The sequence below is a fragment of the Coptis chinensis genome, unplaced genomic scaffold, assembly GCF_015680905.1.
Source record: "Coptis chinensis isolate HL-2020 unplaced genomic scaffold, ASM1568090v1 utg6750_pilon_pilon, whole genome shotgun sequence".
Lineage (NCBI taxonomy): Eukaryota > Viridiplantae > Streptophyta > Magnoliopsida > Ranunculales > Ranunculaceae > Coptis > Coptis chinensis.
Window position 1 is genome coordinate 113,231 of NW_028238180.1, and position 72,089 is coordinate 185,319.

At 36.3% G+C, this 72,089-nt stretch overlaps 5 protein-coding genes, 1 long non-coding RNA gene and 3 pseudogenes across 7 annotated transcripts; 5 read left to right on the forward strand and 4 right to left on the reverse strand.

Annotated features, from left to right (window-relative positions):
• Positions 1 to 20,909: 20,909 nt before the first annotated feature.
• On the reverse strand, positions 20,910 to 21,725 carry LOC147472850 (uncharacterized). Its single transcript, XM_086588131.1, has one exon. The coding sequence runs from the start codon at positions 21,723 to 21,725 to the stop codon at positions 20,910 to 20,912; it is 816 nt and encodes a 271-aa protein (XP_086444257.1).
• A 1,894-nt stretch (positions 21,726 to 23,619) lies between these two features.
• LOC147472851 (uncharacterized) lies at positions 23,620 to 23,985 on the forward strand. The gene has a single exon (XM_086588132.1). It carries the CDS (start codon positions 23,620 to 23,622, stop codon positions 23,983 to 23,985), a length of 366 nt encoding a protein of 121 aa, XP_086444258.1.
• Positions 23,986 to 26,798: 2,813 nt separating this feature from the next.
• LOC147472852 (pentatricopeptide repeat-containing protein At3g48250, chloroplastic pseudogene) lies at positions 26,799 to 28,265 on the forward strand (annotated as a pseudogene).
• A 2,823-nt stretch (positions 28,266 to 31,088) lies between these two features.
• Positions 31,089 to 33,289, reverse strand: LOC147472853 (putative F-box/kelch-repeat protein At4g11770). Of its 2 annotated transcripts, none has more exons than XM_086588135.1 (2): positions 33,156 to 33,289; positions 31,089 to 32,503 (listed from the first exon to the last, which is right to left on the reverse strand). In XM_086588135.1, the coding sequence occupies exon 2, from the start codon at positions 32,501 to 32,503 to the stop codon at positions 31,280 to 31,282; it is 1,224 nt and encodes a 407-aa protein (XP_086444261.1). In that variant the 5' UTR covers positions 33,156 to 33,289; the 3' UTR covers positions 31,089 to 31,279. The 2 variants fall into 2 exon arrangements, with proteins under 2 accessions (XP_086444261.1, XP_086444262.1); XM_086588136.1 differs by lacking the exon at positions 33,156 to 33,289 and adding an exon at positions 32,995 to 33,113.
• Positions 33,290 to 34,017: 728 nt separating this feature from the next.
• LOC147472854 (protein FAR1-RELATED SEQUENCE 8-like) lies at positions 34,018 to 34,413 on the forward strand. The gene has a single exon (XM_086588133.1). It carries the CDS (start codon positions 34,018 to 34,020, stop codon positions 34,411 to 34,413), a length of 396 nt encoding a protein of 131 aa, XP_086444259.1.
• A 21-nt stretch (positions 34,414 to 34,434) lies between these two features.
• Positions 34,435 to 35,076, forward strand: LOC147472855 (protein FAR1-RELATED SEQUENCE 8 pseudogene; annotated as a pseudogene).
• A 34-nt stretch (positions 35,077 to 35,110) lies between these two features.
• LOC147472856 (uncharacterized) lies at positions 35,111 to 35,656 on the reverse strand. The gene has a single exon (XM_086588134.1). The coding sequence runs from the start codon at positions 35,654 to 35,656 to the stop codon at positions 35,111 to 35,113; it is 546 nt and encodes a 181-aa protein (XP_086444260.1).
• A 78-nt stretch (positions 35,657 to 35,734) lies between these two features.
• LOC147472857 (protein FAR1-RELATED SEQUENCE 6 pseudogene) lies at positions 35,735 to 36,319 on the forward strand (annotated as a pseudogene).
• A 14,503-nt stretch (positions 36,320 to 50,822) lies between these two features.
• On the reverse strand, positions 50,823 to 51,809 carry LOC147472858 (uncharacterized). The gene is made up of 2 exons (XR_015210658.1): positions 51,304 to 51,809; positions 50,823 to 51,083 (listed from the first exon to the last, which is right to left on the reverse strand). It is a non-coding gene; the product is annotated as an uncharacterized LOC147472858 (long non-coding RNA).
• Positions 51,810 to 72,089: the final 20,280 nt, after the last annotated feature.

Here is a 72,089-nt window from a genome sequence, read left to right on the forward strand (position 1 = left end):
CTTTTATATCCTCAAGAACGCAAGTACAGTTTTCCTTCCTTATCCCCTTTGATCAGTACATTGAGTTTTTTTATCCATGGGGGGAATAAAGAACAAAATATCATTACACAAGGACCTATTAACTTTTGATAAATAATCAGCCACCTGATTTCCTTCCCTAAAAATATGCTTAAAGATTACTTCATCAAAATTCGCTCTCGCAGCCCATATTTGTGCCACCAAGTTTCTACAGTACCACGGTGGTTCCTCCGTCTTGTTCATAATGTGGATCACTCTCAAAGAATCTGACTAGACTTCAACTCTCTGTACGTTTAGTTCCCTCGCACCTTCAAGCCTTTTACGGACCCCCAAAGGCTCACGGTATAAACCCGGCGAGTCTTGTTAAACTTCCACTATATGCAAGTCGAACCTCTCCATTACAATCTCTCAAAGCTCCTCCAAAACCTGCTCTCCCACCCTTGAGAGACCCATCGAGTTAAGAGTAGGGATATCCTTATCGATTTCTGCCATCGCACCCACTTCTCCTCCTTATGTTTGAACTTAGCTCCAATACCCAAATTCAGCAACAACGCTCTCGATCGCATCCTCTTTCACCGTCTCCGGCTTCTTCCCTAAGTAGATTTTCATTCTATTCAACGGCTTCGGGAGGCCCGGCAAAGATCGAAGTTCTATACCGTTGCTTCTTCAATCTCGGTTCCTCTCATTCCATATTGCCTGAATTGCCACACATATCAGAGCCCTTATAACTTCGGTTGTAGTTGTATTTGTTCTACAGAGGCACATGAGCTGGTACCACTCAGCGTGTGAGCTGCGAACCAGTTCTGATAATCCCATTGCTTTTTTCATACCTTGCAACACTAGTTTCGAGTACGAGCAGTCAAAGAATAAGTGGGCCGAGCTCTCCTCATGGCCATCACATAAGCAGCATCGAGAACGTTCAATCACCTTCTTTACCTTTAGTCTGTTTTGTGTAGGAAGGGCCCCTGAGAATAATTGCCACATTGTAAAGGAATGTCTAGGAACCGAAAGCTTGCCCCATACAATCTTGTACCACTTGACTTTGGTTCGCACATCTTTGAGCGCTGCATAAGCTGAGGAGATTGAATCATTTAATCTTTTGATTCAAAGTATTTTCAACTAAGGATTTAAAGGATTGAAAGTTGAAACACAACAACAAATTCTGACTTCAAAGATAAAGGAAAAATCCAACAATATCTTGAAAAATCATCAACTATATATATACTTGCATAAAATTTGTATCCATGATGAGAATACACAGGTGATCGAAGGACCTCAAAGATCTATATGAAGTAATTGCAAAGGAGTTATAGACTTACTATACCAACCCGATTTAAAAAATATATATATATATATATATTTATAGTATGTTTTTTATTTTGTTTTATTAGCATTATTTGGACATGGGCCTATTATCTACAAACTGGGCTAGTGGGTTTAAAAAAAAGAATGATGAAGATATAATAGATAATAAAAAGAAACGTGGGGAGAGAAAGATGGGGGTTTGGTTACAACCGAACCTTCAATTCCCTCTTTGTTTCCTTATTTTTGGGCTTTTGAAAAACCTAAAGAAAGAAAGAAAGAAAGAAAGAAAGAAAAGAGTCGTGTGTGAGAGAAAATGGTGAGAGAGAGAGAGAGAGAGAGAGAGAGAGAGAGAGAGAGAGAGAGAGAGAGAGAGAGAGAGAGAGAGAGAGAGAGAGAGTGGGAGGAGCCGGAGGAAGAAGACAACCTTATTAACGCGTAATCGATTTTTGAGTTCACTGCTTTCGGTTTCAGGTTCTTTTGCTACGTAAACTATCGAGTTTGATATCACCAAGTGAGTAGTCTAAAACTTATTTTCCCTTTAAATTTAATTGCTTGAGTATCATATAATTCAAAGTGGTTATTTATTTTATTAGGCTTGGATAGAAAAAAGGTATTAATTTTATGAAACTCATATATATTGTATAATGTTACTGCCGCAAGGTTTACTTTTGCTAGATATAGATCTTCACGAGTTGGTTTATTTGTTGTTGGTAGCCTGCAAGATGTACTGTTAAATTGTTTAGAAGTGATTCATATATCTAACTTACAATTTTTGGAATGTAGTAAAGGCTACGGGTTAGAAACTCACAAACTACTATTTCGACTAAATGGTATTGTTTGATTGTTAAGAATGTTATAGCTATTGGCGCAAAGACTCTTTGTTTTATATGTATCTCTCCATGGCTATGTATATGGTAGTTAGTAACTGTTGGTCTTTGGTTGACTTGGCATTGCTTTAGATACATCAGAAGTTAAAAGTTTAAATTTGTCATGAAAGCTTCGGTTACTATTATAAGTAATGACATATTAGAGTATAGGTGGTTTTGTACGTATGTAGTTGGATTTGCCTCAGAAGTTTGGCAGTGTTACCTAGGGGTGGCAGTTTTGTACACGACCCACTAACCAGACACGAATCCGACACGAAATTAGCGAGTTCGGGTTGGGAAAAAAAGCTTTTGGGTTATTTAAGGGTTGACTTGCCGAACCCGTCAAATAAATGGGTTGGGTTAGGGTCACATATGTTAACCCAAGTAACTCCTTAGTAGACCTGATTAGTTCACGAGTCTAATGGGTCGGGTCATCAACCCGTCACCTGTGTAACCTGTTTTATGATAAGTTTCATTATTTTTTAAAATCTCATTATCCCAACAACCTAAACTAAACGACTAGAAGGTGAAGGATTAGCCGTCATATTGATTCATTCGATAAATATATGTGTCGTTATTCAATTTTCATTGACATGTAATTAAATTATGGATGGTTTTTGATAGTTAATACATATATATGTTTTTTATATATGTTTTTTTTTGATAAATAAAATCGTGAAATACTAAATATTTTGCATACATGTATTCTGTGAATCAGATCTGAAACTGATCTAAAATCTCATCTATCATCCCAACTACCTAAAATAAACGACTAAAAGGAGAAAGATTAGCTGTCATATTGATTCATTCGATAAAGATATGTTTCATTATTCAATTTTCATTAATATGTAATAAAATTATGGATGGTTTTTGAGAATTAATACATATTTTTTTATATATATTTTTTTGATAAATAAAATCGTAAAATACTAAATATTTTACGTACAGGTTATCTGTGAATCCAATCCGAAACTGGTCTGAAATTTACCCGCTGGCTTAGCTGGTCACCCGTTATATAGGCAGGTTAGGTTTGGGTTTGACAAACTCGACACAGTTAGTAATTGGGTCGGCTTTGGGTTTTCTCTCCTAACCCGTGACCGGAATATGACACGACACGAACCCGATCCATTGCAACCCCTAGTGTTACCTACTGTTACAAGTTCGGTTATAGCTAAGGTTCACTTTTGAAGAGCTTTAGATTGTTACAGTTATAGCTATGGTTCATTTTTGAAGTGCTTAGATTGTTAAGCATGAGATAGCATAATGGCGCCAAGTTTCTCTTTTACTATATATATTTTTATGGGTATATATATATATCCATATATTAAAGAGAAACTTGGTGCCAGTATGCTATCTCATGGTTAACAATCTAAGCACTTCAAAAATGATATATATATATATACACTCTTATCTCACACCTCTCCTAGTCCCTCAGATCTCATCCTGAGATGATCAGATCTAATTCTGATAAAAAACGCAAAATTTTGAAATTTCAAACTATTTCATAAACTAAAAAAACGAAAAAATGCAAATTTTTTGTCAAACTCATCTCGGTCTTCTTCTTCTCAACTCCAGAAACTCTCAAATGAGTAACCTTTCCAAACCAAGCTTCTGAACAATAGCAAACGAAAATTCAAAACAGCTACTTCTTGCCTCTCTACAGGTAAATGTCAATCTTCGTCTATTTGTTTGTTCATTGTTCTTTTCTTCACAATGTTTATTTGGTGTAATATGATTTGATCTTTGAAGTTAACCATTCATATATTTGCATGTAAGTTTGTTTATTGTGGAAAGAAATGATTTTTGCAATGTCATTTTTTCTGTCATGTTTATTTATACGGTTACCGTTATTTATATTGCAATGTCATATTTATTGAGGAGATAACTAGAAACTTTCTTTAGGATGATTAGAAAGAAAGTTCAAAATACCATTTTATGACATTAATTGAGAATTTCTTCTGTTTAAGTTATTTACACTATTTATATACATTGGGATTTTTGTCTGTTTAAGTTATTTATATTTTTAATTTTTTCGATTTATAGAAATGGAGACAGAGACATCCGAAAATGCAATCAATATCGAAGAAGACGTAGTTGGGTCTTCGTCTACTAAATCCCATGTTCAAGGCTCGCAAACATTAGCTGCTCTTTATATAGGAATGACTTTTACAAGTGTTGACGAAGCAAAGACTTACTACAATGAGTATGGTCAACAAGAGGGACTTGAGACTCGTGTTCGGACGACGAATAAGAAACAAAATCATATGGATTTGGTTAGTGGTTGTTTACTGGTTTGCTCACGTGAAAGGGTTTCTAACAAGAGAGATCAAGTCCGATTAAGAAATACATCAACTAACCGGTGTGGTTGCCAAGCTAGAATTCGTATTAAGAAAAGAGTACATGAAGAAATATACGAGGTCAGCGTTGCTCAGAATGACCATAGTCATGGTCTGGTGACCCCATCGAAGAGAATTTGCATGAAAACTAACAAACATATGCCTGAAGCAGCGAAGTGCTTGACCGAGATGCTTAGTGATAACATTTTACCTGTTGGGAAAGTGGCATCTGTTTTTCATGGAGAGGAAGTTGGGTTTACACAGAAGGATTGTTGGAACCATCATTATGGTTTGACCAGAAAGATGCCTAAAGAAGGTGATACAACTGCCGTGCTGAAATATTTTATTCAGAAGAGTGTCGAGGATCCCCGGTTCTACTACGCTATTGATTTAGATGAAAATGGGACCGCGGTGAACTTTTTCTGGGTTGATGGGAGGTCTCGATGCCAGTATGACTATTTCAGGGATGTTGTGTCTTTTGATACCACATATTGTACAAATGCATATTCCATGCGTTTTGCCTCTTTTACTGGAGTCAACCATCATTATCAGTCGATTCAGTTTGGTTGTGCATTATTGCTTGATGAGACAGAAGATACATTCATATGGCTGTTTAAGGCCTGGCTTCCAGCCATGGGTGGTCGTGTGCCAACTGCAATCATCACTGACCAGGATAGAGCGATGACCGCAGCTATTGCTAAAGTGTTTCCTGGTACTCGTCATCGTTACTATCTCTGGCATATTATGCAGAAATTCCAAAATAAGATGTCCTTTACCAAATTTGAGACATTGGTAACTGAATTGAAGAACACTATTTCTTTTTCGTATATGATTGCTAATTTTGAGAGAATATGGTGTACAATCATTGAGAAGTATGAGTTGTCTGAAAATCCTTGGTTGACAGAGATATATTCAATGCGGGAGAAATGGGTTCCTTGTTATCTCAGTGACACCTTTTTTTTGGTATGCACACGACCGGGTCGGTGAATCGATGAATGCTCATTATGACCGGTTTCTCAATTTGGCGACTCACGCTTTATGCAGTTTGTACATGGTAATGAGAAGTCTTTGGCTTTGCTTGCTAGGAAAGAAAGAGATTTTGATTACCACACCGAGCATAGTTCACGGATTGTGCCTAATGAAGCTTTCCTCCTTATGTATGCCGCGAAGGTCTATACGATCTCAATATTCAATAAATTTAAGGAGCAACTAGAAAAGGCAAAGATGGAGTATAAAATTAATGGGCAACAGATGGACAACAATGGAACTGGAAGCTACATGCTGAAGTTCAAAGACCCGCAGAAGAAGTCCGTTTGGAAAGTGAATTTCGATAGCGGAACCTTAGAGGCAAACTACGAATGCAAGTATTTTCAGTTTATGGGGTTACTTTGTGGTCACATCTTGAAGGTTTTTATTCGTTACGACATTAAAGAGATTCCAAACCATTTTAGATTGACGCGGTGGATGCAAAAGGAAAATACTTATAGAGCGGAGTTTGATATCGGATTTGTGGTCGAGAATGTCTCACATGAACCTTTGAGAGTAGCTCATTGTATCAAGGTTGCTTCTCAAGTGGCTTACGATACGTCGCATACTTTTGAGGGTTATTCATATTTTATTGAAAAGATTGGTGAAATGGCTATTGGAATTTCAAAGTTTAATGAAACTTCATAGGAAGGAGAGGCTAATGATGAAGAGCCTCCAGTTGCAGAGCCTTCGATCCCTTCGGTTAATACATCACAGGTTTTTTTTATTTGAATGTTTAATTTGATATAAATTTAGTGTTTAATTCGGTGTTTAATTTGATATAAATATTTATTTTATTTTGCGGTTTATTTTGACTTCCAAATCTTTATTTCAACTATTGATTTTGAATCCCAACATTTCTCATACAAAAGGGAGGGGGAAGAAGAAAGCGGATAGATTGAAATCCCCCAAAGAGATAGCCCTAAACAATTTAGGAAGAAAGTGTCACAAATGTGGAATGATTGCTAACCATGACTCGAGAAATTGGCCAGAGAAAAATAATACGTAATCTGTGAAATGTAAGTATAGCTTCTACGAAGTATCTTTGATATATGGACTGATTCTATACCTTCTAAGTTTAACTGTATATCTGACTTTGTAGCCTTTTGATTATTGCACAACACCCATTTTTCATGGCAGTGTGTGGTGGTGGCAGTGTGTAGTGTGTGGTAGTGGTAGTGGCAGTGTATAGTGGTGGCAGCCTTAAATGAACCTTGAACAACTGATCATGGGGGATGGGACTACTATTAGCTACTTTGATTTTTTTGAAGACCAGTTCGTCAGATGTTTCATGTTGTGTTAAGAGATACCACTAGCACATCACTCTCAGTTAAGTGGATAAGTGAGAGAATTGAGGAGCCGCTACAATAAAAATCTAATGTTGTAACAGGTCCTATGTTCCCAACCCTTGATTACTTAATGCATGCTTTTTTCCTTTACACTTCTTTTGGCCTTAGTATCACGTACTATTGAGCAAATCTATAGAGACACTTGTTTTCAAATCACTTTAATTGATGATTATTAGCAATGGAATTCTAGGCCCTGACATGGAAGCGCACACATTACTCTTCTGACGTGTATAGAAACTGTGAAATTAGACATGGGTGCGGGCGCGCCCTCGACAAGGCAAAATTGAGCACGCGCGCGCCCTCTAATTTTTCCTCAAACCAAAAGTCCAAGAATAAGTGGTGAGCGCCTTTGTGCTTAGGCCAATCTGAAGCAGCTTCTTTTCGGACCTCTTCAGATGAACAGTAATGCTTTCTCTAGCTTCTTCCTCATCCTCATGTGAGGGATCACTCCAACACGTTGGACATTTATAGACAAATTCACACCCTTGAATTTCACTTCAGACTGTGAGATGAGGTATTCAGACAGTTTGAGATGTTTAGAGCAAGCAAATCCCTCTGACCGTCTGTTATCTCTCAAACAAGCAACTTCCTTATGTAAACCAACCATCAGAACATTTAGGATCAAGTGGCTTTAATCTACTCTCAGCAGAAAGGAAATAAAGTTGCAATTACCATTACACCAATTGCAATTACGCCAAAATGCGAAATCTTGAGCAAACTACAATTGCAATTACACCAAAATACGATTACATAGCAACATAAAACATGAGCAACTAATTTTGGTTAAGAAACAACCATAAAACGACAATAATGATAAAAATCAACAGTTTCGTACATGCTTTCCTACAAGCTAAATACTTCTTCTCCATTTCATCAAATTTTTCATGCAACTCCACCTTGCGCCTTTTCTCAACATCCATGGAATCTCTTAATAAATTGTTAAAATTCTTCAGTTCCACGTTCACATCACTCAAAGCTTCATACCTTTGCTTCAGTGCTTCATATCTCATACACAAATCTTGATATTTTTGCCCTGAATTCACCCTTGGATCACTCAAAGCTTCATGCATATGCTACAGTGCTTCATGCCTCATATACAACTCCCTATATTTTTCCCCTGGATTCTTCTTTTTGTCGACCCATACGAAAAACTCGCAATGCCCATTTGGAAATTTCTTGCATCCAACAAACTTCCAGCTCGAACTCATTACCTGTAATTGATTAAAACAAATACAATTGAAAAAAGAAATACTCAAATTGAATCAAATCAAAGAGATGCAGTAAAATAAGAATGATGGTCTGTAGACCAACTCCAGAGATTATCCCACCCCATAATCCCTTCGTAGAAAAACAATCAATAAACATTTAGATAAAAATTAAACTTGACTAACATTTTCTGAAGCAAAAAAATTGATAAACAACATGAAAATTTAGAGTAGTCACCATGACTTCGCCAAAAGATTCACCATTTCAAAATTACCATAAAAAGACCTCCAGGCTGCAATGTGTTTCATAAATTTCACATACACAAGGAAGCCCAACAGAACAACAAAATTCACCAATATGTTGCATAAATACTCACAAACACCATTAATACACAGAATACCAAGTTTTCATGAACGAATAAAATGAATTAATTGTATTTGCATAAATTAAACAATATAGTTTTGAATATAATGAATAAAAAAAAATAAACATTGTGAAGAAAAGAACAATGAACAAACAAATAAACGAAGATTGACATTTACTTGTAGAGATGCAAGAAGTAGCTGTTTTGAATTTTTGTTTGCTATTGTTCAGAAGCTTGGTTTGGAAAGGTTACTCATTTGAGAGTTTCTGGAGCAGAGAAGAAGAAGGCCAAGATGAGTTTGACAAAAAAAAATCGTTTTTTCATTTTTTAGTACTAAAATAGTTTGAAATTTCAAAATTTCGCATTTTTTTTATCATAATTAGATCTGATCATCTCAGGATAAGATCTGAGGGACCAAAAGGGGTGTGAGATTAGAGTGGCAGAATAAGAGTGTCACTATAGCCAAACCGGTATATATTTATATATATATATATATATACGGAATGACATACGCAATTGACATACGCAATCCAAAAGCAGAATCGACATATATAAATATAGATAGATAGATAGTGGGTACACAGTTAGTTAGTGATTGAATTGAAGTATCTGTCAAAGTTTGAATTATTTGTCATTAAGGGTTCGATTATAGCTATTGGTGATATATATGCATGACTATTGCTTATGTTCATGCATTATTGTTTTCCCTAACTTTGAGCTAATCTTGTGTGTTGCTCGAGTTTTATTTTGGACCTTGTTAAAACATGAAAAACCATGTTCCTATCTTGAGCATACTTTCTAGAACATGAAGTCTTTCTTCATTTTATCGTGAGTGTGAAAAGTTAGGCAGTCGATAAGATATTGTCAGAAATCCGGCTTCTGGAAAATCAGGATCTGTGTCTGTTTTGAAACCATAGTTTCACATAGTTAGGATCAGATTCAAACTCTTTACAATACATGAAAAAGTGAGTTTTCTGAATCTTCTTTCCAAGCGAATTGGCCTCGTCACATTCCGAGTCCTGTGTAGGTAGTTATGATGTCTGCAAGTTTAGTTAACAGAAAATAGTGCGTCAGAAATCAGTTTCTGCGCAATGTGCTCGAGTCCAGTTTTCATATAGTTAGAGTGAGAGTTAGAATTTTTGTAAAACATAAAAGAGCAAGTCCCGAGAGTCTTCTTTTCAACGCAAAAAGTATTGTAGCGTTTGGACACCTGTGGAAAGAGTTGTAGTCTCCGGAAGATAGTGAGTCAGAATTCTAGTTTGCTGAAAATTAAGATTTTTACCAAGTTTGAACTATTTTTACTCCTAGATAGAAGGACATTAGGACTTCGAGTTACACATGAAAAAGTAAATATACCTATCATAGTTTTTAAATAATCAAGTGGTGTATGATTTGGATGACTAGAGGAAAAGTTATTGTTTTGGCAAGTTAGCTAGATAACCTACCATGTTTTCTTTTAGGTGAGCTATAATTAACTTTTCTTTTTGTAATGAGATAAATGATTGTACTTCGACATATGGGTGTCTTGATTGTTTAATTTCACATTTGAATTATATTCCAAGTACAGGTTTGTTGCACATACACTAAATATTAGTATAGAGGTATGTTATAACACATGACCGGTTACATTAAAGTTTGAATTTAGTATATCTATATTATTAAGAAATAAAAGGGAAATAAAGTGTGCAACTGTATCGACCAAATTCATGACTATCAGGATGACACGTCTCATGGACGGAGGTAACATAAGGTATAATTGAGAGAGAGCATAGGATCCATCCCGCAAAACATTAAAAGGACGTGGACTCCAGAGAGACATAGTGGCAAGGAGGGGTTGAGTGACTCAAGAAGATGGAAGATAGTGAAACCGGGGTCAGGTGTACATTATCCAGTCCGTGATAAGTAATGCGAGAGGTGGACAATTAGAGAAAGAGAGAGCGGTTACGAGGGAGAGAGGAGGAGATGAGAATAAAAGAGGAAAAGAGGAGATGAGAATAGGAGAGAGGAGAGGAGAGAACTACGAGAGACAACTTGATCCCCTGGGAAGTCGGGGGTACGTAGGCAGCCCTAAATGGGTTCAGTTGAAAGGTTCAAAAGAGAGGGAGTCTCAGCTTCGAGAAGAGACAGAGGAGATTGGAGGTGTGAGGTTAAAGGGTACAAACTTGGTTCACACAGTAACCTTATGGCATGAATTCTGATTGTTCGTCTTTATTTCTTTTAAATTGACTTACACGTGTTTCAGAATGTGGTGGTATTTTGGAATTGGAATGTCATATCATTTTTTACTTCTATCTTTATGGATATATTTATGATTGCATATATTGCAGCATTTGGACATCTGTGGAAAGAGTTGTAGTCTCCGGAAGATAGCGCGTCAGAATTCTAGTTTGCTGAAAATTAGGATTTTTACCAAGTTTGAACTATTTTTACTCCTAGCTAGAATGACATTGGGACTTCGAGTTACACATAAAAAAGTAAATATACCTATCATAGTTTTTAAATAATCAAGTGGTCTATGATTTGGATGACTGGAGGAAAAATTATTGTTTTGGCAAGTTAGCTAGATAACCTTCCATGTTTTCTTTTAGGTGAGCTCTAATTAACTTTTCTTTTTGTAATGAGATAAATGATTGTACTTAGACATATGGGTGTCTTGATTGTTTAATTTCACATTTGAATTATATTCCAAGTATAGGTTTGTTACATATACACTAAATATTAGTATAGAGGTATGTTATACCACATGACAGGTTACATTAAAGTTTGAGCTTAGTATATATATATATTATTGAGAAATAAAAGGGAAATGAAGTGTGTAACCTTATGGCATGAATTCTGATTGTTCGTCTTTATTTCTTTTAAATTGACTTACACGTGTTTCAGAATGTGGTGGTATTTTGGAATTGGAATGTCATATCATTTTTTACTTCTATCTTTATGGATATATTTATGATTGCATATATTTAATCTTTTTGATAGAGACATCTCTGTTATTATATTTATAGTCTTCTATGTGTTAAATAATATTTGGTTTATTGCCGAGTTTTGACATTGGATGTGATTTTTATACGTGTACTAATTAAGTTGAGTCTAAATGGTATTAGTGTGATCTTGCGTAAATAGAACTTATATAATATAATGTGTCGCCCACATCTTTATATCTCTCCATGCCTTTTTGTTGAATAAAAATGTTTATGATTGATGATGTCATGTGAAAAACTGCCCTAGAGAGGAACTAAGGTATTCGCCTTGCGAGCTGGTTGTATTCCTTATGTGTACAGGAATGTAGGTCTGGATTCCTTGTATGTACGGGAATGACCTGTTATATTTTTTTATGCCCAAAAGAGGCTTTGTTTATGCGCATAGAAAGCCCAGAGATAGTTGTGATTCACAAGTTACGAGTTTACAAGATGAAAATATGTTTCTTGGAGGCGATATCCCCGCTTAGGGCATATGTCTTGTAATGGTACTCAGTGTGAGAGAGGCACATGGGTATGTGTGATTTGGCAAATGTGCGAAGGGCAAATCGTAGAGCATGAACTAAAGGTTAGGCTGTGTCTATTAATAAATGAGTCAACGAGATAATTTATAAGAAAAGCAAAATATTGATTTTACGTATGACTGAGTTATTGCATATGAATATTTATGTATTATGATGTATATGATTTATTATAAATGAATGTTTATGTGGTTTGTGTGAGTTGATACTCACGAGGGATGAATGTACTCCCTGCTTGTGATATTTCCTCGTTCTCATAAGTAGACGGGTGGATTTTAAGTAAAATATTGGCTTTATGTATGAGCGAGTTGTTGGATATGATTGGTTGTGTTTTATGATATGATGCATATAATTTCTTATAAATGAATGTGATTGTGGTTAGCGTGATATGATAGACATGGTGGTGTGACATGAATGTTAATATTGGTGATATATTATGTCAGATTATGTATACCCATGATGGTTGTAGTGAGAGTGAAATAGATGTATAATTTAAAGGATTATGTTTGAGAAATCTAACTTTGTTTTGCAGGAAGGTAGGACTTATTAACTTCTTATGCAGAGACGTTGTCCTACCCTGACACGACGTGATAGATTAAAGGTAAGGTATAATTTATTTGTTTACTAGTTTGAAATTATGTATTGTGAGCTTGCTTGGAAGAAACTACACGCCATTTTGGAAAATGGAATAATCTTGTTTTCCAAGTTGAAATGGTTGGTAATGTTTTCTTTATTTATTAGAAAATTGAATGTAGTACTGTATATTTTATTTTTAATCTTACTAATACCAGCAAATTCAATTTGTTGACCCATGTTTGCTTTCTTTTGCATCGTGGGTGTGTTCTTGGGAACATAGATGGTGGAGTGTAGTAAATGGGGATGCTTGATTTGGATTTGCTCTTGGAGTCTTCTGGCTTTAAGTTTTCTAGAGTGTATGGTTTTGAATTGTGGAGAGATGTAATAGGGTTGGTTATTGCTTTTAATTTAACAATGTGATTGAAGGATTGTTCCGTTTGGTTTTAATTTGATCTCATTTTTTTTTAATGTTGTGTTTGATAATAGGGTATTAGCTTTTTGTTTAACCCTGGGCTTTTCAGATGATTGAATTGGGTGACAATTGAGAAATTTATATCATAAATAATTCCCTGTTTTAATTGTCTGGAAATTCGGGGTGTGACACTTATACATAGACAAAGTAAAAGGCAGTTTTGTACTCTTGCCTAGTGCATAATTTGAGCAAAAAGAAATACTAGAAGAACCTTTTACATCAACAATATTATTTTGAAAAAGTTTATGTAAAACAGCATGAGTAGGGTGACCAAGTCTTTTTGTGCCAAGTTGATGCGTAAACCTTTGTGAAGACAAGGCGGTAGAAATGAATCAGGATGAAGTATGTTGCCTTTGTGAATTTGAAATGAGATGAAGAGGATATAGACCATGCTCAGTTGGTCCTTGGAAAAGTATCCTCCCCAAGGCAATGTCCTTGACAAAGCATGCATTAGGAGTAAAAATTAGCACACAATGATTTTTTGTAACAAATTTATGAACACTTGGAGATTGTGAGTGATGGATGGCACATGTAGACTTTTTTTTTTTCTTTGCTTAAAGGCAATTGATTATATTAAAAATATAAAGTGAAAAAGTTACAAACAATAGTGCCTATGCCTGACTGCAGCTAGTGCACTTTCAAGCGAATTACATCTGTTAATGAATCGAAAATAGGTGGTGTGTTAGTTCACCATGAATCGTGGTCTTGTTTCCCACCACACACTATCACCCCTAATCATATTAGCCCCATGTCTGACGTATTTATTTGCCCCAATATTTGTCTCCCTCCAAGCTGCAGTTACATTTATCCACTCTGCCTTAGACTGGAGTGAGCTCCATGCTGCTCTTGCCTTCCAATGGACCTTGTCCCCTTGAAATACTTTTGCAGCTGTTGTAGAGTCAGTTTCGACCCATATCTTGGACCAGCCCATCTCCACTGACTTTTGAATTGCTTGTGTGATGGCTTGAGTCCCGACAACATAGTTTTTTGTGACACCGAGGCCACCTACTGATGCACCTAGAAAAGCCCCTTGATGATCTCTGAGCACATAGCCCCAACCTGATCTTCCCAAGTTTCCTTTAGAGCAACCATCGGTGTTTGCTTTGATTACTCCTACTGGTGGTGTCCCCCAATAACATTCGAAGATTTGGGGAGCTCTTCTCACCTTATTTGGATGTTTTAGTGCGTGCAAAGTCAAAAACTCCGTTACATAGTTCTTCATACTACCTGTTGATCTGTGATGTGCTCTTGTCACAGCTTTTCTGATTAGGTAGCATATCTGAGTGAAGTTGGAGGTTTTGTTGTCATATAGAACCATATTTTGGTTATTCCATAAGCTCACTAGGCAGGTGATAGAACAAGCCATGACACATGTAGGACATTATGTAATTTAAAAAAACATGATTGGAATTGATAGGTTTTAATAATGTAGAACCAGTATGGTGTATAGACAAACCTTGACCATTGCCCACTAGAATTTTGCCAGATCCATTGCAGTCTGAATGCATTAAGAGATTTGATAGACCTGAGGTGAGGTGATTGGTCGCACCAGTGTCAACATACCATAAAGAATCCCTGGAGTTATAAGCTGATGAGACTGACTTTGAACCATTATTTGTTGAGGCAGAACCATTAGGAGCATTGTCATACATGTTAGCTAACATAGCCAACTTTGCTAGTTGAATTCTCCCCACATAAAAGTGATTCATGCGGCTGTGACAATCTATTGCAATATGTCCAAATTTTTCACAAATTTGACACTGAGGCCTTGAATGTGAATTAGAACCACTCGAACCATAGCCTCCATAGTTGTTGGAAGTGGAGTTTGAACTTGAAGCATTGTTATAGTTCCCATAGTTGTTATAACTTGAGTTTGAACTTGAAGCATTGTTATAGTTCCCATTATAACTATTATTGCCTCTACCCCTGTAGTTCCCTTTATTTGATCCTCTATAATTATTAGTATCTCCTCTTCCTCTATTGTTGTAGTTCCCTCTATTGGATGATCCAACATAAAAAGCATGAGCCACTTGTTTTGTAGATCAAATCCCTTTGTCTGTTACTTTCCTCCAAGTTAAGTTCTTCACTTAATGCAAGATTATGTAGCTCTTCAACACTAACATGATCATTTTAGAGAGCACTCTGGTAGAGGTCTTAAAGGCAGCATATTCAGAAAATAGACCATGTAGAATATGAAAAACCATATCAGCTTCATCAAGTACAAATCCAGCAGCAGCCAGTTAATTATCAAATATTTGCTTGAGCTTCTGAGTAGTAGTTCAGTCTTGAGTTGTAGAACATGAGATCTTGATTTGTTAGACAACCTATTCTCCAGAGTCAACCATAATGCTCTAGCAGTTGGTAAACCAACCACATACAACAATAATTCTTGTGAAAGAGTTGCATTGAGCCATATCAAACACATATGATCTTTCTTTATCCATGCCACACAATGAGGATTGATCTGATTTGTCAAATTACCATTACTATCCATTAAAAACTGAGGTGGACATAAATCAGTACCTTAAATTAAGCCTTGTAGATCATACATCTTGAAAATAAGCTGAAACAGATGTTTCCATTGTTGATAGTTTTCTGGAGTAACCTTCACTAGTACCATGTTGCTGATGTTCTAGAATGAATAAGAGGTATTTGTAGGTGGTGTTGCCATTGGTAAATGCATATGGAACCCTAGTGGAGGATGTGAAGCATTTGATTGTGCTTGGAAACCTTGAAAACCTCTATTGAATTATTAAAGATTTGATGAGAAACATCATTATTGTTGAAGCCATTGTAGCGGGGAACTTGACATTTGTTGGAGTATGAGGGCATGCGCCTATTATTTGCTCCTTGTGTATAGGCGAGCGCCCATATATTGTTGACGTATGTAATGTCCCCCATTTCTATAAGTGTGGACTATCAATTTAGTATGCTAAACTAAACCGTGTCTAGTATTTCTTTTCTCATGTGTAAGAGCAACTTAACCCCCAAGGTAGATTAAGTATACATATAAAACTCTCGATATAGTATAATAACACTCTATAACCTTATTATTCTAGCCTCAATTCTTCTCCATTCTTCTTCTTCTTCTTCTTTTTAAACAATAAGCTGGGGTTAGGCTGACCCCCACCTGTATATATTAACCAAAATGTACATATCTGGTATCTAATGCATCCTCCTCTATGAGATTACTAATTTCTCTACCTATTGGAGGTCCATAATGCATTAGTTCATTACAATGTGAAGGAGCTAGTCCTACAAGATGATTTGCAGGCCTATTGGCCTATCTAAAAATATGTGAAAATTTACAACTCAGGAATTTCAGAGCAGTGTCTAATATGTGTGCCAACACATTTTGGCATTGCCATTGCGGTTTGGCAATTTTTGTTATTATCTGTATTGCTGAGAGAGAATCATATTCCACTTCCACTTTTTGAAATCCCATTTCCTGACAATTGCAAAGTCCAACCTCTATGGCTTTCATCTCTTGGTAGATAATGGATTGCTCACCTCCACTTCCTATATACGCTACCAACAATACTCCCTTACTGTCCCTAATTACACCACCGTGACCCATTCCCTTCTCTGACAAGGACCCATCAGCATTTAACTTCACACTATCCTATTCTAGGCAATTCCAATATACAATTTGCTGTTTAACTCTTTCAAACTTTACCTACAGCCCGAGAGCTTGGCATAATCTTCTCGCTTTTATCGAATCTTCCATTGAAGCGATCTTGAGTTGTACATACGCCTTCATTTTTCTGAGAATTCTATTTAAAACCACTGTTGCTGGTTGCGCATTGTTCTTGAAGCTTCGGGCATTTCTTTCTTTCCAAATCCCATCTACAATAGCACAAATATAGACCTTAACAATTAAAGTTGCTTGGCTGACTCCCCGGCAGATTCTCGGTATGGAAAACCATTCTTGATTCGAATTACTGTGATCTAAAATAATGCCCAGCATCGACATGATTCCCTCAATGATTACCCGAGAATATTCACACTCAAAATAGAGATGGTTGGAGACCTCTCTACTTTGGTTACAAAGACAGCAAGAAGAATGAGTAAGGATTTTTTTATACACTAACCGATCTTGAGTTGACAAGCTATTGGAGAACAATTGCCAGCAAGTAAAGGAATGTCGTGGAATGACTAATCGACCCCAAACTAACTTCTGCCATCTGACTTTCCTTCCATGTCTTCTCAAGGCCTCATATGCGCTGCTTGACGTGAAATTCCCACTCTGATGTGGCTTCCAAATTACTCTGTCTTTCTCTAAATGTCTCTCAATTGTCGTAGACCTGATGTCCTCCCTTAGACGATTGCACTGAATATTCTCAACTATTCCATTCCAATCTCCACTTGATATTAGATCACTAACCTTTACATTGAGAGGAAGCTGGATACTCATGACAGCTTGTGTATTTGCTAGAAGAGGGCTGCTGTTACACCATAGATCATGCCATAAAAGCATGTCTTCTCCATTTGATATTGAGTAAAGGATAAGATCTTTTGCATATTTTCTACACTTGAGAATGTTTCTTAATGACCAGGAGCAGTCTTTTGGTACTACCATGGTCCACAAGAATTTATTCTTGAGCTAGTTCTTCCATATCCAATCAACCCACAGAGTATTTTCTTTACTCGCTATCTTGAACAATAACCCCATTGCTTTTGTGTTCCATGTTTCCATATTCATAATGCCCAGCCCTCCCTCTTCCTCTGCTTTGCTGATAGTACCAATACTTGCTTGATGCACACACCTTTTGATATCAGTCCCACTCCATAGGAAAGTAGCACATATCTTTTCCACTTGTTCTAGAATAGATATTAGTAAAATGAAAGTTCTAGCCCAATAGATATGTAGAGAGCTAAGAATCGATACAATCAACTGGAGCCTGCCTGCATGAGAGAGTAAACATGCTTTCCAATCCTTGATTTTCCCAGTTACTTTTTCAACCAGAGGTTGGCAATCTTTGATACCTAATCGAGTAGAAAAGAGTGGGAGACCAAGGTATTTCACTGGAGGTTTGACAAGCTCAATTCCTAGAATTTGAGCCAAGTCTAAAGAATCTTGATGCCCCATAGCCCCAGTCATAATGGTTGTCTTCAGGGAATTGATTTGAAGCCCTGTAGCATCACTATAAGCATGCAAGCAATCTTTGAGGGCTGCAACAGATGTAACTTCCCCTTTACAGAAGATCAGAACATCATCCGCAAAGGTCAGGTGGGTGAGAAGACTCCTCTTGCATTTAGAATGATATTGGATCAGCTTGTTATCAATACTTTCTCTGATCACACATCCCAAAATCTCCATGATTAAGACAAAAAGATATGGGGACATGGGAATGATATTGGATCAGCTTGTTATCAATACTTTCTCTTATCAATACTGTCTTAAACCTCTTCCTCCAGCAAAAAAACCCTTCCGGTGAGCCATTTATAAGAATAGAATAGTAAGGTGAGCTTATGCACATCTGTATCCATCTCTTCATCTTTGGCGGGAAGAGAAATTTATCCAACATGACTAGGATAGATACCCAGCTTACCATATCATATGCCTTTCTAATATCCACCTTAACTGAACATTTTGGGGTACCATGTCTTCTTTCGTAGCCTCTCAACACTTCATGAGCTAGAAGGATGTTGTTTTGTATCGATCTCTCAGGGATAAGGGCAGATTGATTCTCAAGTACTATCTCTGATATTACCAATTGCAGTCGGGATGTAATCACTTCGGAAACACACTTGTACAGAGTATTGCAAAGTGCAATTGGCAAATAATCTTCCACCTTAGAAGGATTGCTCATTTTTGGAATTAGGCATAGAAACATAACATTTGTTCCCCTCGGCATCTTATAAGTTCTGAAGACATTCCTGATATCATTCAAGACATCCTGCCCCACTATATCCCAACAATATTTAAAAAAGAAAGGATTATACCCATCTGGCCCTGGCACTTTATTATTCTCCATCGCAAACAATGCTTCTCTGATTTCTGTATCAGTGATATCATCATCCAAAACCTTTCTCATGACTGGATCAATCACATTTCTAACTTTCAAACTCATGAAGAACTCTCTCTCGCTGATTGTTGGAGCTGCAATTCCCACTGTTTGAGTAAAATTCTTTACAATGCTCTATGTAACTTCTGTCTGCCCATATATTGTTACCCCATTGTCATTGGAGATGGCCTATATTCCTTTCTTTGTTGCTTTTTCCTTCAAAGAATTGAAGAAGTAACTGGTACATCTATCCCTATCTGTACTAGATTTCTCCTCTGATTTCTGTTGCATGTCAATCTCTTCTGCTCTTGCTAGCTCGATATACTTCTTCATAGCGGCCCTTTCTTTTTCTCCTATATTAACATCACTTGAATTATTCTGGAAATTTAATTGAGCATCCTGTAACTCCTGCCTTGCTGAGTTCACTCTCTCATGTAGATTTGAAAAATTCATCCTTGCCCATGGCCTAATCCTTGCCTTCAACAACTTCAGCTTCTGTATAAAGATATACATTGGGTTATTGTAAATTTTGGTGCTCCATACTTCCTTGAGCATGGCCTTGAACTCTGACTGGTAAACCCAAAAATTTTGAAATCTGAATGGAGTTGGAGTTCTAGAATAATCAACCCATGTAAAAAGCATTAGCGAGTGATCCGATACTCCTTGAGGTAAAAATTCCGCTACAGACTGAGGATAAGGAGTTAGCCACAAACTATTCACTAGGCATTTGTCTATCCTTGACATGATTCTGGCTGTCCCAATGGACTTGTTCCACCATGTGTAGAAAAATCCAATTGAATTAATATCAGACAATCCCGTATTTTGAACTCAAAGATTGAATTCAATAGCTTCATTCGGATGCATTGGGTCACCCCCCAATCTTTCATTAGCCGCCTTGATGTTATTAAAGTCCCCAGCTACACACCACGGCTCTTTAACTGATTTATGAAAACTCATCAAGTCCTTCCACAAAGCTGGTCTTACTTGAGAATTGTTACAATCATATATAACTGTTAATAAAAATTCTTCCGCACTTGGAAGATATTTGACTCTGCAGTGAATGTATTGCTCAAAGTCTGCTATCTTGTGTACATGAACAACTCCAGAATTCTAACAAACCCATATTCGCCCTGAGTGACTCTTGTCATAATTGTTAACATGCTCCTATAAAGGACAACAAACCCTCCTAATGATATCATATTTTGGTCTTTGACTTTTGTTTCCAGCAACCCAAAAATACATAACTTTTTGTCTCTTCTCACCTTATTTATTTCTGCAACTTTCAACAAATCATTTGCTCCCTCACATTCCAAATGCTAATAGGTTCTATCATTGATCCTATCTTTTTTTTGTTTCTCGAACCCTTGGGTGCCCCTACTCTTGTTTCCTTGTTTTTCTTTTCATTAGAACCATGATCCTTTTTCCTTTTACTGGTCACCACACCTCCCGGTGATGTTGGAGATTGAGGCTCGGTGTCAAAGGAATTAAGTTCTTATCCTTGAAGTATTCAGTTTCCTCTTCATAAGTTTCATCATCTGACATCTCCCCATATCTTAGCACCTCAAAGCTGTTATGGTATTCCTGCTGCTTAACGTCATATTGCAGCATGTGATTCAAGCTCATATCTGTCTCAACTTCTTGTACTATCTCCACATAAGGCACTATGGTTGTACTCAAATCGCTCTGTTCCCTCTATTTATCTCTGTCCCTCGGGTCACTGACAATGTCACTCAACTGACCATGATCAGTTACAAAAGGAATTGGTATCTCTGTCGTATACATCTCCGGGATCACAAGACTCAAATCTGAATCCACCACTGTACCCTCAGCCGAATTACTAGTTGCCACTTCAAGCTCTGTTACTCTTTGATTCACTATAACCATTTATGCTTCCTGTGTTAAGGTCTCTGTACTCTGATCAATATCTTGATCCAGGACAGCATCAGTAGTCACACCCACATCACAGTTGGCTATTAAATTATGTTCATTACTTGCAGTAGAAGTACCACCCGTAACCACCTCTCCATCAATTGTTCTAAAGCAGCTACTTTCAGGATGAATCGGAGTATTGTCAACCTCTACTTCTTTCTCTCTAGTCACCCGAGCCTCAGTGTTGCTCATTTTTCTTATGCAGCCTGCAGTAAAGTTCCATAAAAATTTACAATTCCCACACATCTTAGGAATCCATCCATATTCTACAGATATTCTTCGTATGTCATCCCTACCCATTTCTACATCAAAGAACGTTGGGAGTTCAGCAGTACTCTCAACTTTAACACTTACTCGTGCGTATTTCAATCTTTTCCTGTGAGTAGTAGCGTCATCCATACTGTTAGGAATCCAAAGATGACTTACCAGGTAGCTCAACCCATCATCCATCCATAACTCCTTTGGGACATTGTGCAAGTTAACCCATATGGGAATTAATTGCACCAAATTCCTCCTTCTTTCTATATTTTGAGACCACTTTGATATCACAAAGCATCGTCCTGAAATGTAGACAGATCCCGTTTCTAAGACCTTGTTTCTATCATCACTATTAGAGAACTTGAAGTAAAATAATTCTTCATCTGCAACCATCTCAAAATTTCCTTTTAGTTTCCAATGTTTTCTCAAGAGATCCCTCACATTAAGGAATGGAAGTCGTTTCTCGAGAAAGAAGCCTACAACATAATCATACCATTCAGTGATACCTTTCATCACTAAGTCCAAAGGTATTTGTGTGATACCATCAACAATTTGTACATCAACTTTCTATAACGAATTGTTTAAATGTGTAGTCTTAGCGGCTTGAAACAAAGTACTCCAAGGAGAATGACATGGTTGAGCTGAGATCCTCTCTCTCTCCTCGTTGTTATTGTTATTTATCTCTCTTACCTCTGAATGGAGGGGAGGGAAATTTTGAATGTTAACCGAAAGGTTCACCATGACAAGGTTCAGAATATCAAAACGAGGGGATTGAAAGTTGTTTCCTTTTTAGAACTCACACTGTAATCAATGGAGGATTTTACTCGAAAAGGAACAAAACAAGATGCTTGAGAAGATAAGAATTCTTCTCCAAGCTATTTTTAACTAAAAGCGGCAAAATAAAAGTGTATTGGATCACTTCAGCAACTTAAGTTATATCACATCCTATCTCCCAAAACCTGGTCCCCATTTTTTAGTTCTTTCTTACTTGCTGCCCAATTCTTTCTTCTTGGTTCCCTATTACAAGCAATGTCACAACTCTCTTTGCATCACCACTAACAATATTGATCGATCATTATTAAAACTTGAATTCACGGTTTGATAACCTTAAAAGCTTGATCATGAAAAACTGCACCATTAGAATTGATAAAGGATGTTTGATTTGGAGCAACAACACCATTTGCAGAAGAAATCGATGCTTGATTTAGAGAAAACGCATCACTTGTAGAAGTAATCAATGTTGGATTTGAAGCAACAACATTTGGAATTGATGCTTCATTTAGAGCAAAAGAATCACTTGTAGTAGTAATCAATGCTGGATTTTGAGCTACAACAATTGAATCTGAACCAGTTTGATTCATGTTTGTAGTCGATTGATTGTTATCTCGTGTTGAAGATATCTGATTCAACGTTGAAGGTTGAGTTGTTTGATTTGTTCTTGCCATTAAAAACCCTAGATTCAATTGAAAATGTTCTTGATGATCTTGAATCTTTAACTAACAAACACTGAAGATCTTTAGCTTGAGAATGAAACTATCAAATCTGCGAAAGAAATTGATGAAATTTGACGAATCGAGATGAATACTCGAATTTGGATCAATGCCTGTCGGCAATTTGTTCCCATACCATTATAAGAAGTTAATCACACTGAAAATGAAGATTATTCTTGGGTGATCTTTGACATACCCAACAAAACACTCCCGTACCCCAACTTTAAAATAAATAAATAAAATTATTTTAAACACATTTAGCTTCCTAAATTACCCTTATTTTTTATTAGAGGTACCCAAGATATTTATTGACTAAAACAAGTCATTTACTCTACGTGATTCAGAAGAAAAAGACCGTGATTTTTTTCTTCTTCTCCAATAACCCCTCTTATTCTTTTATCTCATCAATAAACATGCAAACACCCACTTTTGATTTCAATTAATCATACCAAAGTAATGAGGATGAATACCAACCAAACGAGGATGAAGAAAAAAAATTCAAAATCAAATTTTGACGAATGGGAGAACGCAGAAAACTATTATACTTTGGATTACTACAATGAACAGATACAATCACCAAACAAAAATGTGAGTTTGTTTGCAATATTAAACAAAAGTCCTATTTTTTTTTTGGATGCATCTTGAGTATAAGAAACCTAAACCATTTTTTTTTTGATAAAATTTTACTTTGAAAAGCCTCATCCTATTATTGGTGCATCTCCAAATGCATTGTCTTTGCTTCAACTGAATTATGGGTTGAGAAAATGAAGAGCAAGAAAGCTCGACGACATAAAACTCTAATTTTGTTTGTTAGGATCGACCGGCGATTTACAACTACAACAATAAGAACTTGAAGACACTTACATAAATTTAGTATATCGTTTTCTGAATGGTGATGTAATACAATCTATAACAAAATGATTCTGGTATTTGAAAATCGAAAAGACCTTGTTGATTGGTGCAGAGAGGTAGGGAGAGAAATTGGTTTTGTGGTTATCATTGCAAAGTTGGATAACGTTGAAAGTGGCCGAAGACCTAGAGTGCTTTTAACTTGTGAGAGAGGTGGTGTTTTTAAACCTCAAAAACCAAAGAAGATAGATCGATACAAGCTATCCATGAAACTCCCTCGACAGACAGGAACGAAAAAGTGCAATTGTTCATTTAAGTTGAAGGGTTATCAGCGTAATCAATGGGGATGGGAAGTGGTAATAGTTTGCGGAACTCATAATCATCGTCTTGCTGAAAATCTTACAGGCCATTCTTTTGTGGGAAGGCTAACATGAGATGAAGAAATGATTGTGATCGAGATGTCTGAGGCTGACGTTAAACCAAGAGAAATTTTGAATGCTTTGAAAAGGAAAGATGGCCTAGAGAATTTACCAACCCTAAGTACCATCTACAATTTTCGAGCAAAATATCGTCTTATAAAATTGCAAGGGAGATCACAGATGCAACAATTATTGAAGATGTTGGACAATCACGATTACTATGCATCTCATAGAGAGAACCTGATTACAGGAGAATGCAAGGATTTTTTTTTTGCTTATTCGAGATCAATTAAGTTGGCCAAGTGTTTTCCGGAAGTGTTGATTATTGATTGTACCTATAGGAATAATCTTCACAATCTACCATTGCTAGAAATTGTTGGGTTTACGTCTACAATGAAGACGTTTGCTATTGCTTTTGCATATTTAGATTCAGAAAAGGAAGATAACTTTGTTTGGGCTTTGGAAATGTTATACAGTGTTTTGGAAGGCAAGACATCTAGTGTGAAAGTTATTATGGCTGACAGAGACTTGGCATTGATGAATGCTGTGGAACGTGTATTTCCCATGGCTAAACACCTCCTTTGTCGTTGGCACATTCAGACTAATGTGATTACTAACTGTAAAAAATCTTTTGAGGAAAACAATGAGTTTCAGAAGTTCTAGTAAATGGTTTGTGATTTATTCAGTTCACCTACTGAAGATGTCTATAATGAAAATTTGGTTGTGTTTAGAAATGAATTTGCACATATAACACGTGTGGTACAGTACGTCTAAGAGTTGTTGAACAAGTACAAGGAACAGTTTGTGGCGGCTTGGGTTGATTTAGTGATTTAGAATCCCAACATTCATCTTTGAAGAGAAATTTGAAAAAGTTCGCACGGCAATTTGTACCAAAATTGGGATGTGATTGATAACCTCCTTGAATATCAGCTTTATAAATGGTATACAAGCTTCATTTAATATTAGTCGCAACATTATGCATCATTATAGTCGAGACAAGGCATACAGTGAGATTAGAGGATTTATCTCTAGGGAGGCGATTGATACGTTGTCAAAAAGAACTTGTACATTCAAACAAAGTGGGCATTTATGAAAAAGAATGTGAGTGTGTTTTGAGGTGTACTTGTGGTCTTCCATGTGCTCATAAGTTGGTACACATGGTAAAACTTGGTGATGGTTACATACCCTTGAGGTCCGTAGATCGTCGTTGGCGGCAACTTGATTTTGAGCAAATGGAACTTCCAAGAGGGTCGCTGGACATTTCACATGAGGTGGAAGGAATTAAGAAGAAGTTCAATTGCTTACCAGAACAACCAAAACTAATGTTGATGAAGAAATGTTTAGAGCTTGCTGATCCAAAGACTACACACATGCAAGAGCTGAGCCTCAAGAAAAACTCAATGTCAAAGGTAGACCATCAATTTCAAAGACACATGTGAAAGTATCAACTCAAGATCAGAATGATACAAGAAGAGAACCATCTGCTTTTAAGTATGCACAGATGCAAGAGGAGAAAAAAACAAGTGAACAAGTTCCGAAGAAGAGAGGCAGACCACGTAAGAACCAAAGAGAAATGTAAGCAATTGAAAAAGTACCTAAAAAAATAGGCAGACCACCTAAGAAGCCAGCTCAAACATCTTTGCTAGAAGATTTGAATCCATTGCTTAGCAACTTTATTGTTTCATGTGAGGATGTCCTTGGGGATAGACACTGTGGATACAAGTCCATAGCAAGATTATTAAACTATGGTGATGAGACTGGATGGTTTACCGTGAGGAAGAGGTTGTTGATCGAGTTGATGGAATATGCAGAAGAGTACATTAAATGGTCTGGATTCACCATTTTCAAACACTTAATTCGAAATTTACAATGTACAAAGTCGATGACGATAAACCCGACTGAGTGGTTTGAACTTCTTGATGTTAATTTTTATAATCGTAGATAAACGGTAAAAGTACTAAAAGCGAAGGCGTCTGTTTTCGGTTTATTATTCGGCAAAAAGAAAGTGATTGAAAACCGGGAATACGGAAACTAATTGGAAAATCGGAAATACCCTTGCACTTAAAGTCTTCCGAAAATTTTGCGGGTGAAACTTTTGGGTACCCTTTAGATTAAAAAGTTCGGTCTAAAAAATAGAATACAGGAACTAATAAACGGTGGCTAGTTTTCCCATTATATATAAGATATAAGATATATATATATATATATGTTTACCAAAACAAAATTAAATTAAATGGTGTTCACTGTTCACAAATATCGTTGCAAATACGGGATTGTACCAACTTTCGAATGTCGATATAATAATAATACCGATATACATATTTACAAAACCCTGATACCATTTCCGAACATGAAAAGAGCCAAGGGAATTTTAGCTTCACTCCGACTTGCTGACTCATCACTCCTTCTCACTCGTACTCTTCATTCCAAGGTGACTCCTTGCATTTCACCATTGCTTATTCCTTCTTCTTCTACTACTACTACTTGTTTACTGCAAAATGAAGGTTGTAATAAGTATGATTTCATGGATATTACCCATCATCATAAGTTTTACTTTTCATCTATTGTTGAACTCGTTACGACTAAAGAATGGTCTCAAGAGTTAAAACTAGAGTTAGAGAAGTCGCATTCTACGACAAAACTGACCCATGAGACTGTTTGTTATGTTTTGAAGAAATTAGATAAATACCCACTCAAGGCTTTGGATTTTTTTTAACTGGGTATCTGTTCAAAATGGGTTTAAGCCTAGTTTAACGGTTTATAGTCTAATGCTTAGAATTTTGGGTTGCGAGGAGACTATGAAAGAGTTTTGGGATTTTGTCAATAAAATGTCTGAAGATGGATGCTACATTGACGAAGACACGTATTGGGTATTGATGTCTAACTTTAAGAAGGCGCAGTTGACTGATGATTCTAATACTCTGAAAGAATCATTTACTAAGATGACTAGAGACAGTGCTTTGGATGCCAATGTGAAAGGTGTAGTTAAGGTGGTATTAATGTCGGAGTGGAATGAGGATATGGAGAAAAAATTGGGGGAGATGGAATTTAAATTATCAGAGAATGCCTTATTAAGGATCTTTTTGGCACTGCACAAACGTCCTTTGAGGGCCTTACGCTTTTTCCGTTGGGTGGAGGAGCATATGGGTTATGCACACAATGCTGTTACTTATAATTGCATTTTAAGGGTTCTTGATAAGAAAGAAACTATTGAAGAGTTTTGGAGTTTAGTCAAGGAACTGAAGAGCGCGGGTCATGATATAGATAGTGATACATATATAAAGCTCTCGAGATCTTTCCGAAGGAGCAAGATGTTGAAAGATGCAGTGGAGCTTTATGAGATAATGATGGATGGCCCTTATAATCCCCCATTTTCAAATTGTTGTACATTTTTAGTTGAAATCGCATTGACCAACACCCCAGATTTGGATTTTGCCTTCAGAGTTTTCAATAAGTATGAAGCATCAGGGCAGACCCTCGTCAGGATTTTATATGACATGATCCATAGGTCATTGACCACTGTTGGGAGATTTGATGAAGCTGAAAAGTTTTTGGACACCATGAGAAATGTGGGTCATGAACCCAACAACATCACTTACAGCCACATAGTGTTTGGGCTCACTAAAGCAGGGAGGGTGGAGGAGGCCTGTAAAATTTTGGGAGAAATGGAAGCACAAGGATATGTTCTTGAGTTCAAGACCTGGGAAATTATAATTCAGAGGCATTGCTTGGCTGGTGAAATTGACCAAGCTTTAAATATTTTCAACAAAATCTTGGAGAAAAACATTCCTGCTGATACTGACCTTTTGGAAGTCTTGGTAAATGGTTTGTGTAGTAGGGAAAGGGTGGATGATGCGTACACTTTGGTCATTGAGATGGTGGAGAAGGTCAATATAAAACCTTTTCTAGATACGTACAAGAATTTGATTCAGAAATTACTTGGAGAACGTAAACTTAAAGAAGCATTGAATCTTCTTCGCCTAATGAAGAAACAGAACCGTCCCTCCTTGGAAGAGCCATTTAACGATTATATATCTAAGTTTGGGACGGTGGATGATGCTATTGATTACTTGATGGCATTGAGAGTAAAGAAATTCCCACCTGTTGTAATATATTCTCATGCTATAGAGTCCTTTTGTAAGGAAGGTAGACAGTCTGAGGCCCAAGATTTGCTTGAGAAGTGTCCTCCTCATATCCGTGGAGATTCTGGCATCTTAAAATTTGTTACTTCACCAAAACGTAAGACCTGTGCTAAGAAATCATCTTGTAAGAAGTTGATTACTATCTTTTCCTGATTAAGGTAAGAAGTTGTTCCTGTTGTGGATGTACTTCTACTTCACTTATGTCATTTCTGATTGCTTCGAAAATAAAGGTGATTAAGCGGATTTGTTTAAGTTTATCTAAATTGTTTCTTGTTGCTTTGTTGATTTCACATGGTCTTCTACGTTTTCTTTTAACTATGACTTGGACACTCAAGTTTCCATCTGAGTATTTTTCTTGGTAGTCGGCACTCATAAGTTTCTTGGTGAATGGAAGCACGTGATCTAAGTCTGCCCACTATGTTGTCTGTTGCCATTAGTTTAGATTCTCTATTGCTCTGCTAGGGGGCGTTTGACAAAAAAAAAAGAATGCCAAAAGGAGAAAATAATTTGGTATAGATGTGTGTTGTTCACACCTTAAATTTCATTCAACTTTTAGCATCCTTGTAAAATAGTTTGTTATTGTTCTATAATTGTTGATTAGAATAGATGAAGCTTCTTAGATATGGACACAGTTCAAAAGTATCTACTTTTTATCGAGGGGAGTGACAAAATTTGTTGTGTTTATTGTTTGGATCTCTTTTAATAAAGAATGAATTTGCATAGTAAATCTCCAACCACCCTATAAAGAAAAACTCTTATGTGAAATACTCATGTTGATTTGGTTTGTTGCAAGTGTTTTATGTAATTATTCCCTCATATTCTTTGTTCTAATTGATTCCAGCTTATCGGTAAAGGTTGTGAAATGGGACGGTGCAAAACAATGTATATACCTTTTTTAGTGCCACTCTTCCTTTGGGTTCTTTTCATTGTCTTTTGATCGGTATGGTGGTATGGCCTCACAAGCAGATGACAACGTGTTCATGTCATTTGGACAGATATATTGGACATAGCCGTTCTTGGCACTCTAAAAGTCTTTGTATTCAAGACGTTGACACTATAGAAGTTCAATACGACACTATAGAAGTTCAATACGACACTATAACACTATAACATAGGGTTCAAAAACAACAAATAAGCTTCCACTCAGTCCACAAAACGACATAGCATATCTAATAAACTTAGATTCAAACAACCTAGCAATGAAGCTCTGCTATGGACGGAGGTACAAGGTTCAACTTCTTGACTGAGATAGATGAATCGTATAACGAGTAGCATTCCACAGTCTTTCAATAGATATGGGCGTCTTAGACACCCTTTTTGTACGTTGACAGGATGAAGGACTATGTGAGTGGAGAGGGTCTCTCCGAAGAAGAAGAAGACTTGGCATACTTAGCCATGTTTGCTTCCAATAATGATTCAGTTCTTTTTGGGGATGTTGTGAAGAGTTTGAAGTGGAGGATAGCAATGGATGAGGAGATAAAGGCTATTGAGAGAAATGATACATGGGATTTGACGGATTTGACTGCTAGGGCAAAGAAGGTTGGTGTGAAATTGGTGTATAAGAAGAAGCTTAATGAAAATGGTGAGGTGGAGAAGTACAAGGCCCGTTTGGTTGCAAAGGGATATGCCCAAGTACATGGGGTAGATTACACTGAAGTTTTTGCACCTATAGCTCGTTTGGATACTGTTCGATTGGTGGTTTCTCTGTGGCAGTCTAATGTATTTGACTGCTACTCGACCAGACATCATGTTTGTGGTGAGTCTTCTTACTAGGTATATGGATCATCCCATAGAGATTCATCTTCAGGCAACCAAAAGGGTGTTGAGGTATTTGAAAGGGACCTTCGATTTTGGGATACTTTATAGAAAGGGAGGAGATGAGGAACTGATTGCTTATAGAGATAGTGACTATCTTTGGAGACTTAGACGATAGAAAGAGTACTTCGGGTTATGTATTCATGCTATGTTAGGGGCGGTTTCTTGGCGGTCGAAGAAAGCGACCAATAGTCACTTTGTCCCTCGAAGAGGCTCATTCTTTGCGGCTTCATGTGCTTGTCAAGCAATTTGGATGAGAAGGATTCTAAAGGGGTTTAATCTTGTTCAAAATGATGGGACAAAGTCTTTTGTGATAACAGTTCGGCTATTACGCTTTAGAGGAATCAGTATTACATGGTCGGGCAAGCATATAGATGTCGGGTTTCATTTTCTTGGCGAGCTTACCAAAGATGGAGTTAAGTTGGTCTTTTGTTACACTCAAGAACAGATTGCGGACATCATGACAAAGCCACTGAAGCTTGATGTATTCGTGAAGTTGAGAAGTCGGTTGGGAGTGAGCGATCACGGTATAACCTAAATGCTGGTGGCATTCAGATTAAGGGAGGATGTTGAAGTAGTTAGTTGATTTAGTCTTTGTTTGATCAAGTCTTTAGGGCTTAGTTGGATTAGTGGTTTGAATAACCCTATTGTTCAGGGCTAGTTAGTTTGTTGTTACCACATTAGTAGAAGTGTAAAACATGGGCAGCAAGTAGTTTCTTTTATAAGGCTATATATATAGCAAGTGAGTTGCTTCAATAAGATAAGGCAGTAGAGAACATTCTTCAGTCAGTAAAACAATACAGAGAGATCTCAACACTCTCATGATCGCACAAGAGAGTTCTCAACACTCACATGATCGCACAAGCAAGGATGTTCCACAACTTGCAACTGTCTGAGGAATGCACCCTTAGAACCAAAAACTATAATAGAACTTTCACCTATTAGGTAGCTACCCAAACCACCCTCCGACTGGCGAACAATCTAACTCCAAACCTCCGAAGAGAAACTACATTGGATTTGGATGAGAGTGTGACAAACCGACTCTCCATCAAACATACATAAAAGGCATAAATTAATAATGATTTTTTTCCTCCTAATGATGTTATCTGTAGGGAGAACTTTAATTAGTGCCGCACACCACAAAACGAAGGTCACTTGTCCTAACAAAAAAGCTCCTAGAATTCTGGATTCTCTTGCATATAACTAATGAAACTCTTACATCAATTCAATTTATTTTGCCGTTTATCTCATCTCCCTTCGTAAAAAGATAATCTGAAGTCCCATATTGCGTAAAAAGATAATCTGAAGTCCTTACATGAAAGCTCTCTTATAACTAGAAAGGGAAAAGATACTTACATTGCAGTGCAATTGGTGATTTCATCACCATCAATTATATAGGTGTCGCTCCTAATAATAACAGCACGAAAGCCGCTTGCAGCATTGTCAGTATCAACCACGAATTTCAAACAATGAACAATGGTGTCATCAAAAGTCTCGCGTATCCAAATCAAACACAGCTCTCCCTTCCCTATATGAAGAATATATACTATCTGAAGACCTCCTGGGTCGATCACCGATTGAAGCCTTTCCAGACCAGAAACAGGCTCGGGTTCTAGTCTCGGATGTGTCAAATCACAAGCATATAGCTGGCCCATTGAAAATGAGAATAACATGTCATCTACAGCCACATGACGTGCCAAAAGGTCATTCATTATATCTTTCCCATAAAACTCAACCTGCAGCCACGATGAACTTTTTACATCTAACAAATAAGTGTCGGAACAACTGCCGATAACAAGAAGCTCTCCCCTCTTTTCCAGAACTACAATTTGGGTTACGCACAGAGATTGACAAAAGGTACGAGGTGGAGGCAAACCAACCCATTCATTTGATTCCATATCAAAGAACTCAGCCCAGGGACCCTTCACAGCATCATCACCTTCAGTCCCCATGGCATAAATCTTCCCCTCTATAGCTGATACATAAGGTTGTTGCTTGGCTGAGATCATGGAAGGGCCCTTCTCCCAAGAAGAGTTAGTTGATTGAGTATCGTATACGAAGACCTGTGCCGAGGACTGAATAGAGTCAGCAGGTGTTTCAACTCTACCCCCAATGGCATATAGTTTTGACCCTAAAGCTACCGCACCAAAGTTGGAGTGGATATGATCAGGCATGGAATATTCAGATGTGAGCTCACGACGTCGCTGTTTGGTAGATTCGCACGGATCAATGTGATACCACTCACGACCATCAACACAGAAGTAAATAACAATCCCTATTTTGTCTTCCAAGCCCGAGTCCGCGATGGTAGCAACTGTGGTGGCAGAGGTGCTAGTATTATTTTCAGTAGCAACCATGGTAGCTGGCTGCGGAGATGATGAATCACTGTTGATTTGACTACTTTCCTTACTTGCCTTCTTCTTCTTAGAGCATGCCCTGAAACATAAATAAGGATTACCAAAAATATATTTCGGTCTTCTCCCCTTCTTAGCCACCTTCCTTTTCTTTGAGCATGGCACAAGTGCTGGTGAACGGGACAAGCCACATGATTCTGATGATTCCCTGCTTTTACCCATCTGCATTATAGAATCAAAAACCCTAGCTTGAGACTGAGATTATTAAAACTATGTAAAGAGAAGACACAAAAGGACTAATACGTAAATAGTGGAGAGGCCTAATTTCTCCTTCATAGCAATAGCAAAGGACTTTCCTTGTTAAGGTACTCGTGATGCTATTTGGGAGATATGTGTCATATTATAATAATATACATGCACAAGATCATAGAATATATTTGATCAATCAATTAGTGGTTTGTTTCTATCTTAGAGTTATTCTCTACTATATTTGTTTTATCTGATCATCTATATAAACCCATGTTTGAGTTAGATCTAGTAACTTAGTAAACTGAAAACTTGTTTTGTAGAATTTCAATGGTGGAAACATTGATCCATCCCCTGTTCTAGTTAAAATTCTTGCTCATAAAGATTTCAGAGACACAGGACAAGTGAACGTGTAAACTCTTATAAAATCTTATAAAAGTCTTTAATCAGCATATAGTGTAGACTACCTTGCAGAACTAGAAGATCAGAAAGTGACTATTGTGGCGGAGGAAGTTGGTTGTTTAACAAACAGAACAGAAGACATATAAATAAAACACCAAGCTGGAATTTACTTGTTATATAGCTTAAACTAAGGAGAGATAGAACAATAAAAAAACAAAAAACTTACAGCCTTTACAGGGGAGGCGATATTATCAAACAGGAGACTCTGTACGTACTTACGAGTAGAGAGTTGGGAGGAAGCGTGTGAACTTGTGCTCAAATTTGCCGCAACTTATATAGTACGTGGACGGTGGGTCTAGTTTCTACTTTGGTACTCCGAAGTTGAATTAAGAAAATTACTATTTTTGGTTTACTCCAAAAAAACAGGAAAGAACTATAGCAACACGCCCAACACTGCAACACATCCAATATGACATTAGCGGTTAGCCCAGGACACATACGTTGGGTTATTCGCATGAAAGCCCACTTGACAAGATCCACTGCCCATGATTTTACATTTATTTTTATTTATTTTTTATTTTTTTCTAAGTTTTATTTTTTTATTTTTATTGGGACCAAATACCGGACCAACAAGTTTGTACGTCTCATTCCGTTAGTTTGTAGTGAAAAGGGAGTGGATCTGAATGAATCTGGGTGGATATGGAGTGCATCAGATCGAAAACTAAACTTTAGCCTTCCCGCCTCTAAGGGAGGGGAAAGTGTTTGCCAATGGAGTCGTGCTACGGGGACAGCTATTGGCTGTTACCTAAGTGACAGACCAATGACAAATCTCCACGTGGATGTTGTGAAACTGGATACGGGGTTATTTAAAGAATGATGAAAAGGGCGAGAACGTAAATTAAAGAAAAAGAAAAACGTGAATTATGGAAAAATAGAAAATAAAGGGGAATCGTAACAAACAAAATAAAAGCGCGGGATTCTACAGCACTTCTCGCTGTCCTTCGGCGTTCCTTATTCTTCCAACCATTTTCTTATCAGCTACTAGCTCTTCATTCCTTCTCTAAATAACCAAATTTCAAGATTTAGATATGGAAGATGTTGAAGGTGAAGATTGTGAAGTTTTGCATTCTACTCTTGGCAAGAACAATATAAGCAGTGTGGAACTAAAACCAACACTTGGTATGAAATTTTCAAGCTTTGAAGATGCTAAAGACTTTTATAATCGTCACGCTATGCAAAAGGGGTTTGGTACAAAAATCAAGAATTCGTATAACAAGAAAAATACTAATCAAAGGCAATTCACGCAGTTCTTGTGTTCTAAAGAAGGATTTAAGGTTGAAAAGGAAAGAGTTTTGTACAAAAGGCCAAACTCAAGGGTTGGTTGCAAAGCACATATGACAGTAAAGTTGATGGATTCAAAGATATGGGAGGTGATTCGCTTTGACTTGGAACACAATCATGCATGTAGCCCCTCAAAAGCGTGAATGTTTAGATTGCACAAGCACATGGATAGTGGTATCAAGAAAAGATTAGAATTACATTGTGAATCGGGGATAAAGCTAACCAAATCATATCATAGCATTGTAGTTGATGCAAGAGGGCATCAAAATGTTACATGTGGGCAGAAAGAAGCAAGGAACAATGTTGACAAGTACAAGAGACTAAAGCTAAAAGATGGAGACGCAGAAGCAATGCAAAAATACTTTACAAGAATGCAACATAAAAATCCGAATTTCTTTTTCAGAGTAGATCATGATGATGATGGACGAGTACGAAATGTATTCTGGGCTGATGCAAGGTCGAGAGCCGCTTATGGTTATTTTGGGGATGTAATAACGTTTGATACAACATACTTAACTAATCGGTACGATTTGAAGTTTGCTCCATTTGTTGGAGTGAATCATCATGGTCAGTCTGTGTTGTTTGGCTATGGGTTACTTGCGGATGAGACAATTAAGACATTTGAGTGGGTGTTTAGGGCTTGGTTAGATGCAATGTCTGGACACTCTCCTAATGCTATAATCACCGACCAAAGTAAGGCAATGGCAGTAGCTATAGTCAATGTTTTCCCTAACGCTCGTCATCGTTTATGCCTATGGCATATAATGAAAAAGATTGGTGATAAGTTTTTTTTTAGAAGAAGCTAGAGGTTAGGCAGACCTCGACCTGTATTAATATAAATCATGTTCTCAAGTACAATTTCCCTTGTGCATCCTCCTTTACAATATCTGATAGTGCATAGTCTATTGGAGGCCAGAAATATAAAATAGAATCTTCATGTTCCTTACTCAGCTTAGAGAAGTAGTTGGTGACTCGATTTGCTTCCCTAAACACATGCTTGAAATCTACCCATTCAAACTGATGTTTCAAACAGTTGATATCAACCACTATGTTAATGCAGTACCAAGGCGGCTCCTCTATACCAGTAATAGCTCCTACTTCACCCTTAGAGTCAGAGCATACACTAATTCGTCTCGCTCCTACCTGAAGTGCTCCCTTCATTCCAGCCTCAACTGCCAACAACTCCTGAGTGATTATCGATATTTTCGTCGAACTCCTTATAAAAGCAAGCTTGACTGCACCAAACTCATCTCTGATTGCACCGCCAAATCCATTAGAGTCTTCTGATACAGACCCATCAGTGTTGACTATTAATTCACCTGACTGCGGCTTAGACCATTTGCACCAGATTGGGGTGCGTGAAGTGAAATTAACTTGAATGCCCATCCTGTCAAGTAGAACTTTGGCAGCCACTTTGGTGATAAGTTAGGAAGCCTAACTGAATACGAAGCAATTAAAGTGGCAATGAATAATGCAGTTTATGATTCTCTGAGGATCGAGGAATTTGTAGACGCTTGGAATAAAATGATTGAACAACACAAACTGCAAGAGAATGTATGGTTGGATACGTTATACAAGCTGAGGATGCAATGGGTTCCAGTATATCTCAAGGATGTTTTTTTTGCAGGTATGTCTACCACTCAACGTAGTGAAAGTATGAATGCATTTTTTGATGGTTATGTGCATGCAAAAACTTCTTTGAAGGAATTTGTGGATCAATATGAGGCAGCCTTGAGTAATAAATATGAGAAAGAGAGCCAAGCAGATTTTGTTTCATTTAACTCTACTCCTTTTCTAAAGACAAGGTGTATTTTTGAAAGACAAATGGCTAATGTCTACACTAGAGCGATGTTTCTAAAGTTTCAGGAGGAAGTTTATAGCATGTCTTCATGTTCGAAGTCACAAGTTAGAGTAGATGGACAAATCACAACATTTGTAATTAAAGAACGGGTTGTCGATAAGGATGGAAAACTGCATACTCCAAAGGCTTATGAAGTTCTTTTTATCAAGGCTGAAACTGATGTCTATTGTATCTGTCGCCTATTTTAGCACAAAGGGATTTTATGTAGGCATGCTTTATATGTTCTTAATGAGTTTGTGGATGAGATTCCTTCTCACTATATACTCCCAAGGTGGAGAAAAGATTTCAAGCATAAATATGTTGAAAGTTGTGAATCACTTAACTTTGAAGCTAGTAACCCAGTTCAACGATATGGTATTTAATATCCTTGTACAATTCAAATTCATGAGGAAGGGGCATCATCAGAAATCAAAGTTCAAGACTGTTTTGGGTGTGCTTCAGGATTTGAAGAGAAAGCTAGTAGATGAAAGTAATAACTCAGATAGTGTTGAGGATGAATTGGTTGGAACTCATCCAAGTGAGTCGCCCGAAAGTGTGCAACCAGGGTATGTGAAGTTCTTAAATCCACTTCAAGCAAAGCGAGTGGGACGACTGAAAGGTAGGTTGTTATCAGAGTCGGAAAAAAACTAGAAATCCACGACCAAAAAGGTACCTTCATTGCCAATATTCTTCTTGATTTATCTTTTTAGACTGTTATAAATAATTATACTTTTGTTGTTTTGCAGCAAAAAGTTCTTCCTACAGTAACTACAGTTCCCAAGTCGGGCAACCACAAAGCAACCAACAAAAATATATCCAGTCATGACACTTGTGGCAATGAACACAACATAACAACCAACCAGTTTCAGGAAAACATGAGTATGGTATAATTTCTTTTTTTACTATGGCGAGTATGTTTATTATCCATACTATACATGTACTTATTTGCAACAATGTTAGGATGATACTTTTGGTGGCTCTGCAAACAAGTTCTTTGATAATAATAATGTACTTGGATTGAGAAGCGGATATGTGGTATGACAAAAATTTATGCGGTAGTTGAACAAATAAATTTCTTGTATTGTCCACACTAAACTTTGATTACAATATTAGGATGGTACTTTTGCTAGTTACCCGCTTGGTTTCTTCACTAGACAACTACTTGAACCTGGACAACTATACAATGCAAGTGGACAACATCATTTTCCTCAATTATTTCTACCAGAACAATGTAGCCAAGCACCACATGCTTTTCCTAGCACAAATAACGATGGAGCAATACCTTTGAGTAGTCAATGAGTAAGCTTTTATTTCTACTTGAGGACGCAAGTGGAGAGGTTAGTTTTTCTGTGAGACCTTAAAGCAGTTTGATTGACTGATCTGTTTATTCAATTTTTCTATTTTGCAAGAAAGAGACAAAGAATAAAGAGTTAGATATACAACTAAAGTCAGAAAGTTAGATTGGAAATCTCTCTATAGCTTCTGTAGTCTATTATGAAATATTAGATAGGTAGAAGTTTACATTTTGAATGGACTTGCTAAATGGTGAGGTTCAGAAAGGGTTTCAACTCCATATTACTTCTGTTTACAAACTTAGTAGAGAAGGCAACACTACATATATATGGTCATGAACGTCGGGAAGCATGAAATAAGATTTCTAATATGTTCAACTAGAACTAATTGCGTGTATAAATTGATTGACATTGAGGGCCCTTGGTCATTAATGAAGGTGGAAATGTATATTAGCTTAGCGATACTGAAGTGATCTACTTTTAACCCATTGATTGTCTTTGGTGTATTGTTACTTTTAGTAATGATTCATTCTATTTCTGTCTTTGCAATAGTATAGATTCGTTGTTATGAGTTATTAATTGTGAAAATGATGTGGAATAATAGCTAAATGCTACATAACTCGTCGCATGTTCATCTCATCGAGGGCATAATTGATCAAGTAGATGGAACTGTTCATATCTCTTGGGTGCAGCCAAGGGTTCTTGGGATACCCCAGATCAAATCCTTGCATGATAAGTTGGACAATTGGCTGGATAAAATACACAATACTGTGTTGTCTGTCGAGGCGGAGACACCAGATTTAGTGGCAGCATGGATTTCTTTTTCTGTTGCCCTCTTTTCTCTATTCTGTAACAGTCTAATGATACCTAAAAATACAAGGAAAAACTGAAGGAAAAGAATTTTGAGACCTTTGATGATATCAGGGCTTTATTTCTCGTTAATTCTGCTCAAATATTGATTTTCCTTTGACTGCAGGAGCCGAGGTTTATTTCATGCAAGTCTAATGGGCTCTAATTGTTTGGTTAGCTAGAGAAATTTTATATTCAGTATTTGGCTAGCCGAGGTTTACATTTAGCTGTCTTCGTTTCTTTCTTATATTGTTTTATAATTCTTAACAGGCAAAAAAGTGCACTAAAGAGAAAACATAACCACTTACAACTCTTATCAAGCAAAGAAATGCATTAAAGAGAAAACAAAACTACTTACAATTCAACGCGAGCTATCAAGAAGCACAGTCTCTAGCTCCACGCTCTGGCTAGTTAGGCAATCTTTCTGCAAATCATTGAAGGATCTTGGTGGACTTAAACCACCATCTCTTGAGATACATTGGAGACATGGTCCAATTCTCAAGTGCTTTTTCCATTTAAGCTAAAGACCCATTACCCATAGTTGTTAAGCACATAATTGTAACGCTAATAGTTTCATGTAATGCCATTACCCATAGTTTCATGTGTTCACCATAAATTTTTGCTGCCAATACACTGGCTGTATACCCTCCAATCATTCCTTCAGCATTAATAGCATTTCCAAGCCCACCAATTGAAGGATGATTACCATCCCTTCGCTGCAGAGCATGACGTTGCTGCTTGATTTGCAATTGCTGCATTTGTAGCTGTTGGTGCTCTCTTGACTTGATTTGTTGTGTCTGTCCCTCCATAGAGAAATTATGAATCAAGTAAGAGACACACTCTGGAAACTAATGGATGACTCGATACTGATTTCACGTACCTCTATATAAGCTACAACATTCTCATAATGTTTCTCGTTCGTCATTGCAATAAAAATGTCCCAAAAGATATACCACCACTCAAAGAGAAACCCTCCAGGAGCATCAATCACTGCATACCAACAGAAGGTTTTCATTATCAAAAGCTTTTGCCCTAATATGCTCAAACATCATTCTAATAGCAACTTCCATAAGTACACAATTCATGGAATACTATTACTACATGATCATTTTGCATGGACAAACAGTTCAGCCATAAACCTCGTAAACTATATTGTCTGTTCATAACTGATATTAGTTGTATGTTACAATACACTTATTCAAACCTCTATAGTTAACAACAATTCAATATAATAAGTAATTAAGTTCACATACATCTTATCTGCTTCCCAATTACTCTGCGCCATAATTTACTCTCAATTCCCACAACAAAACATACAAAAACTATTCTCAATTATTCACTCTTCAATCCTGCAGAATAAATCAAACCACTTCAATTCAATAACCAATTTAACCAATAAAAAAACAAAATTCAAGCTACATTACACATGCAAACACAATTCCAACACATTAAACATGAATCAAATCAAAATAAAAAATAAAAAAAAAAGAGTTCAAAATCGTGATCTAACCTTAAAAAAAATTACCGAAACTGATACAACCAGACGGCAATTCTCAGTTCAAATATTTCTAAAGATTATAATGTGTGTCACGAAAGGAGTTAATTGATGGAGGAAAGAGAGTTGGAAGAAAAGGAAAAAGTGAGGGAAAGATGAGAGAGAAAGGAAAAAGGGAGTTAATCTTTTGCCCTTTTTTCTCTAACTTTTGAAGAAAGCCGGTGGTAAGGGTATCCAGTTTCACAGTAATGATGTGGAAATTGGTCATTGGTCTGTTATTTAGTTAGCAGCCAGTAGCTGTCTCCGTAGCATTTTCGTTGCCAATGGATCCATCCATTATTACAACTAATAATGGGGGTAATCCCTAACTAACCTTTTTAATTAAAGCTTTCCTACTAAATAAATTTAGATCTCAATTTGTAATTCCGTCATTTTTCTAACATGTAGGGATTACGCCCAAGGACAAATGTAATAATCTTTAATTAATTAAGGGTACTTTAGTAATTAATGGACATGTGAAACATTATTACTCAAGATACTTTTTTCTGTTTTTGTTCATTTTGTGTTGGTTAAATATCAAAGTTTTATTTTTCGATATTTTCCGACACGTGTTACATTTTTACTTATCGAATATTTGGTTCACAAGTCAATAGCAATTGCAAGTGTGGTAACTTAACAAGTTGCACCCTAGATCACATTACATATATTAGTTTGACTAACCAATAACTTGTGTGCATGGCGTACATGCACTACAACATAATTGTAGGGAAAAGATACATTTTGGTGCGTCTTTTCTCATGAAAAATGACGAAGACAAAGTGTCGGACTGTAACCCGTTTATTGGGTTGTCTTTTATTTTAAAAGACGCATATGAAAGTGTCGTCTGGCTCACCAAATTGCCTTGTAAAACGACACCTCGTTGTGCGCCTTTTTATAGCTTTGACATTTTTTTTTTAAAATAACACAAAGACCTGGTTGTTCAGGCTCACTAGAGCTTTCCTGTAACTAGTAACCAGTAACCCTGCATTAACCTTCCAAATAAAGCAATGACAAGACAAATTATTATATGAATATCAAAATGAGCATTCTAGATCAATTTGTGTTGTATGTAATTCAATCATCTAGTATTGACCTAATTGAATCACCTATTACAACAATCAAAAATGTTATTTTCCTACTAAGTTGCGCTTTAACAGTTGCCTTGATCTAAATCTTTGTAGCGCCCCAAAACCGATCTCCTACCCAAGATCGGTATTTCACACCTGAACGTTAGTCAACGTTAAAATTTCTAAAATATTGGAAGCATTCTAATATAGATTCAAAACTAAAAATAATTAAAGACAAATAAAGAAATAGCTAAATTATTCAAAAACAATTTAAAAAGAATCAAAAACTAAAATAACAAGATTGAATTCCGATCCATGTAATCTTTCTATATTTCCGCCTGAGCAATCAGAGTGCCCTGCATGTTAAATTTTGTTAACAAACACGCACACCTTTTTATGTCTTATGGAGAGCATGTTTGTTGATAGGGATTTAACCGGCCTAAATAATCATGCTAATTAACTCCTATTTTATAATAATAATACCTGCAAGCGCACAAGGTCTATTGTAGTAGGTGTGCGAGAACAAGGTCAGACCCACATAGATTGATAACTACGAATAATTGAAGTCTAAAATACTACTTAACCTAATCTAAATATAATGGTTGTTGATTTGAAAGTTGTTTGAATACTAATAACTAATTTAATTATACTATGAAAACGGTGAACTTTAATTATCTATGAAAGGTGGAAACACTAAGGTGTTTGATTCCACCCTAGACCATTGTAGGTTTTCTTAATTAACTAATCTAAAGTTCCCTTTTGATGTACGAGTAGCATGAGGAAAATGTAACCTTAGCTTACTAGAAAATGTGATCGTGTATCTCTTATATCAGTCTATTCATTAGGTTGCTTGAATTTTCAACACACATGTATGAACTCCTAGCAAGAACTGTCTTCTTACAGCACAACTCTTCACAAGTTTATATCAATAGTAAAGGCAATGCTTTGATTATAACAAACACTTAATCAAACTATTGACTAGTCAATACATGAAAGATATCATGCGAGATATAATCCATGAAAGTAGGTATACTAAAATCAGTGTAAGTAATCAACCTAAACATTAATAATCAAGTTAAGAATAGTAAACAATAAATAAAGAAAATTCTACACAAGTCTAGGGCTTCATCTAAGCCCTAGCTTGGAGTTTAGTTACTCATGAACATTGTATTGGAAGTAAAAGAGTAAGGAAGAGAAGTCATCGACAAAACCGTCGTCTTGTGTGGTAGCTTCTTCTCCAACAACTTCTTCTTCTTCTTCAGTAGCTTTCCTCCTGGTTTGTGATTTTGTGTGATGGGGGAGAGAGTTTCTTCTTGGTTTTGCTTGGTCTATATAGGGATTGATTAGGGCGTGCAGTGCAAGAGTTAGAATCCACTTTAGAAAGGTTTCCTTTGTGGTTTTCCTCCTTTTGGAACTATCTAAATTGAGTTCTACACGGTTAGTGCAAGCTGCGAGTTATTCTAGAAACATTGTAATTCTGACAGATTTCGAAGAGGGCGCGGGTCGCGCTTTGACTTAGGCATATTGGAGCGCGGGCGCACTCTGACTTTGACTTCTGAACTTGAAACTTTTACAAGTTCTTCAACAGGTCCTTAGCATATTATATCCAAACACTTGTCGAGCATTCTTCCTGTGATCGATAAACCCCTGAGAGTTTTATAATCCTTTTAAAACCTCAGGTTTTAGCCCGTTTCGTCGCATTTGCGTCGATTCCTATAAAACCAATGAAATAGGACTAATCAAATGAACTTATAATAATTAACTAGACAATATAATATAAATATAGGCATAAATGTGTAACATTTATGTGCTACACATTTATGTGCTTATCAAATACCCCCAAACTTACATTTTGCTAGTCCTCAAGCAAACTAACTCTAAAATAATAACAAAAATAAAAATCCTAACTCACTTTCGTAGGAATCACGATTACACTTAGCATGTGTAACAAGCCTTTTTAACCCCTAGGTTTACCCTTGTGGACGAGTTTAGTCTCGTGAGAGTTTTTAGAGAAGATACTTACAAACTTCATTTATACTATAGTGACTAAGAAAAAACAGTAATGTCTCCTTAATTTAATCTCAGATATCTATACATCTCACTAGCAATGAGTAAAAAATAATTATTTTAAAACCTAAGTTAATATATGCATAATAATCAAATCATCTAAAAATAAACATGCATGCAATGAACAATGCAATGAAATGCCATGGCAGGTCCATTTCTGAAACTTTTCGAATAACATCCTTAGGTAAGTTCTCACAAAGAATGTGTCAAGACACATAACACTCTGATTTTTCCACTCAAATTTGCTAACTCCAGTGTGCAGTGGGCACACTTTTCCTTTCAATCTTAATGATATCCAAGGGAGCCGAGGTCGATCAAATACATCTACCACTTACTATCACACCAACCTATTCCTAATTAAGCTAGAGATCTTTATTAGGTGTTATGTATGACTTAGCTAGGTGATGGTTTAAGAATAAATGGAATGGATAAACAACATATACAAGTCTGAGAAAATAAGGTCTTCAAAATATGTAACTAGAGAAAGCCTCGTTCTTTCTTTGCTTCTACACTTTGTTTCCATCCTTAGCCCTTTTGTTTTGGCTTTTCACTCATTTGATTCTATTTTTGGAGTTCTAACTTTTTATTTTATTTCTATTTATTTTTCTTTTCTTTGGATAGAAACTTTCTTTTATTTTCTTTTTCTTTTGAAGCAACTAACCAATATATGTTTATGCACAGGTTTTTCTCTTCTTTTTTTTCTTTACTTCATCCTATTTCTCAAACTTATGAAATAGGTAGGCTCTTTTTTTTATTTTGCCTTTATATATGGGAAGGAATTTTTGGTTTATGAAAATGCTAATAAAAGGCTCGATTAAAATTTAACTAAGCGGAAAAAGTATATTCTTTAGGTTGGAATTTCTGGCTATATCGATCCAAAGAGGGCATAAATTATCACTTAGGATATTGTATAGTGATCAAGCAAGTGAACATGTGATTTCTCTACTCGGAATTTACTACTCATGTGTGTCATTACTCAGATATCAACTCATATGAGGCTTTTAGGCTAGATTCTCACATGATATGTAAATTAATTAAGCACTCTAACCCGGCCAGGTCTCAGAAAAGTATTTCCAACTACTATCATGATGTTCATGCAAGACATTTATGAAAAGATGCAATGACTATTACTTATATATTAACCTAAGTTTCTAATAACTACTCTTAATTCTAATGCTAAGTGAGACTTCTAGACTATAATCATCACCGAAAAGGAAACAATACCACTATCCCTAAGTGGATAGTATAAATAATTAATATATTTTGCTAAACAAAACATTTTGTTCCTACCCCCAAACTTAACATAGACATTGTCCTTAATGTTGACATATATGCTTAAATGAAAAAAAAATAACAACATGGACAAGTAAAGAAAAAGGAAAGAGGTTACCAATAGCTCCATGAACGAAAAATATAGCTCGAGTCACCTGTAGAAATTAGTACCTTACCAAAGATATAACAGTGATAATATATATAAAGAACCAAATTACTACAACGACTAAAATGTGGCACGTATCTCATTCCATAGAGTTACACGTCTCCAAAAAGACGGAGAAAAGGCGCTAAAGTGGAATGCATGAGATATGTGCACAATAGACTCAAATAAATGAAAAACATGGGTTGCTTCCCATAAGCGTTATAGTTAACGTCTCTAGCAGACGAATGCGTTGCACACCCAATTCTTGGGTTAGCGCTATGTCTAGCTAAAGTAGACTAGGGGCTGAAATGAAAAACATGGAAACAATGCGAAGCGACTCTAACAAAAGAATTAATAAACATAACCTATAAAAAATGAAAAACAATAAAACATAAATTACTAATTAAAGTATAATAAGCATAATCAATCAGTCATGATAAACATGATCAATAATATCCACCGCTTCCACATCCTGATCGGCCAAACCGTCAAGGTATGGTTTCAAACGTTGACCATTTACCTTAAACACACGACCATCCGTAGGATACTCTATCTCAACAACACCCTGAGGAAAAATAGTTTTAACAATGAAAGGACCAGTCCACCTGGAACGTAACTTACTAGGAAAAAGACATAAATGAGAATTATATAGCAAGACTTTTTTATTAGGTTAAAAGGACTTGTGAAGAATAGATTTATCATGAAAAATCTTAGTCCGCTTTTTGTAAATCTTGGCATTCTCATATGCCTTATTCCTTAACTCAGCTAACTCAGTCAACTGAAGTTTACATTGTTAACCTGCCCTACGCATATCAAAGTAAAAAGTCTTAATGGCCAAAAAGCACGATGTTCCAATTCCACAGGCAAATGACATGCCTTCCTAAACATAAGCCTATAAGGAGACATACCAATAGGAGTCTTATAAGCAGTTCTATAAGCCCAAAGAGAATCATTAAGACGTTGAGACCAATCCTTACGGTCAGGTCGTACAGTCTTTTCTAAAATCCACTTAATTTCCCTATTAGATACTTCAACTTGGACACTAGTTTGAGGATGGTAAGGGGTAGCTAGGTTATGAGTAATAGAGTACTTTTTCATTGAAGATTCAAATGCTCGGTGTGTAAAATGAGTACCATTATCACTTATAATTGCACAAGGAGTACCAAAACGAGAAAATATATTATATTTTAAAAAGTTAACTACGACTTTATGATCATTCATTTTACATGGCACCGCCTCAACCTACTTAGAAACATAGTCTACGACGACAAAGATATAAAGATAACCAAAGGAAGGAGGAAAAGGACCCATGAATGAAGTCTATACTCCACACATAAAAAAGCTCCACAACTAAAATAGGGGAAAGAGGCATCATGTTCCTATGGGAAATATTACATGTACGCTGGCATCTATCACAACTCAAACAAAACTCATGTTCATCCCTAAAGAGAGTAGGCCAATAAAAACCACACTGCAAAACCTTCACAGCTGTCTTTTTAGGACCAAAGTGACCTCCACATGCATGGCCATGGCAAAAAGAGAAAATAATATGAAACTCACTCTCAGGAACACATCTCCTAACAATCTGATCAGGGCATGACTTGAACAAGTATGGATCATCCCAAAAAAATTCCTAACCTCAGCAAGAAACTTAGATTTATCTTGTTGTCTCCAATGAGATGGAAACTATTTTGTTACAAGATAATTAACAATATCCGCATACCAAGGTGACTGGGATATAGCAAAAAGTTGCTCATCAGGGAAAGACTCATTCAAAAGCAAAATATCAGTAGAAGACTCTACTATAAGACTAGACAAGTGGTCATCTACCACGTTCTCCATACCCTTCTTATCCCTAATCTCTATATCAAACTCTTGCAACAAGAGTACCCAACGAATCAGACATGCTTTAGCATCTTTCTTAGTAAGGAGATACTTCAAAGTCAAATAATCAGTAAACACGACAACCTTAGACCCTATGAGATAAGACATAAATTTGTCTAAAGCAAACACAACAGCTAACAACTCCTTCTCAGTTGTATTGTAGTTCATCTGTGCATTATTAAGAGTTCGGCTAACATAATAAATAACATGGGGCAACTTGTCAAACTGTTGACCTAAAACAGCCCCAACTGCATAGTCAGACGCATCACACATTAACTCAAAAGGCACACTCTAATCAGGTGGTTGTATGATAGGAACGGTAGTCAATAAATTCTTAAGCTTCTCAAAAGCTTTCAAACAATCATCATCAAAGACAAAAGTGACGTCCTTACCAAGTAAGTTGCATAGGGGATGAGAAATCTTACTAAAGTCCTTAATGAAAACCTTATAAAATCCAGCATGACCTAAAAATGACCTAATATCTTTTCTGATCTTAGGTGGTGGAAGACTAGAAATGACATCAATCTTGGCCTTATCAACCTCAATTCCTTTACTAGAAACTATGATAAGCACCCAAAAGTTTAAATTAAACCCCTTAATAGTATTCTACTTAGGTCAATTATGTTTATAATAAATAAGAGTTAGTACTGTTTATGTGTTTTTGTGCATTTCATGACTTGAAACTGATTAGGTGACTAAAATCACCACTTTTGCATGAAAAACGAGTCAAGATGATTGCTGAGGAAGTTCTACCTTTAAAGCCCAAGAATCATGGAGAAAAACCGTTTTCAAGCACTGTCAAAGTCAATCTGGGTAGAAAAAGAGCAGAAAAATCAACAGAACTTCAAACGGGCGTATCTTTGGACTCAGGCCTTGGAGTTAGGCCTACTTTATGTCAAAACGACCGGCTCAGAATACGATTTCCAATGGACCCAATCTTACACCAATCAAATCTATAAATGTGGACGAAAATGGCACGAAAGTAAATTCCAACAGCTGTGGCCTATCTAGACTTAGCCTAATAGACTTTGGGCTCACTTTAGAGGCCCAAAGTCCCCATTTTTGGCTCATACACGAAAATGTAAACCTAACCCTCTCCTATATAAAGAGGGCTAAGACAAAACTTAAGCTCTCCTCCTTACCCTTAGTTATAATTCTCTAAGTAGCTTTAATTAGTTTTTACTTTCTGCAGTTTCGAATAATTTTAGTATTATAGCCACCATTAATTCCCATCAATAAAAAGTTTTGTTCTTCAATTCAATTGCCTTTTCAATTATGTCTTCTATTCAATTCTTAGTTAAGATGATTCCTATGACACAAGGCTAAACCTCCATTATAGGAGGTTTATGAAGCCATGTGAGGATGATTAACCATTATTCTTTATTGTTTTGCATATAAGAACTTCAAGTTCTTCATTGTGAGTGTCTAGAGATAGAGCTCATAACGTAGAACTAGAGTTTAGATGCACCACCAAAGAGATTTGTAGTGGAGCTACACTCTCATGCTAGTGAAACCTTGATCCAAGAGGACTTGGTATTCACTAGGGATTAAAGTGAGCGATTCGATACTAACTAATAGTCAATCGAATTGCGTGGCGGATTAAACCACCTCTAAATCTTTTTTGCCATTTGATATTGATTAAATTTACTATTTACGTATTACGGTTCCCATTTTATTAAAATTATTATCAATGGCGCCGCTTGCAATCTAGTTCGTTTACATTACGCGTGTTTAGTTTACAAACACTACTTTTACTATTCACTGAAAACACACACTGAAAACACTGTTCACAATTTCTTCGATTTTTTCTGCTACTGCCAGAAAGCATACGAGTTGTTCAACCAACTCTCTACCCTCCCGTGACATGACCCTAAAAAGTCTACCCTACTATTTCTACTTGAGATGCCAAGACGAAGCCTCACAATTGCCTTCGAGAGAGACCGACCCTCTTCCGTTACTCACGCATCGTGCCCAAATTGTCTTGTTTCTAAAGCGCCCTAGCTTAAATACAGTAACTTCATTTTTTAATATTATTTGCAATATTATCTCATGAGTATAGTACAGTACTCATATGCTATCAACCATAAAATTTTAAAACAAATATATATATATATATATATATATATATATATATATATATATATATCAATCTGGCTAAGTCGACATGCAGAAATGACATACAAAATTGACATAATGCTAAATCCTACCTACCTACATAATGAACTAAAAGCTGATTTTTGGGGGTGTGATCTATTAATATGGAGATCATCTCCACAAAAAATCAGCTCCTTTGAACATGTCTAACCCTACCAAAAATTGAGTTTAATTTAGAAATTTATCTGACAGTCTAGAATTTTAACACTCTTTTGACAAGACTAGACAGATCCGATTGAGCTGATTTTTTGTGGATATACTGACCTTGCCTCTTTTTGTGTGTGTAGATGGTATATGGATGATGTAGATTGATGATGTAGATGGATGATGGTCATTGAATAAAATAGAAGCGTATCAAAACCTAATTATCCCTTAATAAGTAAAGGATGAGTAGGGTATCGTTCCACTTTTAAGTGTATGTTATGTGAAGGACGGGACTGAAAAAGGGGTTTTAGGGATTAAAAACTATGATTGTAGAGATTTTAGATTCTAATGCTAAACTAAACTAAACTAACTAAACTATTGAGAATTTAGAAGAGAGGGAATTCAAGAGATTAGAATCCACCAATACTTTTGATCTATGACCTTCTGCTTCATGGTTGTTCTTACAAGTAGACTACAATTAGGTAATCGAGTGAGTGCCGATGCCCTCTTGGACGAAACATCATTAACAATTAATTCTACTTAAGGTTGTTCCTATGTTTATGCTATTAATATCTTCTTTCCTTTTATGTAAGCTCGGGCAGCCATTTAATGTATTACTGAGAGCAACATCAAGGAGTACTTCCTAATAGGGCGACCATTCAATGAATCACCATTTAGGGCATACACAAAGAATACTTCCCCTAGGCAGTCACTCCCTGAGCTACCCCTTCTAAGGCAACACAAAGAATACTTCCCAAACTCTAAAGAACTACGCTACTAGAAGAAAGGTAAAGAACACTAGCATGATATTAATATAGCAAAACATGAACCCTATTCTATACTTCCATCCCCTGGTGTGGGCAATGGAACTAATAACTAAAAACATAAAGAACTAACCTAATTGAAGAACACCATGAACCAGAAGAATCATTAAACCTTAAGCACTGGCTTCATCTCCTCCCTTGAAGGAGAAGATTAGCCTTCCATAAAGAAGGAAGAACACGAAGAACGAGAAGAAGAAGAGTCGAAGAACATAAGACTAGAAAGACTAACTTATTAAGACTCGACTAGTTAAAACTGAATCTTTTGTTATTAATCTCTTTATGCCTCAAGTTCTGGAGACAAGAATATAAGTGAATTGGCCAGTTACATGAGGCACTTAGGTCCTTTATTTATAGGGGTTATAATGAGTTCTAGAAGCATTCCAAACCGTCATTTGTTTCCTAATACAAATCAACTTCTTTCAGAGTTCAACTTCATCTCCAAAACTGAGAAGGAAGTGACTACAGTGTCGGTTCATGCGTCTGGACGTGCGATCCATGCATCTCAGACGTGAGCAATGCGTCTAGATGCACGATCCATGCATCCCAGACGCGGAAGTTTATTTTCCCTCTTTTGCTCTATCCTTCTATCCTCTTTTGTGGGCTTTGGTCCAGGCAAGAAATCCTTTTGCCTTGGGCTTCCAAATAGGCTTTAAAATATGTCAAAGTCACATCTTTAATAACTTCAATTCCTTGGCCTTCTCCATGATTGTCCACGGCTTCCCATGTGATCCTTAATGCTCCGAATTGCTCCGTTTTACCCTTTTTTCTCTAATATTCCACAAAACTCTATTTTTCACCTGTAGAATCATAAAACATAACTTACAAACACTATAAGTTCACTAAGATGGCTAAACAAGAGGCATAATGGAGGATTAAATTGCACTTTTTGACACTACACCAGAAAAGGCCATAAATGACGAAAATTGCCGTCCTAAATCGAGATTTACGATGGGAAATGGTGTCCCAGAGTTCGTCACGAATAGCCCTGTCGTTAATATTAACAACGGGAAAATGCGTGGTAAAGAAAATTAGAAATGCGACGGGCTTGCGACACTTAAAGCCGTCATTAATTATAGGACATTCAAAACCATCGCAAATCTCCTTTTTGCTGCAACTGCATATTTTCAAATCTAGAACGTACTGAACCTTCGTAAATTTTCATCTTAAGTTTAGGACATGCATTTTCGTGGTGTATTGTCTTAGGGAAGTCAAGTAACGACAGTATTCACCATCGCATTTGTTTAAAGTAATTTTTTTTAAATAATTAATTTTTTTGGTAGAACCTATTTTTTCTCCAACACCGCTACTAACATGATTTTCATATCATAAAATCAATTACACAAACATACTATAACAACACATTTGAAAATTTGATATATTATACATTGGTTTTCCAAAATTTACAATGTTCTCAAGCTATTGATTGCCAATAAATAACTAGGCTTTTAAAGTACACAAGGCATAATAAGAACATAATGGGAAAAACAATTTGTGCTTTGAACTTCCTATCTTCATCACCTTTATGCAATTTGGTCTTTCATTGAGTCGCACAACCTTTCATAAGGGTAAAAAGCCTCGAGAATTTATTTTCTAGAGATGGAACAAGCAGCTAGCCAAAGCATGGGCAAACGTACAACACGGCAGGAGCATTATCAGTGCAACTCCACTCCAGCAAGTGTAGACTTCAGTTTATCCGAATGAACTTGGAAGTTATTGTGCAAGACTACTTATGGCCAGATACCTAATAATAGCATTCATATATTAAACACTAAAATCAAATAATTAGCACAAAGAGCACTACTGAAAACATCAAGGTTTAAGTATCTAGTAGGCTATTTATCATTGAAACTATTATGTAAGAATTGCCATGAAAGTGAGTTTAACACTATCATATGAAAGACTCGAGAAAAAAAAATGTACAGATTCAAGATGATATAATTCTCATGTTCGTAGAAACTTACCCGTTCAAACGAGTAGTGATAACAACAATAAAGTTTCAATTTTGTGAACCTTGCAATCATCAAACAAATATTCAAGAAACAAGACAATCAAGGAATTGATCAGCTCATTTAGACAAACATAACAAATGTAGGAGAATACCGAAACTTCTATCACTGCAAATTAGAGTTACATTGATAGCATAATAACAAGTAGTGACAACAATACCATCTCAGCTCCTGCTCTAAACTTCGGCAAAGAAAGAATATGCAATCAACCTAACAAGTTCAAAGAGATGAAATTATTAAGTGAACATTTTCAATATACATTCAGTTTCCTAGATTACTGAAAAGTATATAAAACTACAAATGTGTAATGAATCTATATATTTTCCGAGGAGGATTTCCCTAATAAGGATACATATCATTTCCCAGGAGGAATAGACAAAACCTAGGAATTAATCAACACAGGCACACAAAATGGTGACTCATGAAGACAGGGTATTTCATGCAAGGAAAACAAACAAATCAACATGACAAAAAGGGATCCGAAGTCAATAAAAAAAATAGATCACACTTTTTTAGGAATTCATGCTAACATACCTCTACATACAAATTTAGTATCATATTTTATGGCGGCGCCGCCATTGTGTGTAACCATACATGCCATGTCAAACATCTGTGCATATACAAGATGCCTTTCCAATTTGTCCCTGCTGCATTTTCAGAGGCAAATAAGATACATTCATATGCCTTTCCAGTTTGGTTGCACATTATTACTTGATGAGACATAAGATACATTCATATGGCTGTTTAAGGCCTGGCTTGCAGCCATGGGTGGTTGTGTGCCAACTGCAATCATCACTGACCAGGATAGAGCGATAACCGCAGCTATTGCTAAAGTGTTTCCTGGTACTCGTCATCCTTACTGTCTCTGGCATATTATGCAGAAATTCCAAGATAAGACGTCCTTTACCAAATTTGAGACATTGGTAACTGAATTGAAGAACACTATTTCTTTTTCATATATGATTGCCGATTTTGAGAGAAGATGGTGTACAATCATTGAGAAGTATGAGTTGTCTGAAAATCCTTGGTTGACAGAGATATATTCAATGCGGGAGAAATGAGTTCCTTGTTATCTCAGTGACTGCTTTTTTGCTGGTATGCACACGACTAGTCGAAGTGAATCGATGAATGGTCATTATGACCAGTTTGTCAATTCGACGACTACGTTTATGCAGTTTGTACATGGTAATGAGAAGTCTTTGGCTTTGCTTGCTAGGAAAGAAAGAGATTTTGATTACCACACCGAGCATAGTTCACGGATTGTGCCTAACGATGCTTTCCTCCTTATGCATGCCGCGAAGGTCTATACGATCTCAATATTCAATAAATTTAAGGAGCAACTAGAAAAGGCAAAGATGGAGTACAAAATTGATGGGTAACAGATGAACAACAATGGAACTGGAAGCTACATGCTGAAGTTCAAAGACCAGCAGAAGAAGTCCGTTTGGAAAGTGAATTTCGATAGCGGAACCTTAGAGGCAAACTACAAATGCAAGTATTTTCAGTTTATGGGGTTACTTTGTGGTCACATCTTGAAGGTTTTTATTTGTTGGGACATTGAAGAGATTCCAAGCCATTTTAGATTGACGCGGTGGATGCAAAAGGCAAATACTTATAGAGCGGAGTTTGATATTGATTTGTGGTCGAGAATGTCTCACATGAACCTTTGAGAGTGGCTTATTGTATCAAGGTTGCTTCTCAAGTGGCTTACGATGCATCTCATACTTTTGAGGGTTATTCATATTTTATTGAAAAGATTGGTGAAATGGCTATTGGAATTTCAAAGTTTAATGAAACTTCCTAGGAAGGAGACGCTGATGATGAAGAGCCTCAAGTTGCAGAGCCTTCGATACCTTCGGTTAATAAATCACAGGTTTTTTTTATTTGAATGTTTAATTTGATATAAATTTAGTGTTTAATTCGGTGTTTAATTTGATATAAATATTTATTTTATTTTGCGGTTTATTTTGACTTTCAAATCTTTATTTCAACTATTGATTTTGAATCCCAATATTTCTCAAACAAAAGGGAGGGGGAAGAAGAAAGCGGATAGATTGAAATCCCCCAAAGAGATAGCCCAAAACAATTCAGGAAGAAAGTGTCACAAATGTGGAAAGATTGCTAACCATGACTCGAGAAATTGGTCGGAGAAAAATAATACGCAATCTGTGAAATGTAAGTATAGCTTCTATGAAGTATCTTTGATATATGGACTGATTCTATAGCTTCTAAGTTTAACTGTATATCTGACTTTGTAGCCTTTTGATTATCGCACACCACCCATTATTTTTCATGGCAGTGTGTGGTGGTGGCAATGTGTAGTGTGTGGTGGTGGCAGTGTGTAGTGGTGGCAGCCTTAAATGAACCTTGAACAACTGATCATGGGGGATGGGACTACTATTAGCTACTTTGATTTTGTTGAAGACCAGTTCGTCAGATGTTTCATGTTGTGTTAAGAGATACCACTAGCACATCACTCTCAGTTAAGTGGATAAGTGAGAGAACTGAGGAGCCGCTACAATAAAAATCTAATGTTGTAACAGGGCCTATGTTCCCAACCCTTGATTACTTAATGCATGCTTTTTTTCCTTTACACTTCTTTTGGCCTTAGTATGACGTACTATTGAGCAAATCTACAGAGACACTTGTTTTCAAATCATTGTAATTGATGATTATTAGCAATGGAATTCTAGGCCCTGACATGGAAGCGCACACATTACTCTTTTGACGTGCATAGAAACTGTGAAATTAGACATGGGCACGGGCGCGCCCTCGACAAGGCAAAATTGAGCACGCACAAGCCCTCTAATTTTTCCTCAAACCAAAAGTCTAGTAACAAAGGCGCGAGCGCGCCTTGTGCTTAGGCCAATCTGAACGTGTGCGCGCTCAGACCTCTTCAGACGAACAGTAATGCTTTCTCTAGCTTCTTCCTCATCCTCATGTGAGGGACAACTCCAACACGTTGGACATTTACAGACAAATTCACACCCTTGAACTTCACTTCAGATTGTGAGATGAGGTATTTAGAGAGTTCGAGATGTTAAAAGCAAGCAAATCCCTCTGACCATCTGTTATCTTTCAAACAAGCAACTTCCTTATGTAAACCAACCATCAGAACATATAGGATCAAGTGGCTTTAATCTACTCTCAGCAGAAAGGAAATAAAGTTGCAATTACCATTACACCAATTGCAATTACACCAAAATAAGAAATCCTGCGCAAACTACAATTGAAATTACACCAAAATACGATTATATAGCAACAGAAAACATGAGCAACTAATTTCGTTTAAGAAACAACCATAAAACGACAATAATGATAAAAATCAACAGTTTCCTACAAGCTAAATACTTCTTCTCCATTTCATCAAATTTTTCATGCAACTCCACCTTGCGCCTTTTCTTAACATCCATGGAATCTCTTAATAAATTGTTAAAATTCTTCAGTTCCACGTTCACATCACTCAAAGCTTCAAACCTTTGCTTCAGTTCTTCATATCTCATACACAAATCTTAATATTTTTGCCCTGAATTCACCCTTGGATCGCTCAAAGCTTCATGAATATGCTTCAGTGCTTCATGCCTCATATACAACTCCCTATATTTTTCACCTGGATTCATCTTTTTGTCAACCCATACGAAAAACTTCAAGAATGCCCATTTGGAAATTTCTTGCATCCAGCAAACTTCCAGCTCGAACTCATTACCTGTAATTGATTAAAACAAATACAATTGAAAAAAGAAATACTCAAATTGAATCAAATCAAAGAGATGCAGTAAAATAAGAATGATGGTCTGTAGACCAACTCCAGAGAATATCCCACCCCATAATCCCTTCGGAGAAAAACAATCAATAAACATTTAGATAAAAATTAAACTTGACTAACATTTTATGAAGCAAAAAAATTGATAAACAACATGAAAATTTAGAGTAGTCACCATGACTTCGCCAAAAGATTCACCGTTTCAAAATTACCATAAAAAGACCTCCAGGCTGTAATGTGTTTCATAAATTTCACATACACAAGGAAGCCTAACAGAACAACCAAATTCACCAATATGTTGCATAAATACTCACAAACACCATTAATACACAGAATACCAAGTTTTCATGAACGAATAAAATGAATTAATTGTATTTGCATAAATTAAACAATATAGTTTTGAATATAATGAAAAAAAAAATAAACATTGTGAAGAAAAGAACAATGAACAAACAAATAAACAAAGATTGGCATTTACTTGTAGAGATGCAAGAAGTAGATGTTTTGAATTTTTGTTTGCTATTGTTCAGAAGCTTGGTTTGGAAAGGTTACTCATTTGAGAGTTTTTGGAGTAGAGAAGAAGAAGACCACGATGAGTTTGACAAAAAAAATTTTGTTTTTTCATTTTTTAGTTTCTGAAATAGTTTGAAATTTCAAAATTTCGCATTTTTTTTATCAGAATTAGATTTGATCATCTCAGGATAAGATCTGAGGGACTAGGAGGGGTGTGAGATTAGAGTGGCAGAATAAGAGTGTCACTATAGCCAAACCGTATATATATATATGTATATACGGAATGACATATGGAATTGACATACATAATCCAAAAGCGGAATCGACATATATAGATATAGATAGATAGATAGTGGGTACACAGTTAGTTAGTGATTGAATTGAAGTATCTGTCAAAGTTTGAATTATTTATCATTAAGGGTTCGATTATAGCTATTGGTGATATATATGCATGACTATTGCTTATGTTCATGCATTATTGTTTTCCCTAACTTTGAGCTAATCTTGTGTGTTGCTCGAGTTTTATTTTGGACCTTGTTAAAACATGAAAAAACATGTTCCTATCTTGAGCATACTTTCTAGAACATGAAGTCTTTCTTCATTTTATCGTGAGTGTGAAAAGTTAGGCAGTCGATAAGATATTGTCAGAAATCTGGCTTCTGGAAAATCAGGATCTGTGTCTGTTTTGGAACCATAGTTTCACATAGTTAGGATCAAATTCAAACTCTTTACAATCCATGAAAAAGTGAGTTTTCTGAATCTTCTTTCCAACCCAATTGGCCTCGTCACATTTCCAGTCCTGTGTAGGATGTTATGATGTCTGCAAGTTTAGTTAACAGAAAATAGTGCGTCAGAAATCAGTTTCTGCACACTGTGCTCGAGTACAGTTTTCATATAGTTAGAGTGAGAGTTAGAATTTTTGTAAAACATAAAAGAACAAGTCCTGAGAGTCTTCTTTTCAACGGAAAAAGTATTGTAACGTTTGGACACATGTGGAAAGAGTTGTAGTCTCTGGAAGATAGCGCGTCAGAATTCTAGTTTGCTAAAAATTAAGATTTTTACCAAGTTTGAACTATTTTTATTCCTAGATAGAATGACATTGGGACTTCGAGTTACACATGAAAAAGTAAATATACCTATCATAGTTTTCAAATAATCAAGTGGTGCATGATTTGGATGACTGGAGGAAAAGTTATTGTTTTGGCAAGTTAGCTAGATAACCTACCATGTTTTCTTTTAGGTGAGCTCTAATTAACTTTTCTTTTTGTAATGAGATAAATGATTGTACTTCGACATATGGGTGTCTTGATTGTTTAATTTCACATTTGAATTATATTCCAAATACAGGTTTGTTGCATATACACTAAATATTAGTATAGAGGTATGTTATAACACATGACATGTTACATTAAAGTTTGAGTTTAGTATATATATATTATTGAGAAATAAAAGGGAAATGAAGTGTGCAACCTTATGGCATGAATTCGGATTGTTCGTCTTTATTTCTTTTAAATTGACTTACACGTGTTTCAGAATGTGGTGGTATTTTGGAATTGGAATGTCATATAATTGTTTACTTCTATCTTTATGGATATATTTATGATTGCATATATTGTAGCGTTTGGACACCTATGGAAAGAGTTGTAGTCTCCAGAAGATAGCGCGTCAGAATTCTAGTTTGCTGAAAATTAGGATTTTTACCAAGTTTGAACTATTTTTACTCCTAGATAGAATGACATTGGGACTTCGAGTTACACATGAAAAAGTAAATATACCTATCATAGTTTTCAAATAATCAAGTGGTGCATGATTTGGATGACTGGAGGAAAGGTGATTGGTTTGGCAAGTTAGCTAGATAACCTACCATGTTTTCTTTTAGGTGAGCTTTAATTAACTTTTCTTTTTGTAATGAGATAAATGATTGTACTTCGACATATGGGTGTCTTGATTGTTTAATTTCACATTTGAATTATATTCCAAATACAGGTTTGTTGCATATACACTAAATATTAGTATAGAGGTATGTTATAACACATGATAAGTTACATTAAAGTTTGAGTTTAGTATATATATATATATATTATTGAGAAATAAAAGGGAAATTGATAAGAGCCCAAAATTGTAGTTTTAACCCCTTAATAATCATACTTTTAGACCAATTATGTGAATAATAAGTAAGAATTAATACTGATTACGTGTTTTTATGCATTTCAGGCTTCAAAGTACATTATGTGCATAAATGTGCCACTTTAGCGAGATAAAGGAGCAATGGTTGGTTGCTAAGGAGTTCTGTGATTAAAGGCCAAGATTCAAGAAGACAAAGCCTTTCTAAAGCCCGATCAAAGCTGAAAAGTCAAAGTCAACGCGGGCTGAAACAGCACACAAAGTCAGCAGAACTTCCAAAGGCCGTATCTTTGGACTCAGACCTCGGAATTGGGCCTACCTTATGTCAAAACGACCGGCTCGGAAAGAGCTTTTCAATGGACCAAGCCTTGACCCAATCAGAGGAGCAAAAGTGGACGAAACATCTGTCGAAGCCAACTGCAGTTGAAGAGCTCATTTTAGACTAAAGAAATTGGGTTTTGGGCCAGATTTTCTGGCCCAAAACATGGCTCCAAGCCCATGCACGATTTTTGGATCTGAAAGTATAAAAACAAAAGCTTAGCTCTTTGTTTAGGGTAGATAGTTAGACCTAGATTAGAATTAGATTAGTTAGCCTCCATTAAACCTTAGTTCTAGATCTAGTTTTAGATTAAAGTAATTAGTTTTTATTCTTGTTTTAAATTTAGTATTAAATGATTGTTCTCCCTTGAATTAGATAATAAAATAGTTGTTCTTGATTCAATTTCGATTTGTCAATTACAATTCTTAGATCTAATTTCATTATTTACTTGTTATTCAATGCTTAGTTATTAATTAGATTTTGTTATTGTTTAATTTAGATTAGTTAAATTTCATAAAGTTAGAATCTTTATATTATGTTTAGTTTAGATTCAATGGGAAATGTTAGTTTGATGAATCAAGGCTAAAACCTCTATTAGGGGGGTTGATGAAGCCTTGATGAAAACTTAGTTGTTAGTGTAGAATTGTTTGTAGATTCTATTCCACTCTAGAAGGTCGTGTTTAGCCATGAGAATGGGTGGGCGACCTCACATGCTAGTTAGTATTTGGTAGAAATGCCATGAACACTAGGGATTAGAACTCGAAATTCTTGCCGTAAGAACGTAGGAATCGAGATACAACAATCTATGCTAGGTTATTAAGTTGGATTCGAGGTGGATTCAATTCCCCTCTAATCCTTTATCTAGATTCGAAAACAATCATATTTCCCTAGCATTCGTAGTTTAAATTCAACATATTGTTTTTCATACCACGTCTTGTTAGTATAATTCCCCCCACAAGCTCTCATTAGACTTAAGATCGATTAGTTAACTATGAAATCATTCCATGCTAGAGAACTAGGAGTGGAACGAACTTCCTACTCCACTCTATTTCGATAGATTTGAGAGTATAGAAAACTTTGATAGCTTTCCGTAATTTAGTTTTAGTTTACTTGCGTTTTGAGTTCTTCGTTCATTTCGTAGGTAAACAACTCTTTTTATGGGTTATCAAATGGCGCCGCTGCCATCTTAGTTGCACTTTAGCATTGTTTTCATAGTAGAATTAGTCATTTTTAAGTCCCATTAAACCCACCCACCCTTGTTTGATTCATACTGTGGTTGTCCATTTCAGCGTTGAAAAATTCTGGGTCAGGAATAACACGAGCGCGCCCGCGCCCTCCTTGAGCCGACCCGCCCTAAGTTACTAAAACACGAGCGCGACCCGCCCCCTTACCGAGCACGACCCGCGCTAAGTTACTGGAATTTCAACTTACACGGAGCGCGACCGCGCGCCCTAAGCAAAATTTTCCGGATTTCTACAGGTTTGTTTCGAACTTCGATTTTTTAAGTTTTTCAGTGTTCTAACTTGTTATTTACACCGAACAGCAGTAAACAAGAAGCTATTCATAAGCGAAGCAGGGCCTTAATCAGGTAATCCTTTCTTCCATACCTCGTGATCTCGGTTAGAGGTTTATACTAAGTATATCGGGATTGTTTGGAGTGTTGTCGTGTTTAGTTAAGTTTGGTCTTAGCCTTGCATGAGATTAAGGTCTGGTCGAACAAAAACACCTAACGTAATTACACGGCAAACTAAACAAGCAAGCCTATCTAGTATACCAATCACTACACCTCTAGCTACTATTCTACACACCACACCTGACATAATGGCTGAAGAAAGAGAGACTCCTCTCTCCGACTTTTACAAAGCCTTGGCGATAGCCCTAAATCTTGCATCGTTCTAGCGACCCGATTGGGGATTTTGAATCCCCAAACATATTTAATTTGTTACCCGTTTTTCATGGTTTAGACCATGAAAAACCTTATCAGGACATACGTAGGATTGAACAAGTCCTTACAACATTCCACCATCCTACGGTTGGTGCCAGAACAAATTAAACCGGAGGGTATTCCCTTTCACCTTAGCCGATAAAAGGCTCTTGGTTAACTACCCAAGGCCTAATTCGTGGACTCATGGGCTAAACTTGTTGTTTGTTTATGGAACATTTTACCCACCCCTAAAGACGGATGAGATGCTTTCCAAGATTCATTTCTTTCGACAAAATCCTCATGAATCATTTTGAGGAGGCTTGGAATCGTTTCACCGATCTCCTTATAGAGTGTCCACACCATCACCTAGCAAAAGACATGTTAGTTAAATTGCCTTTTTCAAAGGACTTCTACACCACCATAAAGAAGTCCTTGACATAATGAATGGGGTAGTTTCTTAAGTAAAGGAGTCTCGAGGCTTATAAATTTTGGAAGATCGACTAAGCGTAATAATAATTGGGGGTAGTGGCGATTACTCCCCTCCGCTAGTTCTTCTTCAACAATTAAGGCTACGGTATGTTTGAGGTTAAATCAGATCCCGAGCTTAAAACTCTAATTGAATCCCTCACAAAAAGGTAGAGGCCATTTCGTACAACAAAACCTATCCCCGTCATGAATGTAAATTCAAATCCATGTAGTTTACATTTGGAGTCCCGAGCATCCCGACTCTTAATTGCCTTATAGCCTATGAACATTCTTGTTCCATTAATAGTGAACCTAACGCTCCTTGGAGACAAAATACCAACTTCGGTTGGAGAAATAACCAACAAGTCACACCTCCAGGGTACAATAATCAATATGTTAGGCCAACGCACAGTTATAACCAAGCTCCACCACAACAAGGACAAAGAGCAGGGTAATTATAATAATTATAACAACCAAGCACAACCTCGACAAGGTCAAGCACAAGGTCAATGTAGTTATAATAATTATAATGCTAATAGAGTATCGTTAGGTAAATAATAACTATCACAATCAGCCCATAAATAATCAACGCGAGATAGTTCGATCCACCACCGTGACTACTACACCCACACAATCGATCTTGACACCTTCATACAAGTGAGCCAACAACTTTTCCAAACCATGGCTCAATCTAACCAACACATTCTACAATCCGTTAACAATTTAAACCAACAGTTAGCCCAAGAGAAAGCCCAACCAAAAGGTGTTTCCGAGGCCAAGCAATACCCAACCCTAGAGCAAACAAACCACGACCTTTGAGATAAAGCGGTAATACTAGTACGGAAACTACAACCGTAGGTGAAGCTAAATGCCATCACCACTCTCTCTTCTGCGGAAGAGCGGTTGATAACAAAGTAACTATGCCTATAGTTACCCCATCGATACTCCTACACCGGATATCGAACTAGATACCGAAATAGAAAGCGAAGAACCTACCTTTGTAGAGGTACCGGTTAAACCACAACCTAAGAAACGAGAAAGCCAAGGTTACACATCAAATTCGAGCCATACGCTAAATATAGATTTTAAACCACCGTTCCCCAAAATTAGCCATGCTAACCGGGGGATCTGAACTTTGAGGAGATTAGGAACGTTTTCAAAAATCAAACGATAAACCTTCCTTTTCTCGAAGCTATAAAAAAGCTACCTAACCATGCTAAGTTTCTTAAGGAGTTGTGCACTACTAGGCGTAAGACCAACATACCAAAAGACGTGATAAGAGCCCAAAACTGTAGTTTTAACCCCTTAGCAATCATACTTTTAGACCAATTATGTGAGTAATAAGTAAGAGTTAATACTGATTATGTGTTTTTATGCGTTTTAGGCTTCAAAGTCAATTATGTGCAGAAATATGCCACTTTGATGAGATAAAGGAGCAATGGTTGGTTGCTAAGAAGTTCTGTGATAAAGGCCAAAATTCAAGGAGATAAAGCCTTTGTAAAGCCCGATCAAAAGCTGAAAAGTCAAAGTCAACGCGGGCAGAAACAGCACACAAAGTCAGCAGAACTTCTGAAGGCCGTATCTTTGGACTCAGACCTCGGAATTGGGAGTACCTTATGTCAAAATGACCGGTTCGGAAAGAGCTTTCTAATGGTCCAAGCCTTGGCCCAATCAGAGGAGCATAAGTGGACGAAAAGTCCATTGAAGCCAACTGCAGTTGAAGAGGCCTTTTTGGACTGAAAGAATTGGGTTTTGGGCCTGATTCTCTGGCCCAAAACATGGCTCCAAGCCCATGCACGATTTTTGGATCTGAAAGTATAAAAACCAAAGTTTAACTCTTTGTTAAGGGTAGATAGTTAGGTTAGAAAATAAATTAGGTTAGGTAGCAAATGGAATTAGGTTAGGTTAGAAAGTAGCCATTAGAGAATAGTTTTTAGATCTAGATCTAGTAGTTTTTAGATTCAATTAGTTATTTGAGAATCATATTTAGTTTTTATAATAAAGTATTAGTTCTTCATTTTCAATTTATATTATTGCTTAAATTCTTATTTAGATTTAGTTGTCTTAAATTTATAATTAGTTTTAGTTTAAACACCAAACACATCACTCTCACTGTTCCTTGTGTTTGATAAATTGCATTCGGTTAAGTCTTGTTGGTTTAAGAGTGGAACGAATCCTTACTCATTATATTGCATGATTATGTTTTGAGAGTAAGAAGAATTGATTTAAACGTAAGAACGGTAGGATTACGTATTAGTGTTCTTGTAGCATTAATATTTAGGATTCAACTGTTTTTACGGGTTATCAAGACGTCTTTCTAACTGAACAGTTTCCAATTTTATCCGAAAATAACGAAATTGTTAAGTACAAAGACCTTGGTCGTCCTACTGTACAATGCACCATAGGAGATTCTCACACGACGACCGCGCTACTAGACCTGGGGGCTAGTGTTAACTTACTCCCATTTTATTTGTATAAACAAATAGGTCTAGAGGAGATGCAACCTACTAAAATGATGTTGCAATTAGCTGATCGGTCTATTAAGTATCCTAAGGGTGTGGTTGAAAACGTGCTGGTTAAAGTCCAAAATTTTTACTACCCAGCCGACTTCGTTATCCTCAACACAGAAGTCACTAACGACTCTGTACCTATCATTTTAGGACGCCCCTTCTTATTTATTGCCAACGCTTTTATAAACCGCTGATGGTTCGATGTCCTTGTCCTTTGGCCATCTTTTACGTTGAGGTAAATGTTTTCAAAGCGAGGTAGCGGTATCGATTCATCTACAAATGGAGAGGTTAGCATGATCGAGAGCTTAGCTCAAGATTACTTCAAAAACATGTTTCCGGAGAAACAGATTAACAAATTCCTTTCAGCCGGTAATTCCGACTTTAACAATGACTCCACGGTAGAGATCTAAATCGAAGAAGAATTCACGTAACTCTTTTGCACCGCTTCTTTACCTTTATTGGAGTCCCCCTTGCCAACAACCATTCATCCCTTGATGCTATGGCCGGAAGATGAATTTTTCAATCTCTATCCCGGTGATCCTTTTGACCCACCTATTGAGGAATGTCTTGCATATATCAAGACTTCTGATGATATGGACTTGAGAGCTCTAGCTGAGAATCATTCACCTTCCATCACCAATATTCCCCACCCTCCACCTTTTCAAAGGAACCTCGAGTTTGCACTCGATCCTTTAGTTTCTCCGGTGCTTCATGATTTTTTAAATCCTCCTAGCAAGCAAATATTTCAGAAGGACAAACCATTTGACACCTTCATTTTCAGAATTGAGACAGCCCCTACATACACCATGAATGAGTTTTGTGCTAAACCCACATCCTCATTTTTTCCATGCTTTCCTTCTACAACTTATCCATATCCACCATATCTTCCACAACCATTCACTTTTCCACACTTATTCACTAGGACACCCTCTCGTTCAAAGATGAAACAAAAGGTGCATGCTCGGTTATGTTATAGGTCTATCCGACTTCGCTTTCATTCCACTAGGCTGCGTCGTAGGAAATCTTGGTGCTTGATTTTGTTTGGATATGTTTGCTATGATATTTATTTATGGAATGATCCACAACTATTTCGGTTGTTGATATATGATAAACTGCATGTTCATACATATGTTTAGATAAAGTCTCGAGTATCTGACTATAAACGACTCAATTTTTGTGTTTGGTGCACTTCCTTTCACCTCCATATATTGGTGAGTGCACCATTCAGGTAACCGGGCCCTCCCTATGGAGTGTGTGGCTGTAAGTACCGGATCCTAAGTCCACGTTTCACATAATTCACGTTTTCCACTCTTGCATGTTTTCTCGGTTTTTGAGTCATGTTTCTCTATGGTGTGAATTATGTCTTTACTGCTTATTGTTTTCTTTTATATTAAACCTAATTCATAAAAAGTAAAAAAAAAAAAAAAGTTTAAAGCTATAAAAATAGTAATCTAGCAAGTCTAGGGAATCTGACTTTAAAAGACCCAAGTTTTCGTACAATACCAACTTTCTGGAGTATAGGCCAAACAAAATTTTCAAACTTAAAAAGAGTTTTCCAATTTTGTTTGGGGCATGATTTTGGTATTCATTTCAAATCATGTTGCCACCCTAAGCTTGTCATGTTTACTCCGGTAGAGTTTGTGTTAGTTAGACGCACTGGGTTTAATTGTGCTTCATATTATCATATCATCTTTACAATATTTACATTCACAGTCGCCAATTTTTGCCATGTTTCTATGGTAAATTCTTTCCTTATCTCTTTACACTTTGAGGACAAAGCGTTCGATTGTTTGGGGGTGGGATATAAACATTTGCAAAAATTAGACACTTTTAGGATGTAAATTACGCACTTTTATTTATAAAATGTTAAAAATTATAAAAATTAGTTAGTTACATAATTTAATTGTGCTATTGAATTGTTTCATGAACCCCCTTCTCCCAAATTGTTTGGGGTGGTATAGAAACACGATGTAAATGTTAAGCACGTATTATTTGTCTTAAAAAGAATAAAATAAAAATAAAAATAAAAATAAAAATAAAAAGTTTATGCTATACGCTTAGGAATAATGGTATTGTTTCTTTCTCTATGCTCTTAATAATCTAGAAGTCTCACGTAGTTTTTGCATTAGAATAGTTTTTAGAAACTTAGGTTAATATGTAGGTAATAATCTTTGCATCTATCTATAAATATATTACATGAGTATCTATGATTGTTAGCAGTAAGTTTCTGAAATCTAGGCTAGAGTACTTATTCTACAAATCCTGTGAGAATATAGCCTAAAGCCTTATATGAGTGAAACATTTGAGAAATGACATAAGGGAGAAGTAAAATCCGGATAAAGAAATCACACGTCCACTTGCTTGATCACTAAACCATATCCTAAGCGAGAATTTAGGCCCTCTTTGGATCGATATAGCCAGAAATTCAAACCTATGAATTATTTCCGCTAATTAAGCCTCTCGAGCCTTTCTTTAGCCTTTCATAAACCTTAAATCTATTTACCCTGTTACAAAAACAAAACAAAAAAAAAAAAAAAACAATCAAACTACCCAATTTAGAATAAGTCCGGAGAATAGAATGAGGAAGAAAGAATAAAAAGAAAACCCGTGTAAAACAAAAATTAGTTAGTTGCTTTGAGAAAATAAATAAAAAGAAGTTTCCATCCAAAGAAAAAAAAAAATAAAAATAGAAATAAAATAAAAACTCTAAAAAAATAGAATAAAAGGAGACAAAAGCCAAAGAAAAAATATGGCTAAGGATGGAAACAAAGTGTAGAAGCAAAAGTAAATAACAAGGTTTTCTCTAGTTACATAATATGAAGACTCTATTATCTCGGACTTGTCCTTTTGAATATCCATTTCCTTCCTTCTTAAACCATCTCCTAATCCCATGAACACCTAATAAAGACCTCTAGCTCAATTAGGAATAGGTTAGTGTGATAGTAAGTGGCAGATGTGTTGATCGACTCGGCTTCCTTGTGTGTCATTGAGATTGTAAGGTAAAGTGTGCCCCATTTCTTGTATTTGGAGTATGAAAACTTGGTGGAAAAATCAGAGTGTTGTATGTTGACTATTATTGTGAGAACCTACTTAAGGACGCTATTCCGAGTTTCAGAAACGAACCTCCTAAGAATTTCATAGTATTACTCATTGTATATATATTTGTATCATAGATGATTGATTATTATGCATATATTAGCTTAGGTTTTTGACTTGGTTATTCTTATTCATTTGCTAGTGAGATGTATAGATAGTTGAGACATGAATGAGGAAACAATAGTTTTATTTTTTAGTCGTTGTAGTATAGATGAAGTTTGTGAGTACCTTCACTAGAAAACTCTCACGAGGCTATAACTCGTCCACTAGGGAATTCCTAGTGGTTTAAGGCCTTATTGCATATGGTAAATGCAATCGCGACTCAAATAAACCAGTGAGAGTAGTTAGAACTCCATTTTTGGTCACTTATTCTAATTTCTCATATTTGCTTGAGGATAAGCAAAATGCTGTTTGGGGGTGGTTTGATAAGAGCCCAAAACTGTAGTTTTAACCCCTTAATAATCATACTTTTAGACCAATTATGTGAATAATAAGTAAGAATTAGTACTGATTACGTGTTTTTATACATTTCAGGCTTCAAAGTCCATTATATGCAGAAATGTGCCACTTTAGCAAGATAAAGGAGCAATGGTTGGTTGCTAAGGAGTTCTGTGATTAAAGGCCAAGATTCAAGAAGACAAAGCCTTTCTAAAGCCCGATCAAAGCTGAAAAGTCAAAGTCAACGCGGGCTGAAACAGCACACAAAGTCAGCAGAACTTCCGAAGGCCGTATCTTTGGACTCAGACCTCGGAATTGGGCCTACCTTATGTCAAAACGACCGACTCGGAAAGTGCTTTCCAATGGACCAAGCCTTGACCCAATCAGAGGAGCAAAAGTGGACGAAACATCTGTCGAAGCCAACTGCAGTTGAAGAGCTCATTTTAGACTAAAGAAATTGGGTTTTGGGCCCGATTTTCTGGCCCAAAACATGGCTCCAAGCCCATGCACGATTTTTGGATCTGAAAGTATAAAAACAAAAGTTTAGCTCTTTGTTTAGGGTAGATAGTTAGACCTAGATTAGAATTAGATTAGTTAGCCTCCATTAAACCTTAGTTCTAGATCTAGTTTTAGATTAAAGTAATTAGTTTTTATTCTTGTTTTAAATTTAGTATTAAATAATTGTTCTCCCTTGAATTAGATAATAAAATAGTTGTTCTTGATTCAATTTCGATTTGTCAATTACAATTCTTAGATCTAATTTCATTATTTACTTGTTATTCAATGCTTAGTTATTAATTAGATTTTGTTATTGTTTAATTTAGATTAGTTAAATTTCATAAAGTTAGAATCTTTATATTATGTTTAGTTTAGATTCAATGGGAAATGTTAGTTTGATGAATCAAGGCTAAAACCTCCATTAGGGGGTTGATGAAGCCTTGAGGAAAACTTAGTTGTTAGTGTGTAATTGTTTGTAGATTCTATTCCACTCTAGAAGGTCGAGTGTTTAAGCCATGAGAATGGGTGAACGACCTCACATGCTTAGTTAGTATTTGGTAGAAATGCCATGAACACTAGGGATTAGAACTCAAAATTCTTGCCGTAAGAACGTAGGAATCGAGATACAACAATCTATGCTAGGTTATTAAGTTGGATTCGAGGTGGATTCAATTCCCCTCTAATCCTTTATCTAGATTCGAAAACAATCATATTTCCCTAGCATTCGTAGTTTAAATTCAACATATTGTTTTTCATACCGCGTCTTGTTAGTATAATTCCCCCCACAAGCTCTCATTAGACTTAAGACCGATTAGTTAACTATGAAATCATTCCATGCTAGAGAACTAGGAGTGGAACGAACTTCCTACTCCACTCTATTTCGATAGATTTGAGAGTATAGAAAACTTTGATAGCTTTCCATAATTTAGTTTTAGTTTACTTGCGTTTTGAGTTCTTCGTTCATTTCGTAGGTAAACAACTCTTTTTATGGGTTATCAGAAATGAAGTGTGCAACCTTATGGCATGAATTCTGATTGTTCGTCTTTATTTCTTTTAAATTGACTTACAAGTGTTTCAGAATGTGGTGGTATTTTGGAATTGGAATGTCATATCATTTTTTACTTCTATCTTTATGGATATATTTATGATTGCATATATTTAATCTTTTGATCGAGACATCTCATTATTATATTTATAGTCTCCTATGTGTTAAATAATATTTGGTTTATTCTTGAGTTTTGACATTGGATGTGATTTTTATCGTGTACTAATTAAGTTGAGTCTAAATGGTATTAGTGTGATCTTGCGTAAATAGCACTTATATAATATAATGTGTAAGCCCACATCTTTATATCTCTCCACTTTTTTGTTGAATAAAATGTTTATGAATCGATGATGTCATGTGAAAACGCCCTAGAGAGGAACTAAGGTATTCGCCTTACTATGGGCTGGTTGTATTCCTTATGTGTACGGGAATGTAGGTCTGGATTCCTTGAATGTACGAGAATGACCTGTTATATTTTTTTATGCCCAAAAAAGGCTTTGTTTATGCGCATAGAAAGCCCAGAGATGGTTGTGACTCACAAGTTACGAGTTTACAAGATGAAAATATGTTTCTTGGAGGCGATATCCCCACTTAGGGCATATGTCTTGTAATGGTACTCAGTGTGAGAGAGGCACACGGGTATGTGTGATTTGGCAAATGTGTGAAGTGCAAATCGTAGAGCATGAACTAAAGGTCAATGTGTCTATTAATAAATGAGTTAACGAGATAATTTATAAGAAAAGTAAAATATTGATTTTACATTATGGTCGAAGTTATTGCACATGAATATTTATGTATTATGATGTATATGATTTATTATAAATGAATGTTTATGTGGTTTGTGTGAGTTGATACTCACGAGGGATCAATGTACTCTCTGCTTGTGATATTTCCTCGTTCTCATAAGTAGACGGGTGGATTTTAAGTAAAATATTGGCTTTATGTATGAGCGAGTTGTTGGATATGATTGGTTGTGTTTTATGATATGATGCATATAATTTCTTATGAAGGAATGTGAATGTGGTTAGCGTGATATGATAGACATGAATGTTAATATTGGTGATATATTATGTCAGATTATGTATACCCATGATGGTTGCAGTGAGAGTGAAATAGATGTATAATTTAAAGGATTACGTTTGAGAAATCTAACTTTGTTTTGTAGGAAGGTAGGACTTATTAACTTTTTATGCAGAAACGTTGTCCTACCCTAACACGACTTGATAGATTAAAGGTAAGGTATAATTTATTTGTTTACTACTTTGAAATTATGTATTGTGAGCTTGCTTGGAAGAAACTACACGCCGTTTTGGAAAACGGAATAAACTTGTTTTCCAAGTTGAAATGGTTGGTAATGTTTTATTTATTTATTAGAAAATTGAATGTTGTACTGTATATTTTATTTTTAATCTTACTAATACCAGCAAATTCAATTTGCTGACCCATGTTTGCTTTCTTTTGCAACGTGGGTGTGTTCTTGGGAACATAGATGGTGGAGTATAGTAAATGGGGATGCTTGATTTGGATTTGCTCTTGGAGTCTTTTGGTTTTAAGTTTTCTAGAGTGTATGGTTTTGAATTGAGGACAGATGTAATAGGGTTGGTTATTGCTTTTAATTTAACAATGTGATTGAAGGATTGTTCCGTTTGGTTTTAATTTGATCTCATTTTTTTTTTAATGTTGTGTTTGATAATAGGGTATTAAGTTTTTGTTTAACCCTGGGTTTTTTAGATGATTGAATTGGGTGAAGATTGAGAAATTTATATCATAAATAATTCCGCTTTTAATTGTCCGGAAATTCGGGGGTGTGACACTTATACATAGACAAAGTAAAAGGCAGTTTTGTACTCTTGCCTAGTGCACAATTTGAGCAAAAGAAATACTAGAAGAACCTTTTACATCAACAATATTATTTTGAAAAAAAAGTTTATGTAAAACAGCATGAGTAGGGTGACCAAGTCTTTTTTGTGCCAAGTTGATCTTGAAATCTTTAGTGAAGACAAGGCAAGAGAAATGAATGCAGATGAAGTATGTTGCCTTTGTGAATTTGAAATGAGATGAAGAGGATATAGACCATGCTCAGTTGGTCCTTGGAAAAGTATCCTCCCCAAGGCAATGTCCTTGACAATGCATGCATTAGGAGTAAAAATTAGCACACAATGATTTTTTGTAACAAATTTATGAACACTTGGGAGATTGTGAGTGATGGATGGCACATGTAGGACTTTTTTTTTCTTTGCTTAAAGGCAATTGATTATATTAAAAATATAAAGTGAAAAAGTTACAAACAATAGTGCCTATGCCTGACTGCAGCTAGTGCGCTTTCAAGCTAATTACATCACTTAATGAATCGAAAATAGGTGGTGTGTTGGTTTTCCAGGTTCACCATGAATCGTGGTCTTGTTTCCCACCACATACTATCACCCCTAATCATATTAGCCCCATGTCTGACGCATTTATCTGCCCCAATATTTGTCTCCCTCCAAGCTGCAGTTACATTTATCCACTCGCCTCGGGATCGAGTGAGCTCCATGCTGCTCTTGCCTTCCAATGGACCTTGTCCCCTTGAAATACTTTTGCAGCTACTATATAGTCAGTTTCGACCTATATCTTGGACCAGCTCATCTCCTCTGACTTTTGAATTGCTTGTATGATGGCTTGAGTCCCGACAACATAGTTTGTTGTGACACCGAGGCCACCTACTGATGCACCTAGAAAAGCCCCTTGATGATCTCTGAGCACATAGCCCCAACCTGAGCTTCCCAGGTTTCCTTTAGAGTAACCATCGGTGTTTGCTTTGATTACTCCTACTGGTGGTGTCCCCCAATGACATTCAAAGATTTGGGGAGCTCTTCTCACCTTATTTGGCAGTTTTAGTGCGTGCAAAGTCAAAAACTCCGTTACATAGTTCTTCATACTACCTGTTGATCTGTGATGTGCTCTTTGTTGCTTTTTGATTAGGTAGCATATCCGAAAGTGAAGTTGGAGGTTTTGTTGTCATATAGAACCATATTTTGGTTCTTCCATAAGCTCACTAGGCAGGTGATAGAACAAAGCCATGACACATGTAGGACATTGTGTAATTTAAAAAACATGATTGGAATTGATAGGTTTTAATAATGTAGAACCGGTATGGTGTATAGACAAACCTTGACCATTGCCCACTAGAATTTTGTCGTGATCCATGCAAGTCTGAATGTATTAAGAGATTTGATAGACTTGAGGTGAGGTGATTGGTTGCACTGTCGCAAGATGCCATAAAGAATCCCCTGGAGTTATAAGTCCGGGATTGAGACTTACTTTGAACCATTATTTGTCGAAAAGGTAACCATTAGAAGCATTGTCATACATGTTAGCTAACATAGCCAACTTTGCTAGTTGAATTCTCCCCACATAAAAGTGATTCATGCGGCTGTGACAATCTATTGCAATATGTCCAAATTTTTCACAAATTTGACACTGAGGCCTTGAATGTGAATTAGAACCACTGGAACCATAGCCCCCATAGTTGTTGGAACTGGAGTTTGAACTTGAAGCATTGTTATAGTTCCCATAGTTATTATAACTTGAGTTTGAACTTGAAACATTGTTATAGTTCCCATTATAACTGTTATTGCCTCTGCCCCTGTAGTTCCCTCTGTTTGATTCTCTATAATTATTAGTATCTCCTCTTCCTCTATTGTTGTAGTTCCCTCTATTGGATGATCCGTCATAAAAAGCGTGAGCCACTTGTTCTGTAGATCAAATCCCTCTGTCTGTTACTTTCCTCCAAGTTAAGTTCTTCACTTAATGCAAGATTATGTAGCTCTTCAACACTAACATGATCATTTTAGAGAGCACTCTGGTAGAGGTCTTAAAGGCAGCATATTCCGAAAATAGACCATATAGAATATGAAAAACCATATCAGCTTCATCAAGTACAAATCCAGCACCATCCAGTTTATCAAATATTTGCTTGAGCTTCTGAGTTGTAGTTCAGTCTTGAGTTGTAGAACATGAGATCTCGATTTGTTAGACAACCTATTCTCCAGAGTCAACCATAATGC

Excerpts from the sequence above, each read along its gene's own strand:
- LOC147472850 (XM_086588131.1), bottom strand. The coding sequence starts at position 21,725 with ATGAAAGGTATCACTGAATGGTATGATTATGTTGTAGGCTTCTTTCTC.
- LOC147472851 (XM_086588132.1), top strand. The coding sequence starts at position 23,620 with ATGATTCTGGTATTTGAAAATCGAAAAGACCTTGTTGATTGGTGCAGA.
- LOC147472853 (XM_086588135.1), bottom strand. The coding sequence starts at position 32,503 with ATGGGTAAAAGCAGGGAATCATCAGAATCATGTGGCTTGTCCCGTTCA.
- LOC147472854 (XM_086588133.1), top strand. The coding sequence starts at position 34,018 with ATGGAAGATGTTGAAGGTGAAGATTGTGAAGTTTTGCATTCTACTCTT.
- LOC147472856 (XM_086588134.1), bottom strand. The coding sequence starts at position 35,656 with ATGGGCATTCAAGTTAATTTCACTTCACGCACCCCAATCTGGTGCAAA.